A 72,089-nucleotide genomic window follows, 5' to 3' on the forward strand; every position below is an offset into this window, starting at 1 on the left:
CCAACACACTCCAAGATTTCGAAAGGACCAATATATCGCGGGTTTAACTTTCTGCGCTTTCCAAAACGAATCACACCTTTCCAAGGTGCAACATTCAACATTACACGGTCTCCCATGTTGAATTCAAAGTCTTTACGTTTGAGGTCTGCATAACTCTTTTGACGATCACGGGCCGTCTTAAGTCTCGCTTGAATCTGAGCAACCTTCTCCTTTGTTTCATGGACTACCTCGGGTCCAGTGATCTACTTTTCACCTACTTCGGCCTAAAAAATAGGAGATCGGCACCTGCGGCCATACAACGCTTCAAAAGGTGCAGCATTAATGCTCGAGTGATAACTGTTGTTGTAAGAGAATTCAGCTAGTGGCAAATGCCTTTCCCAGGCCTTTCCGAAATCAATGACACATGCCGCAACATGTATTCCAAAGTCTGGATCATTCGTTCGCTCTGACCGTCGGTCTGTGGATGATATGCAGTGCTCATGTCGAGACGGGTTCCCATAGCTTCTTGTAAAGAACGCCAAAATCTAGAAGCAAAACGGGGATCGCGATCTGAGATGATCGATAAAGGTACATCATGACGAGATACAACCTCTTTGATGTATAGTTGAGCGAGTCTCTCCATCGTATCCGTTTCTTTCATAGCTAGGAAGTGTGCAGATTTGGTAAGACGGTCAATGATAACCCAAATGGTATCGTATCCGCCTACCGTCTTTGGTAACTTCGTAATGAAATCCATTGTTATCCTTTCCCACTTCCATTGTGGGATTTCCGGTTGTTGGAGTAACCCAGAAGGTCTTTGATGTTCGGCCTTAACTTTCGAACAAGTCAAACACTTACCAACATAAGTTGCAACGTCCTTCTTAAGATTAGGCCACCAATACTGTTCTTTAAGATCGTGGTACATTTTGCCCGCTCCTGGATGAATCGAATATCTCAACTTGTGGGCTTCATCTAATATAAGGTTCCGTAGATCTCCATAATGGGGTACCCAAATCCTTTCGGCATAGCATCGGAGTCCAGTCTCCTTAACTTCGAATCATGAAACGAGAATGTTCAAGTATTCATGAGATATATTCTCCTCCTTGAGAGCCTCATCTTGGGCTGCTCGGATCTAGCTGTTGAGGTTCGAATGAATGGTGATGTTCAAAGCTCGGACACGAAGAGGTGCCATCCTCTCCTTTCAGCTCAAGGCATCGGCTACAACATTTGCCTTACCAGGATGATAACGAAGTTCACAATCATAGTCATTCAGCGTCTCAATCCATCGTCACTGTCTCATGTTTAGTTGCTTCTGATCGAAGATGTGTTGGAGGCTTTTGTGGTCGGTGAAGATAGTGCTCTTAGTTCCATAAAGATAGTGTCTCCACAATTTGAGCGCAAAGACAACGGCTCCAAGTTCGAGATCGTGAGTAGTGTAGTTCCGTTCGTGGATCTTCAGCTGACGAGAGGCATAAGCAATAACCTTTGTGCGTTGCATCAGTACACAACCAAAACCACTTTTCGAAGCATCGCAATAAATGATGAAATCGTCACTGCCTTCAGGAAGTGATAAGATAGGTGCGGTGGTTAACTTCTTTTTCAAGGTTTGAAATGCAGATTCCTGTTTGGTTTCCCAAACGAACTTCTTTCCTTTGTGAGTCAGTGCGGTTAATGGACGCGAAATCAGAGAGAAACCTTCAATAAATCTTCGATAGTAACCGGCGAGACCTAAAAATTGGCGAATATGCGTCGGAGTAGTGGGGGTTTCCCACTTGCTGATAGCTTCAATCTTTGCGGATTCAACCTTGATACCCTGGTCGCTCACAACATGACCCAGAAATTGAACTTCCTTCAACCAAAATTCACACTTGGAGAATTTCGCATAAAGTTGCTCTTGTCTCAAGAGTTCAAGCACTAATCGAAGATGTTGCTCATGCTCTTCTTCGCTCTTAGAGTAGATGAGGATATCATCTATGAAGACGATAACAAACTTATCCAGGTACAGCTTGAAGACACGATTCATGAGGTCCATGAACACGGCAGGTGCATTGGTTAGTCCGAATGGCATCACGAGGAACTCATAATGACCATAACGGGTTCGGAATGCAGTCTTCATCACATCACTTTCCTTCACCCTCAACTGGGGATAGCCGGATCGCAAATCGATCTTTGAGTAAACGCTCGATCCTTGTAGTTGATCAAAAAGATCGTCAATTCGGGGAAGAGGATACCGATTCTTGATCATCAATTTGTTGAGTTCACGGTAGTCGATACACATACGGAAGGATCCGTCCTTCTTCTTCACAAATAAAACAGGTGCGCCCCAAGGCGAGAAACTTGGTTGGATAAATCCACGGTCTAACAGTTCTTGTAGTTGGCTCTGCAGCTCTTGCATCTCGGAAGGTGCGAGTCGGTAAGGTGCGCGAGCTACAGGTGCAGCTCCTGGCACTAAATCGATCTGAAACTCTACTGCTCTCGGTGGTGGTAATCCAGGCAATTCCTCTGGAAAGACATCGAAAAATTCGTTCACAATTCGTACGTCATCCGCGCTCTTCTCTTCGGTTTCTAATGTTTTCACATGTGCCAAAACAGCAAGACGTCCTTTCTTCATGATATTTTGCGCCTTCATGCAACTAATGAGATTTAGTTTCGAGCTACATCTCTCTCCGTAAATAATCAGTGGCTCACCGTCTCCGTGTGGTATACGAAGAGCTTTATCTCCACAGATAATGTCAGCCCTTATCTTGGTCAACCAGTCCATACCGACAATAACATCAAAGCTTCCCAACTTAATGGGTATCAAGTCAATCTCGAAATCCACACCAGCTATATTGATAATAGCTCATCGGCTAATATGGTCAACTTTCTCAAGTTTTCCATTGGCTACCTCTACAAGCATACTCTCCTTTAAAGGAACTAACGACCAATTTATCTTATCGCAAAAGTGTCTACATACATAACTTCTATCGGCACCAGTATCAAATAGGACAGAAGCTAATAGATTGTTGATAGTGAATATACCTGTCACCAAGTCGGGGTTCTCAAGTGCATCCCTTGCATTAACATTGAAAGCTCATCCACGCGGTGGTCCGTCGTCCTTTCGCTTGTTGGGACACTCATTTTGAAGTGGCCCGTCTGTCCGCATTCATAACACTTTCTCGGTCCATTGGGGTTCGGCTTCCCAGTCATGGTGGTGATCTTGCATTCCCTGCAATATGCCCGGTCTTTTTGCATTTTTCACAAACAACGTTACAGTACCCGGTATGGTGCTTGTAGCACCTCTTGCACTGTGGTAGAGTACCCTTGTAGTTGGGGTTCGAGCCAGTGTTCGGGTTGGGGTTTCCACCATTATTGTTTCCCTTAAAACCCTCATGTCGCTTCGCTGGGTTTTGATCATAGACTCTACCCCGGTTGTTATCCCACTTTCACTTATCACTACTACCCGCTTCGGACTTAGCCTTTTTCGGTTCATCGATAATGATTTGGTTCATTAAAGTGTGCGCCATGCAAATTGCTTCCGGGACATTGGGTGGCTTAGACGAGGTGACATTTCCCTTAATGGACTTAGGAAGTCCCCACAAATATCTTTCTATACGTTTGAACTCCGGGGTAACCATGGTAGGACACATCAGGGCTAGTTCCAAATACCTACGATTGTAACCATCGAGATCGTTTCCCACAAACTTCAACTTCATAAACTCAATCTCCATTTTCTAGATCTCGGTCCTAGGGCAATACTCTTCAATCAGGGCCCCTTTGAATTCCTCCCATGGGGTAGCAAACGCCTCATCAATACCCTTTGCTTGTGCCAGTGTGTTCCATCAAGTTAGTGCACCGCCAGACAGTGTACATGAAGTAAACTTGGTTGTGTTCGCCTCTGACCAGTTACTAACTCAAAACACAGATTTTAATTTCTCAAACCACCTAGTGAGACCAACTGGCCCCTCCGTTCCACTAAAGTTGTGGGGCTTGCAGTTTTGAAACTCTTTGTATGTACACCCATTACGAATGGGCTGGATAACCGGTGGCGGTGGAGCTTGGGGGTTCATTTCTGCTAAAGTTGCGGCTACTCATTCATTGATCATTTCCTCGATTTGGGCTGTGGTCGGTGTTGATCTTTCATTGGCCATGATGTTCTAAACAAAAATTTTGACTCAAGTCAAAATCCAGTATTCAAATAGTAATAGTACAGTATATAATAACCATCATGGAGTCAACACAACACACGTTTATTAAGTAATGCAACTAGGTACAAATACCACAGAATCATCATACAGTAACGTAAATAGAACACTGTGCAAGAATTAAATAACGCAAAGTTCCATTCATTAATAATAAGTTGCATACATCTGCATAGGTTCGTACAATACATAAGTGAAACATAACACTACAAATGAGATTACATAATGAAATCTACTACAAATGTCCTATGGTGATGGTGGGTGTAGGATGTCCAATACGTGAGACATCTGGTCCTCGAGCTCAGTTACCCGAGCACGGAGGATCTCCACCTCCCTCATCAGTTCCTCGACAGAGGGAGAGGGTGGGGCCGTCGGTGCAGTCGGTACGGGTGGTGCTGGTGGAGCTGGTGGTGCAGACGGTCCGGCTCCATAAGTAGAGGCTGCGAAGCGGTAAGGCTTACGGATGAAGGGATCAGCAGGATACGGCACAAGCCGCTTTCAGGTGGTAACCCTACGACGCCGACCATATGCGTCAGTGAATGCTCGACCTCCGTTGATCCCTGGAATAATGGTGCCATCGAAACGGTACCGCTTCTTCGGCGGGGTGGAGGGTGGCTGTACAGGTGCATCATCAGGGTCCTCATCTGAATCCTCGTCACAAGAGTCGTCAGAGGATGAGCCATCGGATGAAGAATCAACGGATGATGGGTCGTCTGAATCATGTGGAGGTGGCTGCACGGGTGGCTGTACTGGCTCTCCTCGGGCAGCCATCATCTGTCGGTATCTGGCGGGTCCGATCGGCACGAGATGTCCATCAGGAGCGCGTCGGCACCAATGGTTATGCTTATTACGGACTGGACCTTCCCCAAGATCTGCGGGAATCACAGCACCACCGGGATGGTGCTGTGGCTCCGAGGGTCCGGGGGCAAGTGGAGCTGGAATCTCCTGGAGGTCCTCGGCTCCGTCAGAGGTAACCACTGGGGCAGGTGCATGACTGCTGGCACCAGAGGATGAAGCGCCAAGGTCACTGGTGGGTGTCGACGACGGCATCTGGGAATCGGCAACAACGGTCGGTGACGTGGCGGATAAGTCTGAGTCACTGTCCAAAATGATGACAGGTGGAATATCCGACATCTGAACAAGGAAAAATAACTTTTTCCACCTCAGTAAGTCATAAAGCAAGCACGTATTAGGCAAAGTAACTACGACAGTCTAAATCATGTATAGCAGTAAATAGCATGGCAATAATAACGAATCGTACAGAAGTAGCATGCAATCGAAAGCAAATAATGGCATGCAGTAGTGAAAACAAGTAGCATACGGCATATCGCAGTAAAATTAAGCAGCAGCATGCAGTAAGTTCAGCGGAAACAAGTAAACTAGCAAGTTGTAGATTAGTCCTATTAGTGAATTCTACTCGGGTCGGTCTTAGACTCACTAATGCAACCTAATTCCCTACAACCAATGCTCTGATACCAAATGTGATGCCCCGTACAAAACCATTGTGTACGAATCATCAATAACAGGATCATTACAAGGTCAAATACTATATGCGGTTTCAAAACAAGCTTGCATTCATGATAAAAGGTGACGTCATAACCAACGTCAAATGTTTTACATCCAAAAGTATGCTTCTATGAATAGAAGCAAGGATAATAGTACGTGACCCGTAGGTCGTTACAAATCATTGTTCAAAAGTAATAAAGTTTATGAATGCAAGATAACGTTTCATGCGGTGACAACTCTATCAAAGGCAGCGGAAGTCTACAAGGCATGACTAGTACAACAGTGGAAGCAAGCTGAAATGTCCCGTTCTTATTGATTAAAAAACGTTCCATATTAATTGATTTCGTTGCGAGGTTTTGACCTCTATATGAGACGTTTTTCAAAGACTGCATTCATTTTTAAAACAAACCATAACCTTTATTTCATAAATAAAGGTTTAAAAAGCTTTACGTAGATTATCAAATAATGATAATCTAAAATATCCTGTTTACACACGACCATTACATAATGGTTTACAATACAAATATGTTACATCGAAATCAGTTTCTTGAATGCAGTTTTTACACAATATCATACAAACATGGACTCCAAATCTTGTCCTTATTTTAGTATGCAACAGCGGAAGCTCTTAATATTCACCTGAGAATAAACATGCTTTAAACGTCAACAAAAATGTTGGTGAGTTATAGGTTTAACCTATATATATCAAATCGTAACAATAGACCACAAGATTTCATATTTCAATACACATCCCATACATAGAGATAAAAATCATTCATATGGTGAACACCTGGTAACCGACAATAACAAGATGCATATATAAGAATATCCCCATCATTCCGGGACACCCTTCGGATATGATATAAATTTCGAAGTACTAAAGCATCCGGTACTTTGGATGGGGTTTGTTAGGCCCAATAGATCTATCTTTAGGATTCGCGTCAATTAGGGTGTCTGTTCCCTAATTCTTAGATTACCAGACTTAATAAAAAGGGGCATATTCGATTTCGATAATTCAACCATAGAATGTAGTTTCACGTACTTGTGTCTATTTTGTAAATCATTTATAAAACCTGCATGTATTCTCATCCCAAAAATATTAGATTTTAAAAGTGGGACTATAACTCACTTTCACAGATTTTTACTTCGTCGGGAAGTAAGACTTGGCCACTGTTGATTCACGAACCTATAACAATATATACATATATATTAAAGTATGTTCAAAATATATTTACAACACTTTTAATATATTTTGATGTTTTAAGTTTATTAAGTCAGCTGTCCTCGTTAGTAACCTATAACTAGTTGTCCACAGTTAGATGTACAGAAATAAATCGATAAATATTATCTTGAATCAATCCACGACCCAGTGTATACGTATCTCAGTATTGATCACAACTCAAACTATATATATTTTGGAATCAATCTCAACCCTGTATAGCTAACTCCAACATTCACATATAGAGTGTCTATGGTTGTTCCGAAATATATATAGATGTGTCGACATGATAGGTCGAAACATTGTATACGTGTCTATGGTATCTCAAGATTACATAATATACAATACAAGTTGATTAAGTTATGGTTGGAATAGATTTGTTACCAATTTTCACGTAGCTAAAATGAGAAAAATTATCCAATCTTGTTTTACCCATAACTTCTTCATTTTAAATCCGTTTTGAGTGAATCAAATTGCTATGGTTTCATATTGAACTCTATTTTATGAATCTAAACAGAAAGAGTATAGGTTTATAGTCGGAAAAATAAGTTACAAGTCGTTTTTGTAAAGGTAGTCATTTCAGTCGAAAGAACGACGTCTAGATGACCATTTTAGAAAACATACTTCCACTTTGAGTTTAACCATAATTTTTGGATATAGTTTCATGTTCATAATAAAAATCATTTTCTCAGAATAACAACTTTTAAATCAAAGTTTATCATAGTTTTTAATTAACTAACCCAAAACAGCCCGCGGTGTTACTACGACGGCGTAAATCCGGTTTTACGGTGTTTTTCATGTTTCCAGGTTTTAAGTCATTAAGTTAGCATATCATATAGATATAGAACATGTGTTTAGTTGATTTTAAAAGTCAAGTTAGAAGGATTAACTTTTGTTTGCGAACAAGTTTAGAATTAACTAAACTATGTTCTAGTGATTACAAGTTTAAACCTTCGAATAAGATAGCTTTATATGTATGAATCGAATGATGTTATGAACATCATTACTACCTTAATTTCCTTGGATAAACCTACTGGAAAAGAGAAAAATGGATCTAGCTTCAATGGATCCTTAGATGGCTCGAAGTTCTTGAAGCAGAATCATGACACGAAAACAAGTTCAAGTAAGATCATCACTTGAAATAAGATTGTTATAGTTATAGAAATTGAACCAAAGTTTGAATATGATTATTACCTTGTATTAGAATGATAACCTACTGTAAGAAACAAAGATTTCTTGAGGTTGGATGATCACCTTACAAGATTGTAAGTGAGCTAGCAAACTTGAAAGTATTCTTGATTTTATGAAACTAGAACTTTTGGAATTTATGAAGAACACTTAGAACTTGAAGATAGAACTTGAGAGAGATCAATTAGATGAAGAAAATTGAAGAATGAAAGTGTTTGTAGGTGTTTTTGGTCTTTGGTGTATGGATTAGATATAAAGGATATGTAATTTTGTTTTCATGTAAATAAGTCATGAATGATTACTCATATTTTTGTAATTTTATGAGATATTTCATGCTAGTTGCCAAATGATGGTTCCCACATGTGTTAGGTGACTCACATGGGCTGCTAAGAGCTGATCATTGGAGTGTATATACCAATAGTACATACATCTAAAAGCTGTGTATTGTACGAGTACGAATACGGGTGCATACGAGTAGAATTGTTGATGAAACTGAACGAGGATGTAATTGTAAGCATTTTTGTTAAGTAGAAGTATTTTGATAAGTGTATTGAAGTCTTTCAAAAGTGTATAAATACATATTAAAACACTACATGTATATACATTTTAACTGAGTCGTTAAGTCATCGTTAGTCGTTACATGTAAGTGTTGTTTTGAAACCTTTAGGTTAACGATCTTGTTGAATGTTGTTAACCCATTGTTTATTATAACAAATGAGATGTTAAATTATTATATTATCATGATATTATGATATATAATATATCTTAGTATGATGTATATACAGTTAAATGTCGTTACAACGATAATCGTTACATATATGTCTCGTTTCGAAATCATTAAGTTAGTAGTCTTATTTTTACATATGTATTTCATTGTTAATACAATTAATAATATATTTACTTATCATTTAACATAATTAACCAAGTGTATCAATATCTTAATATGATTCATATGTACCTAGTAAGACGTTGTTATAACGATAATCGTTATATATATCGTTTTCGAGTTTCTTAAATTAATAGTCTCATTTTTATGTATATAACTCATTGTTAAAATACCTAATGAGATACATACTTATAATAAAAACATGTTAACTATATATATAACCATATATATGTCATTGTATAGTTTTTACAAGTTTTAACGTTCGTGAATCACCGATCAACTTGGGTGGTCAATTGTCTATATGAAACATATTTCAATTAATCAAGTCTTAACAAGTTTGATTGCTTAACATGTTGGAAACATTTAATCATGTAAATATCAATCTCAATTAATATATATAAACATGGAAAAGTTCGGGTCACTACACAAGCAACCTTAAGCACCTGAGAAAAACATGCTTAAAACGTCAACACAAAGGTTGGTGAGCTATAGTTTAAGTATAACAGTAATGTAAGGTAGGCCACGAGATTTCAGTGCTTCAACAGCGTTTCAAAACAGTATGAAAAGTATATGTTTAACCGTGGGCACTTGGTAACTAACTTAACGTTTATAACCCCCTGAAAGTATACTTGGCGAGTGCGTATGCTTACGAAGTATTAAACACCCGTTAAATGCTAGCGCTACTAGCCCGAGTGGGGATGTCAAACCCTATGGATCCATATCTAAGATTCGCGTTCACCGGTTCAAAAACCAATGACTAAACGTTACCGAGCTAAGGGGAAAGTTTATGCCGTTGTATAACCCACACATATATAAAGTTTAAGTACTCGTGCCTAGTATGTAAAACGTAATATGCGCATGTATTCTCAGTTCCCAAAATAGTTAAAGTAAAAAGGGATGCTATAACTCACAGTGATTAAGTAGTAGTAAAGTTGGTTCGGGAAAGTAAGCAAGTATGTAGGTCCGGAAAGTCCTCAACCTAAGTCAAAAGGTACTAAGTCAGTAATTCGTTCCCAAAGGTTTAAATGTATGTAAATTAGGCCTTAAAGGTCATCATCATTCATCATCAACAAAAGTATAAAGCATGTTTCATTCTAGAAAAGAGTTTAAAACAAAGGCTGACTTCGGTCAGTCGCCACGGCCTCTATACCTACTGAAATAGGGTGAGACCAGTGGCCATGGCTCCGTATATGAGTCCCTTAGTTGCTCAGAAGCAAACTCGTCTTTGTTTGACCGTGGCGACGGTTTAAGTGCGAGTAGGTCAGAATTTTCAGCACAACGTTAAAAGGACATGGTGACGTTCGGAGGGCCATAGATCCTAAACCGTAACTCGGATTAAGACGAGTCTTAAACGAAAAATTATATACTCGAACAGAGCTAACTGAAAATAAACTTTACAGTAGCCCAGGAGGTCGGGTCAGACCCAGAAAAAGTAGCTAAAAGTGTTCCGGTGGGTTCTTGGTGCTTGATGTTCATCACGGTTCTCATCCTTGATGCTTGTAGCTTCAAGTGTACAACTCGTTGATGGGTTTACATCATTTTTACCAAGTTTTGACCATCATAACACTAGTGCAAGTCTAAGATATGTAGCACAACTCACTTAAGAGTTGTATGTAGTTTGATGAACCAAAGTTGCATCAAAATCTTAGGTTTGTCACATACATGAATTATAAAAGTAATATTGAACTACAAACTTGAAAGTAAACTAACTAATCAAGATCTTAAGTTGTAGAACATAGTTCTTAGTTAGATCTTGAAGATCCTAGACCCAAAAGTCTAGATCTAAAGTTACTAAGTTAAATCCTAAGTTATAACACTTGAATCTTTACTTTCATGAAACCATAAGTTATGAAACTTAGATTTTCATCTTGTAAAGTGTATGTAAGCTTATGAGCTCTTGATTATGACAAAATTAGAAGACCATAAGCTATAGAAACTTTGATCTTTCATAAGTATATGAAGTTATAACTAGAAAGTTATACTTCCATGTTCTTGAACTTATAAAGTTAACTTTTGTTCAAGAAAAATGAGATCAAGATTAACTAGTAATACTTGACCACTCAAAACAATAATCACGAATTTAAAGTGCATAATATGAAGAAATAAACTAAATAAACAAGTAACAAGTTCATGGTTGTTCATACTTTTAAAGATTCAAGCCAAGACTTTGATCTTTAAGAAAGTAAACTTTAAGTTTACAACATGAACTTCAAGTATGATTTTACAACTCATGAACTTTCTTTTTAAAAACATTAAGTGTAGAACCATAACTAGAGAGCTTAGGTCCTTGTATGTTCTTGTATGAACAAGATAAAATGAAGAACAAACTAGCAAGTTTGGTTCTTAATAACTAGTAAAGAAACAACAACAAACCAAGTAAGTAAACAACAATCAAAGACAAGTAATTAAACAACAACAAGAAGCAAGTAAAAGAATGATGATGATGCTTATGTGCTACGGTTTCAAGGAAAGAAAGAAGAGAAGAAAAAGCTCAAGTTACTTACAAAGTAGAGAGCAGAATGAGAGAAAAAGGAGAAGTATGTTTGTGTGTGTGAAAAGTGAATGAAGTAGTGAATAAGTATTTTTTTTTTTTTTTTTAAAATGTGAGCTCCCTTTAGCCCACCTTGGCCGACGGTTTTACAAGGAGAAAGGGGAAGGGAAAAGTCCACTAGTTACACGCATGAATTGGTGAAGATGCCATCTAAAAATGGTAATAAAGCAAGCTTGCATGGGAACAAGGTGTAATTGATACAAGTAATTAGATTCCTTACAAGTTAATTAATCTAGTTCCATCTCAAAGTAATACTTGCATAATAAGATGGGCTAATTAGTCCATTAAGGATGTAGGGTAGGCTTCTTAGTCCATTAACATTAATAAAAGTCCAAGTTCAAGTAATTAACAAATAAATCCAACAAAGCCCAAGTAATTAACTAGTAACCTTAGTTAATTAAAAATGATTAATAAAACTTAATCATGAATGTAAATAATATCCGGAATATTATTCGTGAAAAGTTCGTGTGTCACCAAGACAATTCGGGGCATGTAAAGTCAAATACGGTAGCAAGTAAATGTATAAAAATACATTCATTAAACACAAGCATTAATAATAAATATTATTAATTAAACGTTGGAAAATCCAGGGTCGTTACATCAATGCTTTTCATTATGTGCAAAGGATACAATATATACAGAATAGAAACCGTGTGCTAGCTATCATCGACTGGCCTAGATACAAATAAGGAATGGATACATATTCCCATTTATACAAAGATCATCTTTAAGTTTACAATCTATTCCATATATAAAAATATATGCCAGCTGTGATTATAAGTTAACTATCGCTAATAGAAACTATAGATAGATTTATATTTTTAAATGAGTTGCAGAGGAAACGGGGTCTTGGAGAGAAGAGGGTGAGTACCTAATTGACGAGCTACGAAGAGGAGAGAAGCAAGGAAGAGACGATTGAACTTTTACAGGCCCATATAGCTTCAATAGAGCAAGAACAATCAAGAAGGGAGCGTGAGGTGGACATTTTAAGGCAGAGCCTTCGTATCATGAGCCACAAAAAGAAACAGAAGCAAATCTCCAAAGGGTTCAAAAGAGATTTGCATCAATAAAATAAAATCAAACTCATGGTTTGATACAATATGTGCTGCACGTACTTTATTTTAACAACAGAATTCTGAATTTTTTATGATTAAGATGTATACAACATGAGACCACGAAAAGACACGGCCTACAAACTACGGACGACTTGAGCACCAACACGAAACTAAAAGACAGAACACGAAATAAGCACCAAGGGGAGAAACCAATCGAAAAAATAACACACGACGGAAGCCTATCCCGAAAAAATTACATATGCTTCTTAGATGTCACTCGAGCTAACCAACCCCATCCAACTAAGTTTACATGTCCGAATCAAAGCATGAACAATAATCCTCATCGTCATCATCTTCATCCAAAGCCTTTATCAGATCAACTAGATAAGCTCTTTCGAACCATCTAACTTTATCTTGACGCCTTCTACGTTTCAAATGTTTTCTCTGCAGGACATAATTAGCATATGATATGATAACGCTTTAAATTAGTAGATTGCAAAATCTTGCAAAGTAATGCTGGTGTTTTAAATGTCAAATTTATATCGTATCTGTAACCATTGAGTAATATGACTCCATATGATGTGATTATTAATCAAGCACAATCAATAAGTCCAGCAGAGAAAGATAATTAAAATCTTACAAGTGCGGCACAAGAACAGTCCCATCTCTGATTGAACGGAAAATGATTATTTATGTGTTCAAGATTTTCTCAACGAGTTCCTTCTTGCCTTTCATCTGTTCAATTATCCACAAGAAATAGATATAGATTACATCAGATAAACAGATTGAATATAAAAGCAGACAATTTGTAGCAAGTAATGTATACTTTACAATCACTTTTCAATAAACGATCCGGAATATAGGACAATCAAGATGAATAACAAAAACAAAGGTTAACGGAGAGTAGCAGAGACTTACAAAAATTCATTGACATGAGCATCAGGGTGGACTCCTTATAACTATTACCATTACCAACCAGGGTCGTCTCATTAATTTACAAGTACCTATTCGAGAGCATACACATTAAACTTTTCAATACATAATAATAAAAAGATAATACTCCTAAAAGACAAAATTGCCCAAATCGTCCCCGTGTTTATGGTTTTTTGCCCAAATCGTCCTCGTGTTAACAAAACTGCATAAATCATCCTTAAATGTCAAATAACTTCCCAAATTAGTCCATGCCTTAACTTTTGTTAAACTCTCCGTTAGTCAAAAATATACTATTAGTCCCTGAAGTTTCATAAAAAATTGCAACAAAGATCCTCTTCATCATCTTCAAGATGAAGCTTCAATGTGGATCTAAGTAAATCAAGAATTATAATGATTATTTAACATAAATCAAGCCAAACGATTACTACTTTGGACCAAATCGCACAAAAAAGTAAAAAAAAAATAATAATAATCTAGATACGCGATATATAACATCAATCAATCGAAGAAATAAACAACTCGTAATCGAAATGAAGAAAACAGTAGTGAGCGGTCCTTATTTGCTAGAGTTTACGAGGCCTTGTCTAAATTTATCCACGCGGCTATATTTTTGTGCTACATAGAGGACCTACTTTGTTGAAGAATTATTTTCATCATGAGCTTATTGATAAGACCACTGATTTTACTATCATTGCCACTGCTTATAATCTTGTTCTACGGTTCAATTTAATTTGTTATGTGAAGCATTCCTTGTTCATTAGGATGTATAACATCAATTAATTGATTTTTTTAAACCTTCACTAAAGTTTCATCTTGAAGATTATGATGAAAATCTTTGTTGCAATCTTTTAAGAAACTTCAGGGACTCATCGTGTATTTTTGACTAACGGAGAGTTTAACAAAAGTTAAGACAAGGACTAATTTGGAACGTTATTTGACATGTAAGGATAGTTTATGCAGTTTTGTTAACACATTGACGATTTGGGCAAAAAACCATAAACACAAGGACGATTTGGGCAATTTTGTCCTCCTAAAAAGTTTTCATTATAAGTAACAAAACAAGTTATCATTGTTTTCGAGAACTTTCAATCAAAATGACTTTTAATATGTGTCGAAAGAAGGAAAAAAAAATTCATTTTCATTTGTTAGTTCTTTTTTACCTATTTGAATCGATAGCAAAACAAGTATATATAAAATAGTTTATTACGTAAATGTTTGGGTCTTTTCAAAATTTTGTGCCATGTTCGATAATATATCTTGCACACCATCTAAGACGCCCTTGACTATTACAAATTGACATCTGTTCTATAATGGGTCACAGGTTAGAGTCCAGTTTCTCTCTCTAAGCTTATATTCGATTGACAAATTTATGTGTTCTCCATGTTTTCACAAAGATCTACTTGGTTCGATGTATACTGTCTAATTGTCCATTGTCATGTAGTATGAGTTTGTATGGTTAATACAAATTCACGTGTATTCACAATCATGTTTCACAAGATCTACATGATTTGAAGTATATCGTCTATTTGTCATGTAGTATGAGCTTGATGGTTAGTTATTGGTATCGTAATGTACTGTGTTGGACTGTTGGGGATTATAAGGGAGCTGGCCTGCCTTGTATGGGGCAGTAGTGAAGCTCCAGTAGCTAAAAATCCAACACAGTATTGGTTTAATGAAGTTAATATCTGTTGTACAAAATTGCAATCTAAATATCTAAATATAATTTTGATAAGAAATGTAAAAAGACCCATGATTAGGTTTATTTATACCCAAATTGATTCTATGATTACTCATGAGCATCATCTTTTATTTATCAACAAATTTTAGATGATACAAATACTTAATATGCTTGGCTGCTTGCTTGCCATATAACAAACTCATTTTACACAGAGTATATATATCAGTATCAGTATAATAAACAAGAATATAATAAAAAGCCCACCGGTTATTACAGTTGAACCCTGCTAATCACAACTGCTCTACCACTATTACCCTACCTAAAATACCAGAGTATAGTGTAGAGACCAAATCTATATACTAATACTGTTTAATTTAATGCATAAGAGCAACAGCAGCTTCCTGCACCAACGGCTCCGTTACATGCACAAAATGTTCAGCCTCCCTTTCCACTTGCTCCCAACACTTGTCTACATCTTTCCCTTCCTTCATCTTCTTAACAAACGCCACAAACTTCCTCCAGTTATCAGCCTGAAACAACTCCGGGTTCATCCTCAGATACGTAAACGCACACATCTCATCGTTCTCACTTAACGAAGCTGCCTTCAAAATCTGCTCGTGCGCATAATCATCGTATCTTGGTAAAGCATTCTCTCCCGCAAGTGCCACCTGTGCTTCCTGTGTCGCTGATGTCACCTGCTGCACCAACTTTTCAGGTGCGCACTGAGCATCCTGAGGCTGCTCGTGATCACGCATTTCGATACACGTGAAGTTGAAAACCGCACCGTGACGACCCAGCATTCTGGCGATCGGAAGGTACCCGTCTCGGAAACGGGTGTTGTAATAGCCTGCGGTGAGCTCGGGGGCATGGGAGCGGGTCCCGTAATGCCAGTGGATACCTGCAACCTTAACTGAAATCTTGACACCTTGGTTTTCAAAAGTAGAGGTGGCGGATGAGAGTATCATTTCTCCGTGATCCAACAACATTTGCGAATACCAGGTCAGGAAGAAATCTCCATACTCGCTGTTCCAGCCACCGTTTTCTTTCTTGAAGAAACTGGTGTCTTCAGGCCAATTGTTGTACTCACCGGCATCAGTGGGGCCCGTGCTTCCCCATTCTGGTTTACCATAGTTCTCAGATGCAGCTTTCAAACTAGCAAGCATATACTGCAAATATGAACATTTATTTACCGTCTAAAAAGAATCATGAAGCTATACTTTATAACAAACCCAAAGTGATCTGACCTATACCTTGTCATAACATTGAAAAGCTCCAATCCCGGGAAATTTCCAGACTCCATCTTTCTCCGGGTAAGACGGGTAGCGTAGCTCTCCAGCGGGACCCATTCCAACTTGAATTTCCTACAAAAAAGTCAAGACATGCCAAAATTAACATAATAACCAAAACGACTGTAATAAAGCTTTCAAATTTGAGTACAACAACAACGTTACCCAATCCCGCGCTCACGGGGTAAGGGGAGGTAAACTGTAGACAATCTTTCGTCTACTCTAGAATAGAAGAGAAGTCGTTTCTTTACCCACATGTAGAGAAAGAATTCTCCACTCACAGGAAAAGAAAGTCATCCCTCTCTTTATTCCAGGATAGAGAGATTACTTCCATGGGGACCTCCGGCCAATAGTAAAAATTAAGAATTGATACGTACATGGGTGTGCTATACGGACCACAAGAAAAAAGCATGTGAGGCTACACTAAGTGAAACAATAAGCATATATAAAACTATATAAACATACACACAACACACACACACACATAATCCTACATACATACCTAAACACACATACATAGGCGAATACACAAAAACATAAGCATACATACACACACATACATAGGTGAATAGACAAAAACATAAGCATGCATACATACACACACACACATACATAAAAGTATATACATAGACAAACATACATACTTACATACGTAAGTACATACATACATACATACATACATACATACATACATACATACATACACACACACATAAACCTATATACATACCTACATACATTATAATTTGGATATGAAAATAAATTTGATCGCAGCACTCTCTTTCAAATATCAGTTTCAAGTTTGAACAATCAGAGCAATGAAGGTGATAGTTGGGCAGTTGATTGAATGGAAACACGTAGCATCTGTAATATGAAACGGAGAATAATAACGTACCACAATGGTATCACCAAGAAGATGACTAAATTTGTCTCTGAAGGAACGCATGTAATCAGAGTAGCACTGAATGGGAGTCCTGCCTTTGAGGCATGGAATTGTGTCACAACCAAGTGACAGATACTCATTATTCCTTCTTCCCCATTGATCAGTGTATGCAAGATCTGGGTTATTGTTAATCTCTTCCAACACCCACTTTGGCAGCGGTATCCTGTATTGCATCCATATCATATTATTAAAATCTATACCAAATATTAAATGGGGATATTAAGCATTGACATGTCATAATTTTAGAAAAGCCACATCATCACATGAGATGCCTTTCCAATTCAAATGCTCTGTTATTATAATTTATTCAATTCACTTAATTATGAGATTAACTAAAACTTAAGATTCTAATTTACTTCTTGTTGCATAACTGATAAAGGAGATAACTAAATAGTAGTACTAAACACACATACATAGGCGAATACACAAAAACATAAGCATACATACACACACATACATAGGTGAATAGACAAAAACATAAGCATGCATACATACACACACATACATAAAAGTATATACATAGACAAACATACATACTTACATACGTACTTACATACATACGTACATACATACATACACACATAAACCTACATACATACCTACATACATTATAATTTGGATATGAAAATAAATTTGATCGAAGCACTCTCTTTCAAATATCAGTTTCAAGTTTGAACAATCAGAGCAATGAAGGTGATAGTTGGGCAGTTGATTGAATGGAAACACGTAGCATCTGTAATATGAAACGGAGAATAATAACGTACCACAATGGTATCACCAAGAAGATGACTAAATTTGTCTCTGAAGGAACGCATGTAATCAGAGTAGCACTGAATGGGAGTCCTGCCTTTGAGGCATGGAATTGTGTCACAACCAAGTGACAGATACTCATTATTCCTTCTTCCCCATTGATCAGTGTATGCAAGATCTGGGTTATTGTTAATCTCTTCCAACACCCACTTTGGCAGCGGTATCCTGTATTGCATCCATATCATATTATTAAAATCTATACCAAATATTAAATGGGGATATTAAGCATTGACATGTCATAATTTTAGAAAAGCCACATCATCACATGAGATGCCTTTCCAATTCAAATGCTCTTGTTAGTAGGAAGGGAGGATCGTCTGGACGTTGGGGGATACAAATTTGAGAGGAAAACAACTCTATTACTCATAAGAATAGATTTACAGAGTATTACAAAACTCTTACAAAAAAAAAACTCTCAAACTCACACACTCTCTCAAGGAAGTGTTTTGTGATTACACTTCTCTGAGTGATTTGGGATGATTTACAACTGACGTTTGCACCTCTATTTATACTAAAACTTTGGTGGCGGTGGAATGGTGTGAACGAGGAAGGTGTCGTGTGAACGGAGATGGTGGGCGGCCGTCATCGTGTTCATCTTTGCATCTTCTACATGGTGTTCAAAGAAGGCTACTTTGAACATCTAGAAGGTGAGCTTCTAGATTGTAGGCTGGAAACTTTCAATTCTCCCCCTCCAGCCGAATCCACGAACATTCCAGTTATGTCTCTGCATAACTCCAACTTCTCTCGAGTCACCACCTTTGTTAACATATCCGCAGGATTCTCCTTTGTATGGATCTTCACTAGTCTCAACAGTTGTCGATCAATTACCTCGCGTATACAATGATAGCAAATATCAATATGTTTTGTACGGGAATGGTACATGGAGTTCTTGCTCAAATCTAGAGCACTCTGACTGTCACAATATACCTTGTACTCCTTTTGCTTGATTCCAAATTCTTGAAGATAACGCTTTAACCACAACATTTCTTTTCCAGCTTCTGCGGCAGCAATATACTCTGCTTCAGTTGTGGATAATGCAACACACTTTTGTAGTCTTGACTGCCATGAAACAGCTCCTCCTGCAAAAGTGTAAATGAATCCTGAAGTAGATTTCCTACTATCAGGATCTCCGGCCATATCCGCATCTGTATAGCCTTCCAAGATTGGATCAGCTCCCCCGTAACAAAGACATAGATTCTTTGTACCTTTAAGATATCTGAGAATCCATTTTACCACATTCCAATGCTCTTTCCCGGGGTTGGAGAGAAAACGACTCACGGGCCTTGTACACACCATCGCATACATCAAACTTCCAACTGCTGAAGAATATGGTACTGAAGACATCTCCCCGATCTCTTCCTTGGATGAGGGACAAGAACTCTTGCTTAACTTGAAATGGTTGGCTAATGGAATGCTAACAGGTTTGGCATTGTTCATATTGAAACGTGAAAGCACTCGTTCAATATACTTCTCCTGAGATAGCCATAACCTTTTATTCTTTCTGTCTCGAGTTATATGCATTCCCAAAATTTGTTGAGCTTGTCGTAAGTCTTTCATGTCAAAAGACTTCGAGAGTTCCTTCTTCAGATGGTTGATCTTCGTTGTGTCTTTTCCTACGATCAAAATATCGTCTACATATAGTAGAAGAGCAACGAAATCTCCTTCAGAAAACTTCTGAATGTAGACACACTCATCTGCTGCAGTTTTCTTGTACCCTTGACTCACCATGCACGAGTCAAACTTCTTGTACCACTGCCTAGGTGACTGCTTCAAACCATACAAACTTTTCTTCAGCTTGCATACGAGTTTATCTCCTGAAACCTCAAAACCTTCCGGCTGCTCCATGTAAATTTCTTCATGTAAATCTCCATGAAGAAAAGCTGTCTTTACATCCATCTGTTCAAGCTCCAAGTTCATACTTGCGACTAATCCAAGTATGACTCTAATTGAAGTCATCTTGACTACTGGTGAAAATATCTCGTCAAAACCAATCCCTTTATTCTGTTGGAATCCTTTGACTACAAGCCGTGCTTTGTATTTCACCACTTTTCCACTACCATCCTTTTTCAGCTTGAACACCCATTTGTTTTTCAGTGCCTCCTTCCCGCGTGGAAGTTCTACAATCTCATAAGTTTGATTTTTATGCAGAGAATCCATCTCATCCTGCATTGCGAGCAACCATTTTTCTTTATCCTTATGAGTTACTGCTTCATGAAAACTCTCTGGTTCTCAATCTTCAGTAAGTAGAAGGTACTCGGATTCCGAATATCTACTCGATGAAATCCGACCTCGTTCAGATCTACGAACTTCTGGAATATACTGAGGAGATCCACCATCATCTTCGCCTTGTGATGGTCCTGGAACGTCTGACAGATGGGGTTGTGGCTCCCCCTGCTCAGCACCGTCATTTTCCTCATTATCTTCTACTTCTGGCATTTCTTCCTGCACTGAAAATTCATTTCTCATGAATGATTCCGTTGTTGCCTCTGGCACCTGAGCAGCAACATTTGACTTCTGAGATATTGTGGGCTTTTCAATATCTTCTATTGTCTGGCTTTCATGGAACACCACGTCCCTACTTCTGATCACCTTTTTCTCCTTTGGATCCCATAATCTGTATCCAAATTCTTCATCTCCATAGCCTGTGAATATGCATGGAGTGGTCCTTGCATCTAGCTTCTGCCTGAGCTCCTTGAATATATGTGCGTACGCCAAACATCCAAATACTCTTAAGTGAGAGTATGATGGATCCTTTCCAGACCAAAGTTTCTCCGGAACTTCAAAATTCAGTGGTACTGATGGAGATCGGTTGATCAAGTAACATGCGGCTCTGACTGCTTCTCCCCAGAATGGCTTTGGCAGCTTAGCCATACTGAGCATGCTCCGAACACGTTCCATGATTGGTCGGTTCATTCTTTCTGTTATACCATTGTGTTGAGGGGTACGTGGAACTGTCTTCTCATGTCGGATGCCATATGATCTGCAATAGGCATCGAACTGCCTGGAAGAGTATTCACCGCCTTGTCGGATCGAAGACACTTTAACTTCTTTCCTGTCTTACGTTCTACCATGACATGGAACTGTTTGAAGTAATCGAACACCTGGTCCTTCGTCCGCAAGAAATATACCCACACCTTTCGAGAAGTATCATCGATAAACGTCAGAAAGTATCGATTGCCGCCAATTGATTCAACCTATAAGGGACCGCAAACATCAGAGTGTACCAGACTGAGTAACTCTGATTTTCTCGTTGAAGAGGAATTAAACGAGACTCTATGCTGCTTACCAAACAGACAATGATTGCAATGATCTAGTGCAGCGTCCTTGTCTACCTTGATAAGCTCCTTCATTATTAGAGTAGACAACCCTTTCTCACTCATGTGACCGAGTCTCCGGTGCCATAAATTTTGTGAAGCCTCCTTTTCTGCAACATTAATGCTGTCTGTGCAGATCTTCACATGAGTCTTGTACAGTGTGCCACAAATGTGTCCTCGAGCGACTATCATAGCGCCTCTTGACAACTTCCATGTGCCTCTACTGAAATGACTATCATAGCCCTGTTTATCGAGAGCTACTCCGGAGAGTAAATTCAGCCGAAGATCTGGCACATGGCGGACATCCTTCAAAGTGATTGTGCTCCCGGAACTTGTCTTTATCTTGACATCACCAATTCCGACAATCTTAGCGGAACTGGAATTTTCCATCTTCACAGCTCCAAAGTCTCCAGCTTTGTATGTTGTGAAGTATTCCTTGTATGGAGTCACGTGGTAGGAAGCTGCAGTATCTATCACCCATTCCGTATCTTCTCGTGAGACGTGAAGGCATGTCTCATCATGGGTTGAACAGTAAGCTACATCACCTGTGATAGCAACTAATGTTTCTCCACCCTTATTCTTCGGCTGTGAACTGCTTTGACCTTGTTCCTCTTTCAATCTATAGCAGTTTTTTTCATATGTCCCTCTAATCCACAATGATGGCATTTATATGTTGGTTTTCTGCCATCAGCTGACCTGCCCACCTGCCCCTGCTCTTACTTCTGCCTCTCCATTTAATTTTGCTACTCATTCGTTGTGTAAGACCCTATTTCTGTTTCTGACATTTTAGTTATTCGGGACGCCGTCCAGCAAAGAAGGACGGGACGCCGTCCAAGAATTGGGACGCCGTCCAAGAATTGGGACGCCGTCCCATGTGTATGTCGGGCCAGCTGTGGGATTTCAAGATTTTTAGAGGGGTATGTTGGTCTTTTCACATGGCGGCCGGTTTCAAGCCACAAATGGGCAAAGGTTGAGCTCATTCAACCCTATCTTCACCAACAAAACACTCTCAACCATTTTTCTAAAGTTGTTCATCTCGCTCCTAGCTACGTTGTGGTGGTATTGGTAAGCTCAAACTCCGAATTTCATTGTTTAGATGTGATATTCAATTTAGGGTTTTGAGCTAGTTTGTTGTAAAACCCTTTTAGATGATGAAATGGGTTTATAGTGACTTGTTATTCTTGTCACTTGGCGGGTTTTGGGTCGGTTGACGATTTGGCCTTGATTAGGCTTTGATTTGGAGTTTAATCACTTGGATTAGTGATTATGGAAGTGATGGAACCCTTTTTGGGTGAGTTTGGTTAACTAATTTTGAAATGGGTCAAAATTAGGGTTTTGGTGTCAAAATGGGTATGACACGTGTTTAACACTTGTGTTCGGGTTTAATTGGTGTGTTAGGACCATTTTCACTCGTGTTAGTGACTATTGGTTAGTTATGGCGCGGTTTGTGCTTGGAAGTGCATTTGGGTCGAATTGCACTAAGGGTAAATTGGGTTGGTTTGTAAGTCAACCATAATGGTGGTGTTGTATTTGTGATAATGGAATAGGTACTTTCCATTGGCGCGTGGCGGTTTATTTGGAAGCATTCATCAAGGCGACAAGGTGAGTGTTAATATCCTATGTGCCTATGTATGTGTAGGATGGGTGCGGGTCGGGTGAAGTGATTCTCGGCTATAGAGCTCACTTCACATATAGGTGGACTTGATGGGCTTTTGTATGAGTCCAATTGGCACGGTTGTGCGTTTTGGTTGATCACCTTTGGCGTGATGCACGTTTTGTGTGCACGTTATCACACGTGGTTGTGATTTGGATGTTATAACCCCAATGGCGAAGGGTTGATATTGTTGTGATGTGGATGACCCCGATATGGTGGATTTTATAATCCCGTGACCGTGGGTTTTGGTATTGAGAAGTGAATCTCGGGTAGTGCGGATTCATGATGACTCGAGTTGTGCGGTCATCATATTGATGAGGTAATGAATTTCGGGTTGTGCGAATTCATTAAGGCTCGGGTGGTACGGCCAACCTCGGTTGTTGAATTGGTGGAGTGAATTTCGAGTTCGTATGATTGAGGTTAAGGGGTTAACCTTGTAGTTTGGTTACCCATTTATGTACGCGTATTTACTTATATTGTTGTAACTAATCTTGCGGTTTGACTTGGTGGTACGTTAGGTATAACATTGCTTAGTTATGCTTGGATTACGGTATGTGACTCGTATTTGTGTGTTAGCGATGCGCATTTCATTTTATGCATATATATGTATGTAGTATATTCTCACTCACTAAGCGTTAGCTTACCCTCTCGTTGTTTACATTTTTTTATAGATTGAGTGGATGCGGTGGCTCGGGTAAGCACGGGGACTAGTGGACTTGCGTAGTTGCTTTAGAAGACTTGCTTTTGAATTTGATTAGGATTGGGTAGCGTGTCCCCAATCCCATGCTCGGTCTATGTTTTGTATAAACTAATGGGTCGAAATAGTCACTTGTGGTATTTTGGGTCGATGTGGGCCCGGTGTCGTAAAACTCGGTTTTTATTGTGAAAAACTCTTAGTTTAACTTATTGTAATATATTGTGAAAGTGTTTTCATTTAAAAGTGTCGGGAAGCGGGTTTTCGCCCGCGTGTGTTTGAAAAACTGATCAGAACGTTTTAGTACATTTGGACGCCGTCCCATATGGCTGGACGCCGTCCTGTCCTTTACAACTGGACGCCGTCCAGATTAACTGTTCCAGAATTTTTTTTTTTGTGGCACGTTTTCGGATGGTTAACGGGTTGGGTTGTTACAAGTGGTATCAGAGCATGGTCTAAGGGATTTAGGTAACTTGAGATAGGTGCCTAGACTTAGACTTTTGTGTGTGCTTAATTTGCTGCGGGACTTGTAGGATTACGGGTCGGAATGGGCTATAGTTAGTGCCTTGTTTGTAGGTGAACTAACGTTTATATTAGTAATGCGGACATTATTAATATGTTATTGTGTTGTGATAATAATTCTCGCGTGTGTTTATATCGCGTAGAATTTTTGTTGTGTTTGTTTATATCATCGAGCGAGGCGGTCGTTGTACTAACGAGTTGAGACGACGTGTGTGCGTAATAAGGACTTGCAAACCTTATTACGGGTGCAAATCGTGTCTAACAAGTGATGTACGACGAGTGTTGAGCAAGATGGGGCGGTGTTATGCGTGTTGTTTTATACGTTCGTGGACTAATCGTTTTGCATTCTTTAGAATGACGACGCGAAACGAGATCGAGACGAATGACGAGGAGTTTAACTCTAGAGTTGCGGCCGCCGTTGCGGAGCAAATGAGTGCGTTTCGAGAAGAAATGGATAGGAAGTATTTCGAATTTCGGGGTAGTAGTGAAATGGAGCGTTGTCTTAAGAACTTCATGAGGACTAAACCCCCCGATGTATGACAGGAAACCGGATCCTTTGGTAAGCACAACTTGGATTTCGGATGTCGAAGGGTGTTTTCGTACTATTGATTGCCCTCCCGAGAAAAAGACGAGACTCGCTACTAGTCTGTTGCGGGGCAGGGCAAGGGATTGGTTGGATGGTAAGATCGATCTTGTCGGTGGCGAAACGTTTATGGCCTTATCGTGGAACGAGTTTAAGGAGGAATTCTTCGAGGAGTTCCGGACTTCGGCCGATTTGTGGGAATTGCGTAATGAGTTGCGAAATTTGCGACAAGGATCTATGGATTTGAATACTCTCAAGACGACCTTTATGGCGAAGGCTCGTTTTTGCCCGGAGTATTTGGGGAATGATCGTTTGTTAATGGGGGATTTCTATCGGACCATGAATGATGACTTGAAAAGTAAAATTAGTCGAGGACAAGCGAAATCGTTTGCGGAATTATTCAACTTGGCTAGAGGTTTCGAGTCGTATACGCGATCAAAGATGTGTGAACCTTCAAGTAAGAGAAGGGTTGATTCGTACGGCGCCCCGGGTAAGAAAAATAAGGGTGCAAGTGCGAGTACGGGTAATGTGGGAAAAGGCACGGTGGATTCTCGTGCACCTAGATGTTTCAATTGTGGTATTAGGGGCCACAAGTTGTGGGAGTGCACAATGCCGAGAAGTGATGACGGGATGTGCTACTATTGTCATAAGGAGGGGCATCGCAAGCCGGATTGTCCCGAGTTGGCGGCGAATGCCGCAAGGAGACGTTGAGGTACGTTTCATTTTAATAAATATGTCATTTGAATATTTATTTATGTGGCGTTTAAGTTCGGTTTTGTTATTGCATTGTGTTGTGCACGTTATTGTTAAGGGTGACGTTCCTAATGGAAGTACCCTATGGTAATGATTGATTTTTGGACGAAGGGCGTAAGACTTGGTGTAACCAAGCATTCCTTAGTATTTGGGAAATGTTTCTACCAAACCATGGAAATGGGTTTTGGTGTTCGGTTGATAAGCGCGTGTACGCTTTTGTGTTGAGATTGGTGAACCGTGAGGTTCGTCGGGTGGTTGGAACCCTTGAGATCGAGTGTTTTGAATCTCGATGTATGTTGGTAAAGGAGTCTACGTGACGCGAAATTAGGTGCCTCTTTCATACCTACTAGCGTGGTGTTCGACTCCGATTGTGTTGTGGTTACATTGTACTTAGGGTACCGAGATGAAACCCTTAAGTACATGAGTGACTAGGTGAAGTTGACAAGCTATAGCAATCAGATGATTGCGAGAGTGTAGTGTAATTTGTGGTACACTTTTTGTTTGAAGTGTTTAAGGATAGGTTAAAATCCTTCGTATGCTCAAGGTTGGAGCAAGGAATGGTGATGGGTCGTGTGAACCCAATTGTTGGTAAAGTCTACCTTTGGTAGCATTGTACATTGGAACGTAGTTTCAAGTGGGGGAGTTGCACTTCCGCCCGAGGAAGTTTAGTGTGAGATTTCGGATGATGCTTTTGGTAGATCCGTAAATTTGGTCGGTTTGTGGTAGAGTACAATTTCGGATAAATTGTACTTATGGTTTGGATTTGAATTATCACCGAGGTGGTAATGTGGTAAATCTCGTTGAGAGATAATGGACGTGTTTGGTGAGCAAGGTGAAATCCTTCGGTTAAGGGAGGTGTGTCGGATTCTCTTCTAGAGAATTATTGTCTTGTGCCTATGTTTGATATAGGTGGTTCTTGCTCGAGTGTGTGAATGGTTAGTGGTATCCGTTAGGATTCACTATGGCGTAGCAGAGCGCGATGTTACGCTACTCGTCGTTCGAGGCCAAAAGGGCGTTGATTGATGAAGCATGACTTTCGGAGTCCGCTGACTTCATCATGGGAGAGTGCGATTGGTGAAGCATGACCTTCGGGGTCCACTGACTTCATCATGAGTGAGGTGTGATATCGGTGAAGCATGACCTTCGGGGTCCGCTGACTTCATCCGGTGTTGAGATTGGTGGAGCATGACCATCGGGGTCCGCTGACTTCATCAAGGGAGTAGTGTTATGTCGGTATGGTGTAACATTATCGGGAAATGCGAGTACCGGTGGAAAATGCGAGTACCATTCCTGAGTTGTGTTGTGGGACGTGAATATCGGGTTGTTCGTATTCACAATATTTCGGGTTGTACGATTGCCCCTGTTGGTTGGACTCATAGTTTGAGGTAGTGAATGTCGGGTAGTTCGGATTCACTAAGGCTCGGGTTGTACGGCCATCCTCGGTTATACTATGTGGCGGTGGTAGTGAATATCGGGTTGCGCGTATTCACGATGACTCGGGTTGTGCGGTCATTTCGTTGTGAGATGTATGGATTGGGTTGGTGAATTTCGGGTTGTGCAAATTCACTAAGGTTCGGGTTGTTTCGACCATCCTCCATTCCTCCATATGTGTTTAGGCTCGGGTTGTTTCGGCCATGTTGAGTTGTGATCTATCGGTTGTTTTATACACCGATGGTGGGGTCGTGAGGACCGTGTGGTTTGATCTATTGGTTGTTTTATGCACCAATGGTGGGGTCGTAAGGACCATGTTGTGTGAACTATCGGTTGATTTATACACCGATGGTGGGGTCGTGAGAACCATGTTGTAGGATTAGTGATGTGATAGCCGTGCTTCGCTCACATGTTGTTACAGGTGTGACGAATTGTCGATTTTGGTACACCTTTGGATTAGCATTGCCATAGTCGTTTTGGGCGCTATCGGTTTTAACCGTTTGTTATGATGTTACGGTAGTTGCGTATGGGTCGTATTGCGCACTACAAGGGATGTTTAGTGATTGGTGTTATCCGTAAGGATTCGTTTGGTTCGGTCTCCATCGTTTCGTGTTGTTGACCTTAGGTTGACTTGGTTACTTTTAGCATTGTACTCGGTAAGGATACGCTAGGGGATTGATATCTCGGTTCGAGATTTGGTTGAGTTTTCCCGATGTTAGGGAATGAGCATGGCTTTAGTGCTCGGATTAGTGAATTTGATAAATCGCGGGCGACGATTTAGTTGTTAAAGGCGATTCACTGGGAAGGATTGCTTAGGAAAGTCGGATTGGGGCTATGTTCGTGGACCGTTGAGTGAGGTCTGTTCGGTTACGTGTTGCAGATCACGAGGACGCGATCGTGTTTAAGTGGGGGAGAGTTGTAAGACCCTATTTCTGTTTCTGACATTTTAGTTATTCGGGACGCCGTCCAAACCTTCGGGACGCCGTCCAACAAAGAAGGACGGGACGCCGTCCAAGAATTGGGACGCCGTCCCATGTGTCTGTCGGGCCAGCTGTGGGATTTCAAGATTTTTAGAGGGGTATGTTGGTCTTTTCACATGGCGGCCGGTTTTAAGCCACAAATGGGCAAAGGTTGAGCTCATTCAACCCTATCTTCACCAACAAAACACTCTCAACCATTTTTAGTGAGAGAGCAAGGGTTTTAGAGAGAGAGAGGTTGATTTGGAGAAGAAGGAGTCGGATTCTCGCTGAAGCTCGGGTTCTAAAGTTGTTCATCTCGCTCCTAGCTACGTTGTGGTGGTATTGGTAAGCTCAAACTCCGAATTTCATTGTTTAGATGTGATATTCAATTTAGGGTTTTGAGCTAGTTTGTTGTAAAACCCTTTTAGATGATGAAATGGGTTTATAGTGACTTGTTATTCTTGTCACTTGGCGGGTTTTGGGTCGGTTGACGATTTGGCCTTGATTAGGCTTTGATTTGGAGTTTAATCACTTGGATTAGTGATTATGGAAGTGATGGAACCCTTTTTGGGTGAGTTTGGTTAACTAATTTTGAAATGGGTCAAAATTAGGGTTTTGGTGTCAAAATGGGTATGACACGTGTTTAACACTTGTGTTCGGGTTTAATTGGTGTGTTAGGACCATTTTCACTCGTGTTAGTGACTATTGGTTAGTTATGGCGCGGTTTGTGCTTGGAAGTGCATTTGGGTCGAAATTGCACTAAGGGTAAATTGGGTTGGTTTGTAAGTCAACCATAATGGTGGTGTTGTATTTGTGATAATGGAATAGGTACTTTCCATTGGCGCGTGGCGTTTTATTTGGAAGCATTCATCAAGGCGACAAGGTGAGTGTTAATATCCTATGTGCCTATGTATGTGTAGGATGGGTGCGGGTCGGGTGAAGTGATTCTCGGCTATAGAGCTCACTTCACATATAGGTGGACTTGATGGGCTTTTGTATGAGTCCAATTGGCACGGTTGTGCGTTTTGGTTGATCACCTTTGGCGTGATGCACGTTTTGTGTGCACGTTATCACACGTGGTTGTGATTTGGATGTTATAACCCCAATGGCGAAGGGTTGATATTGTTGTGATGTGGATGACCCCGATGTGGTGGATTTTATAATCCCGTGACCGTGGGTTTTGGTATTGAGAAGTGAATCTCGGGTAGTGCGGATTCATGATGACTCGAGTTGTGCGGTCATCTTATTGATGAGGTAATGAATTTCGGTTTGTGCGAATTCATTAAGGCTCGGGTGGTACGGCCAACCTCGGTTGTTGAATTGGTGGAGGAGTGAATTTCGGGTTGTGCGAATTCACTAAGGCTCGGGTTGTTCGGCCAATGTTCGTATGATTGAGGTTAAGGGGTTAACCTTGTAGTTTGGTTACCCATTTATGTACGCGTATTTACTTATATTGTTGTAACTAATCTTGCGGTTTGACTTGGTGGTACGTTAGGTATAACATTGCTTAGTTATGCTTGGATTACGGTATGTGACTCGTATTTGTGTGTTAGCGATGCGCATTTCATTTTATGCATATATATGTATGTAGTATATTCTCACTCACTAAGCGTTAGCTTACCCTCTCGTTGTTTACATTTTTTTATAGATTGAGTGGATGCGGTGGCTCGGGTAAGCGCGGGGACTAGTGGACTTGCGTAGTTGCTTTAGAAGACTTGCTTTTGGATTTGATTAGGATTGGGTAGCGTGTCCCCAATCCCATGCCCGGTCTATGTTTTGTATAAACTAATGGGTCGAAATAGTCACTTGTGGTATTTTGGGTCGATGTGGGCCCGGTGTCGTAAAACTCGGTTTTTATTGTGAAAAACTCTTAGTTTAACTTATTGTAATATATTGTGAAAGTGTTTTCATTTAAAAGCGTCGGGAAGCGGGTTTTCGCCCGCGTGTGTTTGAAAAACTGATCAGAACGTTTTAGTGCATTTGGACGCCGTCCCATATGGCTGGACGCCGTCCTGTCCTTTACAACTGGACGCCGTCCAGATCAACTGTTCCAGAATTTTTTTTTTTTTGGCACGTTTTCGGATGGTTAACGGGTTGGGTTGTTACACGTTGTCTCCCCCGATTCTCGGTGACAAAGACATGAGTCTGATCTGTGCCCATGTCCTTTCTCCTTGCCTCTTCACTGAATAGGGCATCTCTGACCATTGACATGGTAAGTTTGCCATTCGGGGCTGAGTTGCTGAGTGTTACTACCAGCGTTTCCCAACTATCGGGAAGGGAACTAAGTAACAGTAGCGCCTGAACTTCATCGACAAGAGGCATCTCTACAGACGATAACTGGTTGACCAAGCTCTGGAACTCACTGGTATGCTCGGCAACTGAAGTTCCACTTTTGAGCTTCATGTTGACTAAACGCCTCATCAGCAGGGCTTTATTCCGAGCAGTCTTGGCCTGGTACATGTCCTCCAACTTTTTCCAGAGGACATATGCGTCTGTCTCTTGTGCAACATGGTGGAAGACACTATGATCAATCCATTGACGGATCTGACCAATAGTTTTTCGGTTTGATTTCTTCCACTCTCTCTTTGGCAGAATCAGGGTTTATACCCTTCAATTCAATAGGATCGAACAAATCCTTACAGCTGAGGAGATCTTCCATCCGAGGTTTCCACAACGTGTAGTTTGTGGCTGTGAGCATAATCATAGCTCCGGAAGATGATGTTGACTCTTCTGTGGACATTATCACCTTACAAATAATTTTTCAACACAAACGGGGTTGAATTGTAGAAAACAGAGATCACCGTTACGTCCGGAACGGTTGAAAATGGTGGAATAGACACTTCGCGGCTTAAATTCCACCTACGGGGCAAAATTATAATTTTTATAAACTTAAGGGACTAAAAATGAAATTCTGAAAATTTCAGGGACCAAATTGTAAAATTTCAGAACTGCTACAGGAACTTGCTACAGTACTGCTACAGGAACTTGCTACAGTACTGCTACAGGAACGTGCTACAGTGCCGCCAGCTGCTACAGTGAATTGCTACATGACTGCTGCAGTGATCGCCTTCTCCGGCGAAAATTCCGGCACCAGTCGTCTTCTCCGGCGAGTTGACCAAACTTTGACCGCGTTTTCTGGGCTCGTTATAACTCCGTTTAAGTCGCCGTTTTTGCGTTGGACTCGGTTCGACGAGACGAATCCAATGGTACACTCAAAATTGAATTTTGAGAAAACTTCAGAAAACCCAAAACTCGACCAACGTCTCTAACCAAGCTCTGATACCACTTGTTAGGCAGAGAGGATCGTCTGGACGTTGGGAGATACAAATTTGAGAGGAAAACAACTCTATTACTCACAAGAATAGATTTACAGAGTATTACAAAACTCTTACAAAAAAAAACTCTCAAACTCACACACACTCTCAAGGTTGTGATTACACTTCTCTGAGTGATTTGGGATGATTTACAACTGAGGTTTGCACCTCTATTTATACTAAAACTTTGGTGGCGGTGGAATGGTGTGAACGAGGAAGGTGTCGTGTGAACGGAGATGGTGGGCGGCCGTCATCGTGTTCATCTTTGCATCTTCTACATGGTGTTCAAAGAAGGCTACTTTGAACATCTACGGTGAGCTTCTAGATTGTAGGCTGGAAACTTTCAATTACTGTTATTATAATTTATTCAATTCACTTAATTATGAGATTAACTAAAACTTAAGATTCTAATTTACTTGTTGTTGCATAACTGATAAAGGAGATAACTAAATAGTAGTACTAACATCATCAATTCAAAAGAACTCTTGAATATACAAGGAGTGCCATTAGAAATATTCCCTAGGTCCTTATTCATCTTGGTGTTGGATATAAATGAATCTTTACAATGAAAATGTACTTGGTTCAGAGATGCAATGCAATCGTTTGAAGAAAATCCATGTAGGAGATGATGCTTCTTCAATGGTGTAATCACTGATTTACCTTACAAACCTTTTCATTACTTCTATTATATCTTTTTTTTCTTTTTTTTTCCCCCTCCTGAAGTTGCAGTTACGAATAGGCGATTGAGATTGTTGTCGTCGTCTTTCAAATACTCCTAAGTGACCTGGTCTGGCTAAACAACTATTCATCTAAAGTACTTAGTTCTGAAAACCAATTGATTGTTTTGTGAATATATATTGCTTTTTTGCAATATTTTAAACCTAATGAAACACTATTCTGACGTTTGGTACAGCAGTTTAACTTTCTCTTTGCCAATTACTCTGAAAGACGTTAAACATAGTAATAATTTAGATTTCAAAGTGGTGACTGAATGCAGGTACCATTTTTATTAACTTATCTTTGTATTAATACTTTTAACGGCAACTATTTGAAATTCCATGATCATAGTATAGTAGCCATATGAAATATTAGGAAATGAGTGAAAATGGATGAAGGTAATAATATTTTAAATAATTAAAAAAATCAAAATTGCAAAATTTGAATATGGGTCACCCACTCACCCAGAAGTTAATGGCCTATGTTGCTTCAAGAATTCATCAATAGGAACATGAGAGAAGACGGAGTACTTTTCTAGCTTTAATTGGTTGGAGTATTTTACAGGTATATCTTGCATTAAACTATTGGATGTTAATAGCAGTAAAACAGATACATTAATCTCTGATAACAATATACATCTTGGGTTAATCTAGCAACACACTCAACCACTCATTTTCCTTATTGATACATACGTTTATACTTTTGGCAGTCTCTTACGATAAGACTGTGTTTAGTACTTAATTAGTAAGTAATGTTTTATTTATTCAACCTAAAAGGCTAAAATGGAAGTTAATTGAAATGAAATGAGCGGAAATGAACTTACGTGCAAGAATCGCCCACGTTTCCACCACATTGATGGAAAGACATGACTGCCTGAACCTTGAGCCCATGTTTCTTAGCCATTTCCAACAGCTCTGCATAACCACCCCAATTATACTCACCAGCTCTCTCTCTTTCAACTAATCCCCACCACACATCCATCATTATCCCTTCAACACCTGCACTCTTTAACGCCTGTAAACTCGCCTTCATTGCCTTCCGTCTATTCACTCCGTTACTCATCGTCACACTATCTAACGGCATCATCACATAAACCGGAACTCCCTTTTTATCAACACTTACGTCACCACCACCGCCCTTTCTATGCTCTCTCACCACCACCTCTTCTTCAGTCATTAAATCCTGACACGCAACCGACAGATCCACTCTCATTCCGCCTCTCACCGGACTCATCGGCGGAGACGGCGATAGCCTGTCCATATCCGTAGCCTGTTTCTGTACGGACACACGGATGTTCGCCGGCGGTGATCTCCACACGGCGGAAGCACTCACTGCGGCTGTTGTTGGCTCTTCTCCGGCTGTGTGACCGGAGTCCGATACAAGTGGAGTGCCGGATAAACCTCCGATTTGATTTAAACTCATCGCCATTTAATAACACAAATTTAACCTCGAATTGTAATAACAGATGCTTATAATTGAAGGAATAATAATTTATTATACTTTTAATTAAGAATTTATAATAGAGAGAATTTTATATGAGATTAGATGAAAATTTGGAGGGGAGGAAGTTGAATGTATATATAGATACAGATGGATATACAAAAGTAGGACTTGGAGATTCAAGTCATTCAACAAGGATAACGTGAAGATGCACAATTTGATTTTTTTTTTTAAGCTATAAAAAACAAAAAGAAAAAGAGAAAAGGGAAATAATCAAAAAGAAAATCTTTAATAAGCCGTTAAGTAAGTGACACGTGTAATGTCAAAACACGTGGGATAGTATGAGCCACGCCGGAGGCAACGGTTGTGATGGTGTTTGGAGTTATGTGCAATTGGACGGTGAGATAATGTTACGCGTGAAGTATCGAGGATGATGTACTTTATATCGATAACCTTGTGACCCACTTGATTGCTTAATGAGTGGTCACGAAATGTTGATTGTCTGGTTAAAAAAACAAATGACAATTAATTAGAATACGGAAGTGATATGTACACGATCTCAAATTTTTCATACACAACCAAATCAATTTTTTAGACCATTTTACTCTTTCTTACTTAAACTTACTCCATATCACACATTTTTAGGAAGGGTAAAATGGTCTAAAAAATTAATTTGGTTGTGTATGAAAAATTTGAGATTGTGTACATATCACTCCCCATTAGAATAAAGAGCAATTGATCGAAATGCCCAACATCTCAAATAAACTATAAGGGCTGAAAGTTGTGATGTGGTTCAGCGGTTGGTGGTCTGTGTGACGACCCGCTAAAATCGTAATTGACGGCGCCGTCAACTTAGGTCCCATTACGTGGTCATAGTCCCTAAATGAGACTCGTTTGACCAAAATTGTGTTGCATTCATTTGAAACGTGTAGGACTTGCAAAGTTTTAAGTTTACCAAACGGTTCGACAACAAGTTTAGGTTTACAAAAGTTATAAAGTATAATGAAATAATTTGCGACATAATATAAGTTGAAAATCACGAATGCTATCAATAGCGTATGCATGTATGCTTGACTCCAAGCAAGAAATCAAAGTGTGCGGAAGCATGTATCAAGTAGCCAATCAAGAACCTGAGGAACATATAGAAAACTGTCAACGAAAAACGTTGGTGAAATCATAGGTGTATTTGTAAACGTTGTTTTGAACCACAAGATTTAGTATTTCATAAAGTTGATTATCCAAATCGTTTGCATTCCAAAAGTTGTTGTTTGTATCACGAGCACCCAATTATCAAAACTTAACTGTATACGAACCCCGTTATCATAGTGTTAGAACCTACACTATACCCGAAAATATATTTCATTCGCTAACGGTAGCGAACCGTCCGAATGAGGGCTCGTCAAACCCGTATGGATCCACACAACATAAGTTCTCGCTTACACCCTGCAAGTGTAACTAATGATAATTAATTTGAGGCTTTTTGTTCTAACTCGCACGTTGAATGTTTGTTTTTGTACTTGTGTTCAAAGCATAAAAGTATAAAATGTATATGTTTCTCATCCCATAATTTAAAAGAGTAAAAGTTGTTGAAAAGGTGGGACTATGATCTCACCGTAGTTGCACGCCAAAGTACATCATTTTAAACGTTGTGCAATGAAAGTTGTTTAAACATGACCTAAACAAATAAGTTATATCAACACCGGGTAAAACAGAAGGTTGGTCGAAATGTGTTCAATTAGTCCTATGGCTCGTTACGACTCGATTATATAGCATGTGTGTCACGTTGTCAAGTTTCATGCAAGATATAAGTACAAGAGATAGGTTATAACGTTTAAATAAAGTATTGGTTAAGTTTGAATAAAAGTCAACTTTGGTCAAAGTCAAAGTCAACGAAAAAGTCAACAAGTTCGGGTCGGGTCTCGGACAATTTTTCCAAGTTTCATAATCATATATGAGCATGTTAGAACAAGTTTCATGTTAATCGGAGGTGCGTAGCATAGTTAGAATTAAATGAAAAACGACAATTTTGGACAGCCATATTTTCCAGGCTTGTGATGACCCGAAAATTTATGACCAAATTTAAACTTTATCTTTAAATGATTTAATGTTTCCGACACGATAAGCAAAGTCTATGAAGTTGAATCTCAAAATTTTAGAAATATTTCATGTATTAAATTACATTTGACTGCTCTCGACGATTCATGAACAATTATATGTATGTATATATATATATAAATATATATATATATATATATATATATATATATATATATATATATATATATATATATATATATATATATGTACAAGTAAAAAAACGACTTTCCTACCGTAAAACACTATTTGCTACAGTAAAATGACTTTGCTACAGTAAAACACTATTTGCTACAGTAAACACTATTTGCTACAGAGCTACAGTGTAAACGACTTTGCTACAGTAATTTGCTACATTAAACACTATTGCTACAGTAAAACACTATTTGATATCGACGAACTAACAAACAAAAACATGATAAGGCGGCCATGCGATCGCATGGCAAAAACACTGAAAACTCATGCGATCGCATGGAGTCAGATTTCAAGAAAAGTCTATAAATTGAATTCGATTTCTGTTCGTTTACACACACATATATCTCTCTATTATTTATATTTATATTATTATTATTATTATTATTATTATTATTATTATTATTATTATTATTAAGATTAATATTATATTATTATTATTAATCTTATTATTATTATTAGTAATATTATACATAAAATATTACGACGAGGTCATGAGCGTGTCACTTTTAAAATGGGTTTTCATACGGGATAAAGCTAAGAAAATTATGGGTTATTACTAAGGGAGGTTATGGGTATTATTCGAGGGTTATGCTCGTAAAGTCAAACCTAGTGTTTATCATCTCCGTACGTCTACGTACTTTTCTGAAATATTGAATCACAATATTGATACATTGAGATCTGCGATTATTTGATATTCCGGGTTTCGGTCACATTACGATGAACAACTTTATGTGCTGCTAAGGTGAGTTTCATATGATCCCTTTTACTCAATATATTTTTGGGCTGAGAATACATGCGACTGTTTTTAAATACTGAAAATACTAGATTTATATGTGTGAGTTTCGTTGCTCCCTTTTTAATTGCTTTTGCAATATATATTTTTGGGCTGAGAATACATGCAATTTATTTTAAACGCAATGGATACAAGTACATACTTAATTCTACACTGAGTTTAAACTGAAAATCCCTTAGCTTTGGTAACTAGTAACTGCCAGTACATAGGATGTGGACTGGTGGGCGCGAATAACAGTATATGGATCCATAGGGCTTGACATCCCCGTCCGAGCTAGAGCACTAGCCTTTTAACGGACGTGTGTTATTTGAGTTTAGGACACGTTGGTTTGCGTGTATTAAAACGAATGGGGTATTTATCATTATAACGTTAAAGTTTAGTTACCAGGGTGCTCTGTTATGTAGAATCTATTGATAAATATTTCTGGATGAAACAACTGAAATCTTGTGATCCATCTTTATATACAGATTATGCGAAACATACAAACTATGAACTCACCAACCTTTGTGTTGACACTTGTTAGCATGTTTATTCTCATGTTCCCTAGAAGTCTTCCGCTGTTTGCTATTATGATATACAAGCTATGTGCATGGAGTCTTACATGGCATATTTTTCAAGAAAACGTTGCATTCACCAATTCATCACCATGTACCTTATTTTGACTGCATTGTCAACGAAAGTACTATTGTAAACTATTATATACGGTGATTGTCTATATGTAGGAATCATCAGATGTCGAAAACCTTTGATTTAAATATACATTTATGGTGTGCCTTTTCAAAAGAATGCAATGTTTACAAAACGTATCATATAGAGGTCAAATACCTCGCAATGAAATCAATGAATGACGTGTTCGTCCATATGGATTTGGAGCGATCATCACAGTTGGTATCAGAGCGTTGGTCCTAGCGAACCAGGTCTTGCATGAGTGTGTCTAACTGATAATTGTTAGGATACATTAGTAAGTCTGGACTTCGACCGTGTCTGCATGTCAAAAGTTTTGCTTATCATTTTTGTCGTAAATTACCTGCTTATCATTGCTAGTCTAGACACGTTTTACTGCATTGATTGCATGAATAGTGTATAGACAAAATTCATATCTTAGCGTATCTGTTACTGTAAACTTTTCCTGACATCTTCCGAAAATTTCTCCGTGATTTATGGAATTTGGTATTATATATACATATGTAAATTATGTATTGAAGAATACCAAACTAAATTCTATAATCTAATTCATATAAAAAAAAATCATCTCCCTAATTATACAAGATGGATCCTGTATCTAGTTCAAATTCCTTAAACTCTGACAGCTATTCTGATATGGATATTCACCTGAATTCCGAAGACAGTGTAACCGGAATGGATCAACCAATTAGCCATCATCTATTCTGGATGAATTGGGGATGGGTTTGTAGCCTACTTAACTATTGGAGACAAGAAGAAGGCGATCCCTTCCATCCACCACATTGCCCTCTTGGCGAAGAACCTGAAACACTTACCGGCGAACCTGTTCGTAATACCATTTTCTCTCTCATTTCCAGAATATCTAGTCATGATTATATACTATCTCACATTCTAAATCTTATTCGTCCGCTCGTCCGAACCACCGATCATCCCGGTATAATAAAAGAAGTCAACGAGCTTCGCGCTCGGGTAGTGGCTTTGGAGAATATGGTGCGAAGGTTACAAACACCAGCAGCAGCACCAGCAGCATAACCAGTACCACCATCATCAACAACAACAGTACCATTACCACCACCAACAACCACATCCGCATCCCACACCTCAATATCACATCTAAAAACTGTACTTCGGATATCAACATCATACGCACCGTAGATACCAAGGAGTGCCAACAACAATAAATGATGAAGTACTGATTCATAACTTCATCGAAGAAATATTCTACGGTGATTATGTAATCTCTAAAATCTTAGAGATTATTTATCCCAGTTCTAACCGAAAATCAGATAAATAGAAGGAAGAATAGAAACCCTGACAAGAATGATACGTAAGGTACAAGCTAGACTTGTTTTACCAACAGCATCAATAGTACCCTTAGCCTCACCAACACAGTTAGTGCTGTCAACATCATTAGAATCATCAGCACCTCTAACATCACAAGCTCCGCCAGTTCAAGAAAGCACCGTGGATATTATTACAAGTCAACAACGCGTATATATGTATCAACGAGTTATGAAATATTAACTCATTCCCTCTGAAGAATTTATATGTATATCTTATATATATTTTAAAACCATCATAAATCTTTTCTTACTAAGCTATTAAGTATGAATTGAAAAAAGGGTAAATACTACTCGGTTAAATTCATATTACTAATATGCTATGATGTACATCCTTCGTTAACAACTTAACCTTCATTAACTACAATCTCTGTTTCAATCCAAAGAATTCCATTTCATAATAAACCAAGTGTATTAATCAATTACATAATTGATTTTACATTTTCAATTTCAATATACTCGAAACTTTTCGGAAAACATCATCTGTGCCTTGTAAGCTTCACAAAAATTCCACGAGCACCAACATCCTTCACCGAAGAATATCAATAAGAATAAATAATGAAGTATCGATTTCATTAGCGAAATACTCCGCAAAGATTATGTAATCTTTACTGTTTTAGAGATTAATTATTTCTAAGTCAAGCCGAAAATTAAACGAGCTTAATATGATATTAACTCATTAAATCTGTGTTATATCTGAAGAAAATATACATACATATATTTTTATAAAGACGGTAATAAAAATTCTTTTGTACAAAGTATTAATTGTGAAATCTTTAACGGGTAGGTAATACCCGGGAAATATATAAGTTCGCAATTAATATGTTACATTGTACATTCTTCAACTTTGATTCAAAAATTATTAACAATGCTCACAATGATATACAATAGTTTTAATACAAATTCGATTACATATTGACGGATCAGAATCCAAGTCATAACTCTGAACCGGTGACATCATTCTTAGATCTCGACATCTTTCAAAGCTATATTTTGACTTCATAACTGTGCAAGATCCTTTAGCGTTGTTTTTACCGAAAATAATCTTGCAATCCTTTTCAAATTATCCAGTTTTATCACACTTCCAACCAACTTCGACTTTTCATATTAGCCTTATTGTGACTTTGATATATACGTTCTTGTTACTGGGAAACATTTCATGTTCCACCACATTAGCAGTAAATTTACCAACAAGACCTTCCGAAAAATCATAATATTCATTGAAACCCTATCATGTACTCATCCACATCTTGTAACAATAATTGTCATATCAACTACCGGGAATTAGCAATCAGTATTTCGAATATCGCAGCAATTCTACGTCAAGAGTTATATATATACATATAATGTCTATCTTCTAGACTTACATACTTCGAATGTGAAGTTTCTGAAAAACACCTTAAACTACGAACTAGTTCTCGAAATCTTGAAAAATGCTGATGAAGCAGCAAAAACTGTAAATGACCTTAACAGTAAAAAGTTTGATGATAAAGGATAGTGTGCTGGCAAAGCTCAGAAAAAGAGAAAGTTTGGAACTGGAAAACGGATTGAGCAAAGTATGAAAGAGGCTGTAGATAAATCACAAGGACGAAATCTGCCTTCAAAGAATCTAAATAATTCAGTATCTGCTGAAGTCATTAGTGAATACCTTGCTCCTTACTCTAAAACCTTTGCGGACAATATTCTTCATCATCATCTTATCTTAAATATTCTAAGATATCATCGTATCTCCCATTATAAATATCCTCCAAATTTCTGAAGATATTTTTCGAAACCATTCTTATCTGAAATCATTACCTCTTCGCGCTATCTGTGTTACATCATAAAAGAAACTATTTTAGTTTCTAAAATCTGAAAAATTCGAAAAAATGGATGTTTTGAAGTAATGTTGGGAACTGAAGCATGAGTTAGTATAATATAATGACACTTGATCAACGTGATTATATTACAGTAAGTCATGTTGAGTTTCTAATGGAACGTGACAAAAGTTCACAGATCATACCCTCATCATGAACCATGTTACATAACTCTTTCATTCTATTTAACCTCTAAACATATCAAGAAAATATTTTTCTTGATGATTCGGTTTTTTTCGAGGTATTCTGGTAATTTGACAAGTCAGATTGTGCCATTACCGTTTCTTTCTTAGAATATTAATTATGTTCATTTCAAAATCCATACCTACGAATTTTGGACCATTATTCGCTTGACTTAAAGTCGGGAAGAGAAAACGAAAGCATGAAGCTCCGAAATATAAAGGAGAATATAAGCCCGATAACAACCCCGAAATTTACAAACCGTGTATATAAATGCGTATAGCAATATAAAGACACGGGAGAATGAAAAACACTATAACCCCAAGGTAATGGTAGAAGAAAATAACTTCCTCCGGTGGTAGATGAAAAAGAAGAATGACAGATATGAAAGTTAAGAGTATATCAAGAATCAGAACTGGATGAAGCATTTTCACAATCTTTTGAAAGTATGAATTAAGGAAGAAGATGTAGGAGTGATGAAAATAATGAAACGGAAGTGGTTAATTTATAGCAAAATATCAGACATAGCAATCGAGGCAGATTACGCATTTAATCAAAGGAAATCTTAATTTCCTTAAAATTCGAAGAATCAAATCTTATTTAGATTATGAAGATTTTCTATTCCTTAAATTCCGGAAATCAGTCGTTACTACGTCAAGAGATAAGACGCATCTCTATTCTCCATTTCACTCGATTACGATAACTTCTCTCATACGCTTCGAAAAATCGGATTGTTTTATCCATATAATTCAACGGTGATAAAATTCTATTTATCAACTCATATTCGTCATGAAAACATTTCTTTTGTTAGTCATGACGACCTCACTTAAATTTCGGGACGAAATTTCTTTAACAGGTAGGTACTGTGATAACCCGGAAATTTATGACCAAATTTAAACTTTATCTTTAAATGATTTAATGTTTCCGACACGATAAGCAAAGTCTATGAAGTTGAATATTAAAATTTTAGAAATATTTCATGTATTAAATTACATTTGACTGCTCTCGACGATTCATGAACAATTATATGTATGTATATATATATATATATATATATATATATGTACAAGTAAAAAAACGACTTTCCTACTGTAAAATACTATTTGCTACAGTAAAATGACTTTGCTACAGTAAAACACTATTTGCTACAGTAAACACTATTTGCTACAGTGAAACCGTATTTTGCTACAGTACTACAGTGTAAACGACTTTGCTACAGTGATTTGCTACAGTAACACTATTTGCTACAGTAAATACTATTTGATGTCCACGAACTAGCAAACAAAAACAGGATAAGGCTGCCATGCGATCGCATGGCAAAAACCCTGAAAACTCATGCGATCGCATGGAGTCAGATTTCAGGAAAAGTCTATAAATTGAATTCGATTTCTGTTCGTTTACACACACATATATCTCTCTATTATTTATATTTATATTATTATTTATATTAATATTATTATTAATATTATTATTATTATTATTATTATTATTATTATTATTATTATTATTAAGATTAATATTATATTATTATTATTAATCTTATTATTATTATTATTAGTAATATTATACATAAAATATTACGACGAGGTCATGAGTGTGTCACTTTTAAAATGGGTTTTCATACGGGATAAAGTTAAGAAAATTATGGGTTATTACTAAGGGAGGTTATGGGTATTATTCGAGGGTTATGCTCGTAAAGTCAAACCTAGTGTTTATCATCTCCGTACGTCTACGTACTTTTCTGAAATATTGAATCACAATATTGATACATTGAGATCTACGATTATTTGATATTCCGGGTTTCGGTCACATTACGATGAACAACTTTATGTGCTGCTAAGGTGAGTTTCATATGATCCCTTTTACTCAATATATTTTTGGGCTGAGAATACATGCGACTGTTTTTAAATACTGAAAATACTAGATTTATATGCGTGAGTTTCATTGCTCCCTTTTTAATTGCTTTTGCAATATATATTTTTGGGCTGAGAATACATGCAATTTATTTTAAACGCAATGGATACAAGTACATACTTAATTCTACACTGAGTTTAAACCGAAAATCCCTTAGCTTTGGTAACTAGTAACAGCCAGTACATAGGATGTGGACTGGTGGGCGCGAATAACAGTATATGGATCCATAGGGCTTGACATCCCCGTCCGAGCTAGAGCACTAGCCTTTTAACGGACGTGTGTTATTTGAGTTTAGGACACGTTGGTTTGCGTGTATTAAAACGAATGGGGTATTTATCATTATAACGTTAAAGTTTAGTTACCAGGGTGCTCTGTTATGTAGAATCTATTGATAAACATTTCTGGATGAAACAACTGAAATCTTGTGATCCATCTTTATATACAGATTATGCGAAACATACAAACTATGAACTCACCAACCTTTGTGTTGACACTTGTTAGCATGTTTATTCTCAGGTTCCCTAGAAGTCTTCCGCTGTTTGCTATTATGATATACAAGCTATGTGCACAGAGTCTTACATGGCATATTTTTCAAGAAAACGATTGATGTTATGCGAGGTGTATATAAAATAGTTTATATTTTACTAGGAAAAACTATTAAATACGATACAATTTTACACAAGATATTTATTTATTTATAGAATGGATATACTTAAACCTTGCTACAACACTTATAGGCAGTGTACCTAATCGTAAAGTAGTGTAGTTTTTAGTAAGTCCGGTTCGTTCCACAGGGAAATCTTTAAACAAAGCTTAACGCTATATTAGTTTACTTTTATAAAAATACAAACATATATATAAGTAATATTATTATTATAAAGGGGGGTTTTTACCGTTTAATGACCGGTTTGTCGATTTTAAGACTTTAGTCGCAGTTAAAACCTAATGTAAAATATAAAATAAATACAAGACTTAAATTAAAGCGTAAAGTAAATAACGATAATGAAATTGCGAATAATAAAAGTGCGATAAAATAAACTTGCGATAATTAAAAAGTACGATAATTAAAAGTGCGATTAAATAACAATAAATAAAAGTGCGATAATTAGAAGTGCAATTAAATATAAAATAAAGGAAATTAAATATGAAATAAAAGAATTATGCTTATTTAAACTTCCGTAATCATGATGTTTGACGTGTTGATTTTAGTTTTATGCCCATGGGTTAATTGTCCTTTGTCCTGGATTATTTAATATGTCCGTCTGGTTTTTGTCCATAACAGTCCATCAGTCATAAATATAAAGTGCGAGTGCCCTCGTCAAATTATTCTTATACCCGAAGTTAAATATTCCAACTAATTGGGGATTCGAATTGTAACAAGGTTTTAATACTTTGTTTAATGAATACACCAGGTTATCGACTGCGTGTAAACCAAGGTTTTACTACTTTGTTAACAATTACACCAATTACCCTTGAATGTAATTTCACCCCTGTTTTAATTATTCTAGTGGCTATTAATCCATTCCCGTGTCCGGTTAAATGAACGATTATTCGTACATATAAATACCCCGCCCATCGTGTCCGATCGAGTGTATATGGTAATTTATAGGGACGCCCAATTGTAAATCTTTATATTAACATTAACAAACTTTCATTTAGTTAAACAAATATAAAGCCCATTAATAGCCCATAGTCTAATTTCCACAAGTGTCGTTCTTTTGTCCAAACCTCAATTATGGTACAAAGCCCAATTACCCAATTTTAGTAATTAGCCCAACATCATGATTACTTCGTTTTAAATAAGCATAATAATAACTTAGCTACGAGACATTAATGTAAAAAGGTTGAACATAACTTACAATGATTAAAAATAGCGTAGCGTTACACGGACAGAATTTCGACTTACACCCTTACAACATTCGCTAACATACCCTTATTATTAGAATTAAAATTAAAATTAAAATATAAATTATATATATATTTTACGTATATATGAGAGAAGAGAGAAAAAGATTATTAATTGTGATCAGAATTCGGTTGGCTTTATAGGGATTTTCGATTTTTGGGGCTCCGCGACTCGCGGTGAAATCCTCTTCAAACTCCGCGAGTCGCGGAGAATGAATTTACAGCTCACACCCTTGGAGTCTTTCTCTGCCGACGGTTTTTATTTATAAATATAATATATATATAATTAATATAATTAATTATATATTATATTATATTTATATGCATAGTTAACTTGTAATTTTTAGTCCGTTGCGTCGAGCGTTAAGAGTTGACTCTGGTCCCGGTTCCGGATTTTCGAACGTCCTTGCGTACAATTTAATATCTTGTACTTTGCGTTTTGAATCTTGTACTCTTGTAATTTCGAGACGTTTCTTATCAATAATTGGAACCTTTTTGATTGTCTTTTGTACTTTTGAGCTTTTTGGTCGTTTGCGTCTTCAATTCGTCGAATCTGTCTTTTGTCTTCACCTTTTATTATTTAAACGAATATCACTTGTAAATAGAACAATTGCAACTAAAAGCTTGTCTTTCTTGAGGAATAATGCTATGAAATATATGTTCGTTTTTAGCATTATCAAATATTCCCACACTTGAGCGTTGCTTGTCCTCAAGCAATATCGTCTTGAAATACAAGAATCACTTCTTTATTCTTCACACTTTGTACATCAGTGATTTCTATACGGTGATATAAACAATGGTAGTAACGATATGGTTTACAGTCCCACATGACTATAAAAATTTAGATCCATTAAGGAAATTGGATCTTTATGAAAACATTTGATCTTTTGAAATCTAGTTTTTACCCTAGATAAGTTTTCCGGAATAACCCTTTACCGGTGTTTGCAAAATATTTTTGTGGATTTGGTGGGTTTCAGATTTGAAAATTTTAGCTCAAAACTTGCGGTTTTGTGTCACCCACTTGCTAACCTTGTATTTGGAAAGCAACACGTCCAGTTTACTTGTCCCGTATATTACCTTTCGATAAACTACCGTCCGGTTGTAAAGGAAAGCGTTGAACAAGCAACTGTTAAGGCAATGTCCCCTGACATGCTTTTAATTATGGTCTATAACGTGTCGGACGCAATTACTATCCTTGGTAGGAGCAATAGTAAAGCTCACCCTTATAATTTTTCGGTATGGCACAAGGTCCTGTCTTTGACCATGCTATGCAACCACCGTTCTTACGGTTGACACCCGATTTGGTTCAGGTGACCTAATGAATTCCAGGTGAATTCCTAGGATTTTACGTTCAATGGTAATGAACGCATTGAAAATAGGGTTTTCAGAAAACAAATCGGTTTGTAATTTTGATCAAAATATTTTCTCGTTCAAGCTCGAGTTTAGATATCATTGAATTCCATGAGTTTGTAATTCTCAATCTTTAAGGTCAATCTCTAGGATTGAGTAATATCAGTCTTAAAAGCTGATTTTTTAATCTTTAAGGAGATTATCCTTTCTGGGGATCTGATTCATTAGTCTTATCCAGCTAATTTGCATGGTGCCCCCCCATTGTACAAGATAAATCCTTCTCATGGTTAGGATAAATCTGACCACATGGCGACCCTGTTTTATGCTGAGGTCCGTGGATTTCCAACCGATTTTAGTGATGACTTTTCTAGATTTTTCGTCAACCTACAGCTGGTCTGGACGACAACTTCATGACCTAAATCAAGAAGCGCGTGTCTTTTTCGGAAGACTTTACTTCCTTTTAATGATGGAATTGATTCATCGTGTAGATCCATCTCTTCTTTTCTTTCATCGGGTAAAACAGTTTAGTTTAGTCCAAAGCAAAAGTATTTTCAGTTATTTGTTACAGATATATGTGACATATGTTTAAGATAACTTGGTAAATTTTCCCACATTTGGCTTTTATTTTCCTTTTTATCGTCCTCTATTCCATTTTAAATGAATTTTAACATTTTGGTTTGTTTCTCAATTTATGTCCTTTCCGAGGTAACAATAATTTCGGTGTTAAAACCTAGTTTTATCGTTCATAAATATATATAAACATGAATTTGAGTTCATTTAATTGAATTTTTTTTTTTTTTTTTTTTTTTTTAAATTTTACTAGAATTGGGTAGTTAGTATATAAGACTAGGACTGTTCTTTTTTATCAGAGAGCACTAGATTCTAATACAACTACTGCTTTACTAGTATTTTTAATGGTAACCAAGTGTTTAAGATAAAAATTTTAAAATCCGAAAGAATTTAACCCCTTCCCACACTTAAGATCTTGCAATGCCCTCATTTGCAAGAAATCAGTAACAATTTAAATTATTGAGGGTGATTTGTGTGAAAATGATTAAATTTTTACCAAAGTTTCCAAATATATTGGCGTTTGTTTGCTGAATGATAAATGGTGCACATCATTTGTTCATTCCGTCTTGTTGTTATTTCACATATATTTTGCATCTTGTCGTCAAAATTAGTTGCTTTTGCTGAACTTAATGCCAGTCTTTGAAAATGCGTTGTTTTACCCTGTTGTGTACATAAGATAAACTGCAAACATATATACATATTTTCGAAGTTTGGTATATTACCCCACATTCAAAAATTATTAAAATCTAAGAATAAAAGTTAGATAATTATAAAAATGATTACAATATTAACAAAAGTATTAAACGTATCAATAATTACAAATTACAAAATAAAAATAAAAAAAAAATAATAATAAGTAAACTAAGGATGATATTGGTACCAATAGGGGTTCCAGGCATAACCATAGGTGCTATAGAATGCTTCGGCAGGGTCATACGTAGGATATGGTGGCTGCATCTCTATAGACCAAGGAGGGAAGATGGGTTTCGGTGTAGGAATATAGTTTCTACCTATATGTTGGCAATGAGCTATGATCTGGTTCTGATGAACTTGCCAATCTTCAAATGCTCTCTGTCTAGCATTTTCATATTCCTGAGAAGCTATAAACCTATGCATTTCTTGCATCTCATTCCCCCCTCCTACATTACCTTGCTGCTGGTTTCTCTCCACCTGTGGATGTCTACCATGGTATCGTACTGCGGCGTTATTTTGCCTCTTCAAAACTTTCGCACCATGGTATACATTTAAACCTATAGTATCGCGGGGTTCCGGCTCTTCTAGTAATAATTCCCCCCGACTTATATCCACACCGAGATATTCACCAATCAAAGTAATAAAAATACCACCTCCTATTATGCTATGTGGTCGCATCCCCCGAACCATAGCTGATAAATAATAACCCACACAATATGGTATACTTACAGCGCTTTGTGGGTCTCGAATACACATATGGTAAAACAAATCCTGTTCATTTACCTTTTCCTTGTTTTTACCCCTTTGTGTAATCGAATTAGCTAAAAACCTATGTATCACTCTTAATTCGGCTCTATCTATATCCAAATAAGAGTAATTTCCCCCTTTGAAATGGTGATGGCTTGTCATTTAACTCCACACACCGTGTGTATCAAAATTCTCATCTATCTTTCTACCGTTTAGTATCAATCCTCTACAATCGGCAGACGCTAACTCCTCAGGCGTATATATACGTAAAGCCTGAGCCATGTCCAGTAAAGACATGTGGTGCATCGAACCACCTAACAAAAATCTAATAAAAGAACGATCGGTTAAACTAGCTACCCGATCATTCAACTCTATACTACATAACAATTCTTCACACCATACTTTATATACAGGTCTACGTATGGTGAATAAACATACCCAGTCATTAAAAGAAGAATTACCATACCTCTGTACAAGTAATTCCCTAATTGGTCCGGCCAATTCTACAGCTTCTAAGGGTCCCCATTCTATGACCCTCGGTACCTCAACAACCTTTGAATGAAGAGTATGCAAACCCCTTTGATATTTTGGATAATCTATCCAAAGTCTGTCAAATCTCAGGTTCGGGTGCAATTCTTCCAAGTGCATATCGGAAAAGGTCATGACTGGATGAGGTATATCCTGCTTGTAGTAGTTATCTACCTCCTGTTGTTCCAAATTCTCAGCAGGAGCATTGCGGGCTTGGGATGAAGATTCACCCCTTTCATTCGGCAAAACACATCAAACACAATTTTTGTGCATCCAAATATGCATTAGTGTCAGCAAAATCATCAATCAAAATAATTACAATGACATTATCAATTTATATCAAACTTAAGCTCATTTTCACATTTTTATCAAATCTACACTTTTTCAAATAAGCATATACGAAAATGTTCGCCAAGTTCATAAGCATTCAACTCAAATAACATGTCAAAATAATCATTACTAGCAATTAAACAAGTCTCAAATGGCATTATCTTTCAAAAATCAAGTTCATGAATTTTAGACTTGAAAAAGTCCACTTTAATTCTCAAAATCATGTTTAGGCTCAAAGTTTGGATCATTCAACTACCTAGACATGTTACACTACTTATTTTAGCAACAATTCATGATAAAAATCGGCCATAACCTGTTTATATCAAAAAGCCCCAAATTTGCTCAAGAACACAAACCCTAGATTACTCAAAATTTGAAGTTTAAGGCTTCTAATCATGTTAAACAGCATCAATCTAGGTTATACAAGCATAATACATAAACAATTTAAGCATAATTACACTAAAAAGCATCAAAATCAAATTGGGAAAAAAATGACTCAAGAACACCAAATTTCGGATTAAATGGTGTTTAGGTGTAGAAATTTACCGTTTTTCTTGAGTAATTCTTAGATAGCATCCTTCTCAACATGATTTTAGCAAAAAATTTGGTGATTAACGGTTAAAAATTGGGATTTTTGGGGGTGTTTTTCGGGTTTTTCGCAGCTATTTTCGCAGTGTTTTTTTGTTTTGGGTTGGGGACTGATCTGTTCTGCGGGTATATTTTTTTTCTGTAAATTGGTCCCTCCGCGAGTCGCGGCGAAATGCACTTCAAACTCCGCGACTCGCGGAGTTTTTTTTTTTTTGTTTTTTTTTGTTTTTTTATAATCATTAACTTTTGAAACAATTAAGTACTTAATTTTAAAATTTTGTTTCCCTTGTTATTTAGGACGAGGTCGTTTCGGATCGATGTCCTAGTCCGTCCTTCGACAAAATTTTAAAATTTGTCTTTTTGTAGCGATTGTTTTAAAAGCTAAGATTTTTGGATTTTTTCAATGTTTTTGGCATACTTTAATTCAATAAGATTAAAAATAATGATATTAAAAGTTCTCGTCCCTCCCTCGGGTAAAGCAATTTCGGTTCAAAGACCTAGTCTTCAACTTACGATGAATTTGAAAAATCATATTCTTAACTTAATGAGATAAAGTAAATTTTTGTTTTTAAATTCACACAACTTAAATATAAAATTCAAAATTAATATTAAAAATTCACACCAAACTTAAAATTTGAAATGCATAAAATTAAAAATTCATATTTTTAAAAAATTAAAAATTCACACCAATCTTAATTTAAAAATTCATATTATAAATTCATACCAAACTTATATTAATTTTTCAAATATTTACAATTTTAAATATATTGTTTTTACAAAGTTTACAATATTAATTTAAGATTTATATTAATATTAAAAACATGGTAAAAATAAAATTAAAAATCTTTTTGTCTTTTTATCCCACTTTAATCAATCAAATATTATCAAAAATATGCGCCCCTCTTTTCGGTAAAGTAATTTCGGTTCCAAGACCTAATTTAACTCATGACGAATTTTTGAAATATTTTGGGTTGATTGATTAAAGATATTTATACCTTAAGAATAAACGTTAAATTTCGCAGTGATGTAATAAATTTTTGAATGATATCAATAATTTCGGTCGCCAAACCTAATTTTATTCAATACCAATTTAATACTTTTTAGCGAACAAATTAGCGTTTATTATCAAAAGGTTAAAAATAAAAATAAAAATAAAAACTGTACAGACATACCTGTGAAATAGATTTCTTAGTTATATGATCTATCCTATTCATAAGATAGTCGGTTTAATTGGTTTTCCATGGCTACATAGGCGTAACCTCGAGCATTCAGTGTCTTTTCTTCTAAACATATGAACGGTCCGTCTCTGCATAAAGTAACAAATTCGGTATTTGAATAGGTTTGATTATTGGAACATTTACCTCCATGTGACCATTTTACGCATTTGTGACATCGTTCTAGGTGTCGTGCTCTTCTTTTCGCTGCGGATTTTGATTTTCCTTTACCAAATTGTAACTTATTATCTTCGCATCTGGATTCTTTTCTAACTCCGTCCATTCTTTCTCTGATTACTGATACTATTTCACTCGGTAGTATGTCATTATTACGTTTAGTGATCAAAGCGTATAGCATTAGACCATGGTTTAGTTCACAAGCAGTCTTCATTTCGTAAAAACCTAAAAAAAATAAAAATTCAGAATGGGGGGAGAAGACTAGTTCTTTAGGGTCTGCTAGGGAAAGACCATTCGGGTTCCATTTTCGAGAACTACACGAAAACAGACAATCTAACTCTAACAGAAATACATATTATCCTTTAAAGACTTGATTCTCCCCACACTTAGTTAGCTGTGGTGTCGAAATTGTGATTAACTTCATTGTCGACTTCCATCGGACCATGTATGTAATGTTTAACTCTGTGACCATTAACTTTAAATTCAATCCCATTTGAATTTATTAATTCTATCGTTCCGTATGGGAAAACTCTTTTGACTATGAATGGTCCAGACCATCTTGATTTCAATTTTCCAGGAAATAGCTTGAATCGTGAATTGAAAAGAAGAACTCTGTCTCCTTCTTTAAATTCTTTTGAACTTCTGATTCTTTTATCATGCCATTTCTTCGTTCTTTCTTTATAGATTAACGAATTTTCGTATGCTTCATGTCTTAATTCTTCTAATTCGTTTAGTTGACTTAATCGTAGACGTCCGGCTTCATGTAAATCAAGATTACATGTTTTCAAAGCCCAAAATGCTTTGTGTTCAATTTCTACTGGAAGATGACATACTTTTCCATAAACAAGTCTAAAAGGTGTGGTTCCAATTGGAGTTTTGTAGGCTGTTCTAAAAGCCCAGAGTGCATCCTCCAATTTAATGGACCATTCCTTCGGATTTGATCCTACGGTTTTCTCTAGAATACGTTTTAAAGCTCGGTTGGTATTTTCAACTTGTCCACTTGTTTGTGGATGATATGCGGTGGAGATTTTATGAGTTACTCCATATCTTTTAAGAACTTTCTCAAGTTGATTATTACAGAAATGAGTACCCCGATCACTTATTAAAGCTTTCGGTGTTCCAAACCTTGCAAAAAGTCGTTTTAAAAAGTTGACTACGACTCGTGCATCGTTAGTTGGGAGAGCTTGTGCTTCCGCCCATTTAGATACATAATCAATGGCTACGAGTATATATAGATTATTATGAGATTTTGGAAATGGACCCATAAAGTCAATACCCCAAATGTCAAATACTTCACATACTTGGATGACATTTTGTGGCATTTCATCACGTTGACTTATTTTTCCGGCTCTTTGACAAGCATCACAGGATTTGCAAAGAAGGTGTGCGTCTTTGTAAATTGTAGGCCAATAGAATCCAGCTTCATAAACTTTTATTGCTGTTAGTTGAGGCCCATAATGCCCTCCTGTTGGTCCTGTGTGACAATGGTTTAATATTTTACTAGCTTCATCTCCAAATACACATCGGCGTATTATTCCATCGGGACAACTTTTAAACAGATGTGGATCTTCCCAAAAATAGTGTTTTATATCACTGAAGAATTTCTTTCGTCTTTGGTACGATAATCCTTTTTCAAGGAATCCACAAACTAAGTAGTTTGCATAGTCTGCAAACCATGAGATTTCATTATAATCTATCTTCAATAGATATTCATCAGGAAAGTTGTCTTGTATGGCCGATTCATTTAGAACTTCTAACTCAGGATTTTCAAGACGAGAAAGATGATCAGCGGCGAGATTTTCTGCTCCCTTTTTGTCTCGGATTTCAATATCAAACTCTTGTAAGAGTAAGATCCAACGAATTAATCGTGGTTTGGCATCTTGTTTCGAAAATAGGTATCTAAGAGCAGAATGGTCGGTATAGACCACCGTTTTTGCTAGAACGAGATATGATCGAAATTTGTCAAAAGCAAAGACCATAGCAAGGAGTTCTTTTTCAGTAGTTGTATAGTTCGTTTGTGCTCCTTGTAACGTCTTACTAGCATAATATATAGGTTGAAATCGTTTTTCAATCCTTTGTCCTAAAACGGCTCCCATTGCAAAATCACTTGCATCGCACATTAGTTCAAATGGTAGATTCCAATTTGGTGTTATCATGATCGGCGCATTAGTAAGTTTTTCTTTAAGAATATTAAAAGATTTGATACACTCATCTGAAAAGATGAATGGCGCATCCTTTTCTAGGAGTTTATTCATAGGAGTGGCAATTTTAGAAAAATCTTTTATGAAACGTCGGTAAAAACCGGCATGCCCTAGAAAACTCCTAACTCCTCTAACATTGGTGGGATGTGGAAGTTTAGCAATTACATCTACTTTAGCTCTATAAACTTCAATTCCTTCTTTTGAAATTTTATGTCCAAGAACGATGCCTTCTTTAACCATGAAATGGCATTTCTCCCAATTAAGTACTAGATTTGATTTTTCGCATCTAATTAGCATTCGTTCCAGATTAACTAGACATGATTTAAATGTATCACCGAAGACTGAAAAGTCATCCATGAATACTTCCATGCATTCTTCTATCATGTCGTGAAAAATCGCCATCATACACCTTTGAAAGGTTGCAGGGGCGTTGCAAAGTCCAAATGGCATGCGTTTGTAAGCAAAAGTACCATAAGGGCACGTGAATGTGGTTTTCTCTTGATCCTCGGGTGCTATTGGAATTTGAAAATATCCGGAAAATCCATCTAGAAAACAATAGTAACTATTTCCGGCTAATCTTTCCAACATTTGATCTATGAAAGGTAAGGGAAAGTGATCTTTTCTGGTGGCGTCATTTAATTTTCTATAATCAATACACACACGCCATCCTGTTACAGTCCTAGTAGGAATAAGCTCATTTTTCTCATTTGTAATGACAGTCATGCCACCCTTCTTAGGCACGCATTGAACTGGGCTTACCCATGGACTATCAGAGATTGGATAAATTAAACCTGCATCTAGCAGTTTAATAATCTCTTTCTTAACTACATCTTGCATATTAGGATTTAGTCTTCGTTGGCGTTGCACATACATTTTATGACCTTCTTCCATAAGGATTTTATGTGTGCAATACGAAGGACTTATTCCTTTAATATCATGAATCTTCCATGCAATGGCTGGTTTATGAGCTTTCAACACAGAAATGAGTTGTGATTTCTCATTTTCAGTAAGAGAAGACGATATTATTACAGGTAATTCAGATTCACCATGTAAATAAGCGTATTCCAAATGGTTTGGAAATGGCTTTAACTCTAATTTCGGAGGTTCTTCTATCGATGATTTATATCGATATCTGTCTTCTTCTTTTAGCATTTGAATTTCTTCTGTTGTTGGTTCATATCCATTAGCTATAAGTGTAGCTAACATTTCAGCTTCATCAATTGGTTCATTACCTTCTCCTAAAGAACATTCTCCTGTTCCTTGTAATTCTGGAAATTCTTCTAATAATTCTGCATGTGCATCTATAGTTTGAATATAATAACATGTATCATCTGCAGATTGTGGTTGTTGCATTGCTCTATCAACTGAAAAGGTAACACTCTCATCCTCTATACTTAGGGTCAGTTTCTTACCGAACACGTCTATCATTGCTTTAGCCGTGTTTAAGAATGGTCTTCCTAATATGAGAGGAACTTGAGAATCTTCTTCCATGTCCAGAACAACAAAATCTACTGGAAATTAGCATGTTCTCCATTATCCCTCTAGGATATTTTATTGATCTATCGGCTAGTTGTATGCTTATTCTGGTTGGTTTCAATTCTCCAAGGTCTAGTTTAGCGTATAGTGAATACGGCATTAGATTTATACTAGCACCTAAGTCTGCCAATGCTTCTATTGAACTAAGACTACCCAGAAAACATGGAATTGTGAAACTTCCTGGATCAGATAGTTTTTCTGGTATCTTATTCAACAGCACTGCTGAACAATTAGCATTCATAGTAACAGCCGAGAGTTCTTCCATTTTCTTTCTATTTGAGATTAGATCTTTCAAGAATTTAGCATATCTTGGCATTCCTGAAATCACATCAATGAAAGGAAGATTTACATTTATCTGTTTAAACATATCCAAGAATTTGGATTGCTCGGCTTCAAGTTTCTCTTTCTTCATTTTACTCGGGTAAGGAAGTGGTGGTTGGTATGGTTTAACATAAGGTTTATCCTTAACTTTGTTATCTTCATTAACCTTCTCAACTACCGGTTCTTTTTCCTTATCTTGATCAGGTTGTGGTTCTTGTGGAATAGGAATGGCTTCATCAGAAGTTACAGGTATTTCAGGTGGTTTAAGTGTTGTACCACTTCTTGTGGTAATGGCTTTAGCTGTTTCATTCCGGGAGTTAGCATTTGTATCGCTTGGTAAACTTCCCGGTTTTCTTTCACCTATTAATCTTGCTAGGTTACTTACTTCTTGTTCCAGATTTTGAATAGAAGCTTGTTGATTTCTAAATGCTTGAGCATTTTGTTCATTGGTTTGTTTTTGAGATGTGAAAAACTGCGTTTGAGTTTCAACTAGCTTCGTCATCATATCTTCTAAATTCGGCTTTTTATCATCGGTTTGTTGTGGTGGTTTGTTTTGAAAATTTGGTCTTTGCTGATTGTAAGTATTATTGGATACTTGTTGATTGCTAGGACCTTGTTGGTTGTTGTATGGAATATTTCGGTTATAATTCTGGTTTTGATTGTAAATCGGTCTTGGCGGTTGATAATTATTCTGATAATTATTTCCAGGCCTTTGGTTTATGTATGAAATATTCTCTCTTTGTTCCATTGTTAATTCAATACTGAGACAATCTTTTGTCAAATGTGGTCCTCCACACTGCTCACAACTAATTCGTATTGAGTGAATATCTTTAGTCATCTTTTCCATTCGTCTCTCCACAGAATCTATCTTTGCGGAAATGGAATCTAAGTCATGGCTAGAATCGGCTCTAGCTGCTTTAGATGATCTAACGATATCTTTTTCTTGGTGCCACTCATGTGAGTGGGAAGCAGTGTTATCAATAATTTTGTAAGCATCATTTTCGGTTTTCTTCATGATAGAACCACCAGCTGCTATATCTGTCTTTTCTTGTAGTGATGTCGCATCCTTGGTAGAATATTTGTACTATTTGACAGGTGTCTAAACCATGTTGCGGACATCCTCTTAACAACTTTCCATATCTTGTCCACGCCTCATATAGAGTTTCATTTGGTTTCTGTGTGAACGTAACAATTTCTGCTTGAAGTCTTACGGCTTTAGATGCAGGAAAGAATTGTTTAAGAAATTTGTCAACTAAAACGTCCCATGTATCGATCGCCCCTTCAGGTAACGATTTCAACCAATCTTTGGCTTCTCCCTTTAAAGTCCAGGGAAATAACATGAGATATATCTGTTCATCCTCCACTTCTCGGATTTTAAATAGTGTGCAGATCCTATTAAAGGTACGTAGATGTTCATTTGGATCTTCCTTCGGCGCACCACTAAATTGGCATTGATTAGTCACCATGTGTAGAATTTGTCCTTTGATTTCATAATCTGGCGCATTAATGTCTGGATGAGTAATTGCGTGACCTTGGCCAGTGCGTTTAGCTCTCATTCGGTCTTCCATACTTAAAGGTTCCAGATTCTCCATAATTGAATTTGTTGAATCGGTATCACTAGATGATTCTGATTTAATGGTTCGTTCCTCAACAATCTCTGTTTGAATGATTGGTGGCTCCGGAGGAAAGTTTAATGGTTCAGGATCTATGAACCGTTCCTGAATATTCTCCGGATTCTCAATTGTGAGGTCGGGTTCAAAAAATGGATTATCGGAAATTTGAACTGAAGTACTTGGTCGACTGGATGACGATTCTAAAGAAAAATCAACGGCGGTTATATTTGATAAATGTCTTGATCTAGTTACAGGTGGTGAACGTACAAAAGGTGATGAACGTCTTGCTCGGTGCATTCACTGAATATCCTATTAGTTTTTAAAAGGAAAGAAAAATTATAATAAGTTATCCAATTAATAGACTTTTCTGATTTTGCCCACGTTTCGAATAGCCAAAAGATGCAGCAGAGGGGCAGGATTCGTTTGGTCTCAATATAATTGAGGACTGTTTGGCTCCAATAACCCGGTCCACGTACAAATCCAACTATTACTACGAACCAGAAAATTTTGATGTCTATTAATTTAACCACTTAAAATAAATTTTCGTAATTTTAAGAAATTTAGATAAGAAGTAGAATAAAAATCTATGTCCTAAAAACTAGAATAGCGAGAAATAAGAGAGAAAAAGAGTTCGTCGAAAAAGGTCGAAAAAGAAAAATGGTTGAAAAATAAAAGGTGACGGAAAAATAAAAGAAACTTATAAAAACTTAAAAATACTTGACTAACCTAACCTTATTACTACAACTAACTTAAAATTATAATCGCAAATTGATATTACTAATTGGAATGATAATTGATACATAGTAAAAGGTCGTCTAAAAATATTAAAGCTTACAGGAAAAACTAAATCCCAAATGGAAATAACTTAAAAAGAAACTAAAACTTAAAAAGGCGTCGCAAAATTCTAAAGCACCTAAATCTTAGTCTAAAGAAAAAGCACTTAAGGAATTCTACGGCAAAAACTAAAAATCTAGGAGTAAAAATGACTATAGCAAAAACTAAGTTTAAAATTAAATATGAGCTAAAAATACAAAAGTTATGCTACAACGATTAAAAAGGAACAAAATATAAAAATATACAAAAAGTTGTAAAAAGTACAATTTTTATAAAAATATTATTTTTATATTATTTATTTAATAAAACTACTAATTTTACAATTTAATAAAACTAATTAATACTAAATAAAACAAATTAAATAAAAAGTAAATCTTAAAATAAAACTAATAATAATAATAATAATAATTAGGGTTAAATAATAATAATAATTAATTAATACCCGTAATTAATGCTGGTTTAGGGTTTTTTGTCGCCTGTCAGAAAGTCTCCGCGAGTCGCGGCAATTAAAGCATCAAACCCCGCGAGTCGCGGGGTTCCAGAATTCAGCTGACAGGTTTAAATATTCGACGCGTTTTTTCTTTATTTATTTTTTTTTTATTTTCTGTTTTCTGTTTTTTCTATAAATAAAAGATATTTAATAAAACTTATATTTTTATAAATTAAAATAAAAATAAAGAAACTTATAAAACTTAAATATTTAACAAAATCTTAAAAAATACTTATATTTTTGTTTTTCTTTTTATATTTTTGAATAATTAAAACGTATTTTTACAAAAACGAATTTTTAATAGAAGTAAGCTAAAAATCTTTTTTTTTTTTTTTTATTAGCGTTGCGCTTCCGGCGTTTAGAAAGATCCCCGGCAGCGGCGCCAAAAATACTTGATGTTATGCGAGGTGTATATAAAATAGTTTATATTTTACTAGGAAAAACTATTAAATACGATACAATTTTACACAAGATATTTATTTATTTATAGAATGGATATACTTAAACCTTGCTACAACACTTATAGGCAGTGTACCTAATCGTAAAGTAGTGTAGTTTTTAGTAAGTCCGGTTCGTTCCACAGGGAAATCTTTAAACAAAGCTTAACGCTATATTAGTTTACTTTTATAAAAATACAAACATATATATAAGTAATATTATTATTATAAAGGGGGGTTTTTACCGTTTAATGACCGGTTTGTCGATTTTAAGACTTTAGTCGCAGTTAAAACCTAATGTAAAATATAAAATAAATACAAGACTTAAATTAAAGCGTAAAGTAAATAACGATAATGAAATTGCGAATAATAAAAGTGCGATAAAATAAACTTGCGATAATTAAAAAGTACGATAATTAAAAGTGCGATTAAATAACAATAAATAAAAGTGCGATAATTAGAAGTGCAATTAAATATAAAATAAAGGAAATTAAATATGAAATAAAAGAATTATGCTTATTTAAACTTCCGTAATCATGATGTTTGACGTGTTGATTTTAGTTTTATGCCCATGGGTTAATTGTCCTTTGTCCTGGATTATTTAATATGTCCGTCTGGTTTTTGTCCATAACAGTCCATCAGTCATAAATATAAAGTGCGAGTGCCCTCGTCAAATTATTCTTATACCCTAAGTTAAATATTCCAACTAATTGGGGATTCGAATTGTAACAAGGTTTTAATACTTTGTTTAATGAATACACCAGGTTATCGACTGCGTGTAAACCAAGGTTTTACTACTTTGTTAACAATTACACCGATTACCCTTGAATGTAATTTCACCCCTGTTTTAATTATTCTAGTGGCTATTAATCCATTCCCGTGTCCGGTTAAATGAACGATTATTCGTACATATAAATACCCCGCCCATCGTGTCCGATCGAGTGTATATGGTAATTTATAGGGACGCCCAATTGTAAATCTTTATATTAACATTAACAAACTTTCATTTAGTTAAACAAATATAAAGCCCATTAATAGCCCATAGTCTAATTTCCACAAGTGTCGTTCTTTTGTCCAAACCTCAATTATGGTACAAAGCCCAATTACCCAATTTTAGTAATTAGCCCAACATCATGATTACTTCGTTTTAAATAAGCATAATAATAACTTAGCTACGAGACATTAATGTAAAAAGGTTGAACATAACTTACAATGATTAAAAATAGCGTAGCGTTACACGGACAGAATTTCGACTTACACCCTTACAACATTCGCTAACATACCCTTATTATTAGAATTAAAATTAAAATTAAAATTAAAATATAAATTATATATATATATTTTACGTATATATGAGAGAAGAGAGAAAAAGATTATTAATTGTGATCAGAATTCGGTTGGCTTTATAGGGATTTTCGATTTTTGGGGCTCCGCGACTCGCGGTGAAATCCTCTTCAAACTCCGCGAGTCGCGGAGAATGAATTTACAGCTCACACCCTTGGAGTCTTTCTCTGCCGACGGTTTTTATTTATAAATATAATATATATATAATTAATATAATTAATTATATATTATATTATATTTATATGCATAGTTAACTTGTAATTTTTAGTCCGTTGCGTCGAGCGTTAAGAGTTGACTCTGGTCCCGGTTCCGGATTTTCGAACGTCCTCGCGTACAATTTAATATCTTGTACTTTGAGTTTTGAATCTTGTACTCTTGTAATTTCGAGACGTTTCTTATCAATAATTGGAACCTTTTTGATTGTCTTTTGTACTTTTGAGCTTTTTGGTCGTTTGCGTCTTCAATTCGTCGAATCTGTCTTTTGTCTTCACCTTTTATTATTTAAACGAATATCACTTGTAAATAGAACAATTGCAACTAAAAGCTTGTCTTTCTTGAGGAATAATGCTATGAAATATATGTTCGTTTTTAGCATTATCAACGATGCATTCACCAATTCATCACCATGTACCTTATTTTGACTGCATTGTCAACGAAAGTACTATTGTAAACTATTATATACGGTGATTGTCTATATGTAGAAATCATCAGATGTCGAAAACCTTTGATTTAAATATACATTTATGGTGTGCCTTTTCAAAAGAATGCAATGTTTACAAAACGTATCATATAGAGGTCAAATACCTCGCAATGAAATCAATGAATGACGTGTTCGTCCATATGGATTTGGAGCGATCGTCACAAGGCTTAAGCCACGCCGCGGCCTTAGGGGGTACGCCGCGCCTGGGTCTGGTTCAGCACTTCTCTTGTTTGTTAATGTCTAGCTCGAATCCAATTTTACCACAATACAAAATATGACCCGAGAACACTTAAAACACATATCATACATCGTTGGAAAGCTACTTTAATGATGGATACAACTAAGAACATATAATCAACCAAAACTAGCATTTACAATAATTAAATCCACATCGAAAGGTCATTGAATGTTTATTATCAAATGTTCAAAGTTCATAATTTGCATCTAACAATTCGGACGTTAAACGTACACATATAGTATGCCGTTTTGAAGGTAATCATACATACAATACAACTAAACATTTACCAACAATGCTCATTATCATTTAAGACCTCAAATGTTCATATCAAAACCTATCAAACCCTAATCAAAAATCACAAAATCAATAATCATGTTAATGTAAGATTTTCATGTCATCCAACATACCAAATCGAAGCATATGAAATAACTAACTCTTTGAACACACAAACATTAACATCTAAACACATTTCATCATCCAAAATCAAAGATTTGACAAACCCATTTCAAGTGTTCATGCTAGTCATTCAAAAGAAACAAATCGAGCAAACCATTTACATACACAATAACCTAGTGAGCCGTAGACACTAACTAACACCATTTCAATTCCATAAATTAAAATTAGGGAAATCTAGAGTTTTTAGAAACCTTACCCCAAGTAGTTAAATTAGTATCAAAACGTAGAGGATGAAGGGAGGATTCCAAATATGTCGTCGGATTTGTTGTGAGCTCCTTAGATCCGAAGTAGATGATGAATTTGTGTAAATGAAGAAAATGGTATAAGAATGGAAGAAAGAAATTAGAGAAAAGGGAAAAGAAAAAGAAATGAAGATGGGAGGGAAAAGGTGAAAGTAAGTGGGTGGGGATTTGACCAAGTCTTTGACCTAATGACTTCTTTGGCCATATGTCAAGTTTAGCCCCTCAAGTTTAAAAGCGGGTGCGTGAATTAACCGATTGAATTATTTTAAATCCGCTAGAGTAATGAGAGATGTTATAATTAAATAACGGGAATATTAAAAATGCTAATTAACGGAAGATACGAATCTAGATAACGAAAGATATTATAAAAAAAGACGATCGTTAAAATAAATTAACGGAAAAAGGAGGGTTATTACAGCCTGGCTCTTTTAGTGGAGGTCAGGAGTTCGACTCCCATTGGCTACATATTAAAAACACAATTTCATCTCTGCCATGAAGTATCCACCCATGACACTTTTTCCATATCGTTTGGGGGTAAAGGGGAGGGGGTTTTACTTGGCCGTGCCCTTGGATCGGTTTCAAGGTTTCCTCCCGGGCAGCGATGGGGACGGGGTTATTATCGCTGCATAGGCATAGTCGAAATGGGAGATGATCGCAATGGGTGGTTTAGTCCCCCTCGGGTGATCCTAATCGCCGTTAAAAAAAAACTATAAGGGTTGGTTAAAATCAAAAAACCCTAGATCTTGAAAACCTTCAGCCGCCGTCACTCTCCTTGTCCGGCAACATACTCACTCTAATCAGTTTCTTACCTCGTTGGTTTGTAGTCGTTTGGTTTTCAGGCCGTCTCTGGCCACCGGCATATCGCCGGTGGTCCGGCTTTACTGTTTTATGTGCTAATAAGGATCATGCTGAAATGTCCCGTTCTTATTGATTAAAAACGTTCCATATTAATTGATTTCGTTGCGAGGTTTTGACCTCTATATGAGACGTTTTTCAAAGACTGCATTCATTTTAAAACAAACCATAACCTTTATTTCATCCATAAAGGTTTAAAAAGTTTTACGTAGATTATCAAATAATGATAATCTAAAATATCCTGTTTACACACGACCATTACATAATGGTTTACAATACAAATATGTTACAACAAAATAAGTTTCTTGAATGCAGTTTTTACACAATATCATACAAGCATGGACTCCAAATCTCGTCCTTATTTAAGTATGCGACAGCGGAAGCTCTTAATAATCACCTGAGAATAAACATGCTTAAAACGTCAACAAAAATGTTGGTGAGTTATAGGTTTAACCTATATATATCAAATCATAATAATAGACCACAAGATTTCATATTTCAATACACATCCCATACATAGAGATAAAAATCATTCATATGGTGAACACCTGGTAACCGACATTAACAAGATGCATATATAAGAATATCCCCATCATTCCGGGACACCCTTCGGATATGATATAAATTTCGAAGTACTAAAGCATCCGGTACTTTGGATGGGGCTTGTTGGGCCCGATAGATCTATCTTTAGGATTCGCGTCAATTAGGGTGTCTGTTCCCTAATTCTTAGATTACCAGACTTAATAAAAAGGGGCATATTCGATTTCGATAATTCAACCATAGAATGTAGTTTCACGTACTTGTGTCTATTTTGTAAATCATTTATAAAACCTGCATGTATTCTCATCCCAAAAATATTAGATTTTAAAAGTGGGACTATAACTCACTTTCACAGATTTTTACTTCGTCGGGAAGTAAGACTTGGCCACTGGTTGATTCACGAACCTATAATAATATATACATGTATATCAAAGTATGTTCAAAATATATTTACAACACTTTTAATATATTTTGATGTTTTAAGTTTATTAAGTCAGCTGCCCTCGTTAGTAACCTACAACTAGTTGTCCACAGTTAGATGTACAAAAATAAATTGATAAATATTATCTTGAATCAATCCACGACCCAGTGTATACGTATCTCAGTATTGATCACAACTCAAACTATATATATTTTGGAATCAACTTCAACCCTGTATAGCTAACTCCAACATTCACATATAGAGTGTCTATGGTTGTTCCGAAATATATATAGATGTGTCGACATGATAGGTCGAAACATTGTATACGTGTCTATGGTATCTCAAGATTACATAATATACAATACAAGTTGATTAAGTTATGGTTGGAATAGATTTGTTACCAATTTTCACGTAGCTAAAATGAGAAAAATTATCCAATCTTGTTTTACCCATAACTTCTTCATTTTAAATCCGTTTTGAGTTAATCAAATTGCTATTGTTTCATATTGAACTCTATTTTATGAATCTAAACAGAAAAAGTATAGGTTTATAGTCGGAAAAATAAGTTACAAGTCGTTTTTGTAAAGGTAGTCATTTCAGTCGAAAGAACGACGTCTAGATGACCATTTTAGAAAACATACTTCCACTTTGAGTTTAACCATAATTTTTGGATATAGTTTCATGTTCATAATAAAAATCATTTTCTCAGAATAACAACTTTTAAATCAAAGTTTATCATAGGTTTTAATTAACTAACCCAAAACAGCCCGCGGTGTTACTACGACGGCGTAAATCCGATTTTACGGTGTTTTTCGTGTTTCCAGGTTTTAAATCATTAAGTTAGCATATCATATAGATATAGAACATGTGTTTAGTTGATTTTAAAAGTCAAGTTAGAAGGATTAACTTTTGTTTGCGAACAAGTTTAGAATTAACTAAACTATGTTCTAGTGATTACAAGTTTAAACCTTCGAATAAGATAGCTTTATATGTATGAATCAAATGATGTTATGAACATCATTACTACCTTAATTTCCTTGGATAAACCTACTGGAAAAGAGAAAAATGGATCTAGCTTCAATGGATCCTTGGATGGCTCGAAGTTCTTGAAGTAGAATCATGACACGAAAATAAGTTCAAGTAAGATCATCACTTGAAATAAGATTGTTATAGTTATAGAAATTGAACCAAAGTTTGAATATGATTATTACCTTGTATTAGAATGATAACCTACTGTAAGAAACAAAGATTTCTTGAGGTTGGATGATCACCTTACAAGATTGGAAGTGAGCTAGCAAACTTGAAAGTATTCTTTATTTTATGAAACTAGAACTTTTGGAATTTATGAAGAACACTTAGAACTTGAAGATAGAACTTGAGAGAGATCAATTAGATGAAGAAAATTGAAGAATGAAAGTGTTTATAGGTGTTTTTGGTTGTTGGTGTATGGATTAGATATAAAGGATATGTAATTTTGTTTTCATGTAAATAAGTCATGAATGATTACTCATATTTTTGTAATTTTATGAGATATTTCATGCTAGTTGCCAAATGATGGTTCCCACATTTGTTAGGTGACTCACATGGGCTGCTAAGAGCTGATCATTGGAGTGTATATACCAATAGTACATACATCTAAAAGCTGTGTATTGTACGAGTACGAATACGGGTGCATACGAGTAGAATTGTTGATGAAACTGAATGAGGATGTAATTGTAAGCATTTTTGTTAAGTAGAAGTATTTTTATAAGTGTATTGAAGTCTTTCAAAAGTGTATAAATACATATTAAAACACTACATGTATATACATTTTAACTGAGTCGTTAAGTCATCGTTAGTCGTTACATGTAAGTGTTGTTTTGAAACCTTTAGGTTAACGATCTTGTTAAATGTTGTTAACCCAATGTTTATAATATCAAATGAGATTTTAAATTATTATATTATCATGATATTATCATGTATGAATATCTCTTAATATGATATATATACATTAAATGTCTTTACAACGATAATCGTTACATATATGTCTCGTTTAAAAACTCATTAAGTTAGTAGTCTTGTTTTTACATATGTAGTTCATTGTTAATATACTTAATGATATGTTTACTTATCATAGTATCATGTTAACTATATATATATCCATATATATGTCATCATATAGTTTTTACAAGTTTTAACGTTCGTGAATCACCGGTCAACTTGGGTGGTCAATTGTCTATATGAAACATATTTCAATTAATCAAGTCTTAACAAGTTTGATTGCTTAACATGTTGGAAACATTTAATCATGTAAATATCAATCTTAATTAATATATATAAACATGGAAAAGTTCGGGTCACTACAGTACCTACCCGTTAAATAAATTTCGTCCCGAAATTTTAAGCTGTTGAAGGTGTTGACGAATCTTCTGGAAATAGATGCGGGTATTTCTTCTTCATCTAATCTTCACGCTCCCAGGTGAACTCGGGTCCTCTACGAGCATTCCATCGAACCTTAACAATTGGTATCTTGTTTTGCTTAAGTCTTTTAACCTCACGATCCATTATTTCGACGGGTTCTTCGATGAATTGAAGTTTTTCGTTGATTTGGATTTCATCTAACGGAATAGTGAGATCTTCTTTAGCAAAACATTTCTTCAAATTCGAGACATGGAAAGTGTTATGTACAGCCGCGAGTTGTTGAGGTAACTCTAGTCGGTAAGCTACTGGTCCGACACGATCAATAATCTTGAATGGTCCAATATACCTTGGATTTAATTTCCCTCGTTTACCAAATCGAACAACGCCTTTCCAAGGTGCAACTTTAAGCATGACCATCTCTCTAATTTCAAATTCTATATCTTTTCTTTTAATGTCAGCGTAGCTCTTTTGTCGACTTTGGGCGGTTTTCAACCGTTGTTGAATTTGGATGATCTTCTCGGTAGTTTCTTGTATAATCTCCGGACCCGTAATCTGTCTATCCCCCACTTCACTCCAACAAATCGGAGACCTGCACTTTCTACCATAAAGTGCTTCAAACGGCGCCATCTCAATGCTTGAATGGTAGCTGTTGTTGTAGGAAAATTCTGCTAACGGTAGATGTCGATCCCAACTGTTTCCGAAATCAATAACACATGCTCGTAGCATGTCTTCAAGCGTTTGTATCGTCCTTTCGCTCTGCCCATCAGTTTGTGGATGATAGGCAGTACTCATGTCTAGACGAGTTCCTAATGCTTGCTGTAATGTCTGCCAGAATCTTGAAATAAATCTGCCATCCCTATCAGAGATAATAGAGATTGGTATTCCATGTCTGGAGACGACTTCCTTCAAATACAGTCGTGCTAACTTCTCCATCTTGTCATCTTCTCTTATTGGCAGGAAGTGTGCTGATTTGGTGAGACGATCAACTATTACCCAAATAGTATCAAAACCACTTGCAGTCCTTGGCAATTTAGTGATGAAATCCATGGTAATGTTTTCCCATTTCCATTCCGGGATTTCGGGTTGTTGAAGTAGACCTGATGGTTTCTGATGCTCAGCTTTGACCTTAGAACACATCAAACATTCTCCTACGTATTTAGCAACATCGGCTTTCATACCCGGCCACCAAAAATATTTCTTGAGATCCTTGTACATCTTCCCCGTTCCAGGATGTATTGAGTATCTGGTTTTATGAGCTTCTCTAAGTACCATTTCTCTCATATCTCCAAATTTTGGTACCCAAATCCTTTCAGCCCTATACCGGGTTCCGTCTTCCCGAATATTAAGATGCTTCTCCGATCCTTTGAGTATTTCATCCTTTAAATTTCCCTCTTTTAAAACTCCTTGTTGCGCCTCCTTTATTTGAGTAGTAAGGTTATTATGAATCATTATATTCATAGATTTTACTCGAATGGGTTCTCTGTCCTTCCTGCTCAAGGCATCGGCTACCACATTTGCCTTCCCCGGGTGGTAACGAATCTCAAAGTCGTAATCATTCAACAATTCAATCCACCTACGCTGCCTCATATTCAGTTGTTTCTGATTAAATATGTGTTGAAGACTTTTGTGGTCGGTATATATAATACTTTTGACCCCATATAAGTAGTGCCTCCAAGTCTTTAATGCAAAAACAACCGCGCCTAATTCCAAATCATGCGTCGTATAATTTTGTTCGTGAATTTTCAATTGTCTAGACGCATAAGCAATCACCTTCGTTCGTTGCATTAATACACAACCGAGACCTTGCTTTGATGCGTCACAATAAATCACAAAATCATCATTCCCTTCAGGCAATGACAATATAGGTGCCGTAGTTAGCTTTTTCTTCAATAACTGAAACGCTTTCTCTTGTTCATCATTCCATTCAAATTTCTTCCCTTTATGCGTTAATGCAGTCAAGGGTTTTGCTATTCTGGAAAAGTCTTGGATGAACCTTCTGTAGTAACCAGCTAGTCCTAAAAACTGGCGTATGTGTTTCGGAGTTTTCGGGGTTTCCCACTTTTCAACAGTTTCTATCTTTGCCGGATCCACCTTAATACCTTCTTTGTTCACTATGTGACCGAGGAATTGAACTTCTTCCAACCAAAATGCACACTTTGAAAACTTAGCGTACAATTCTTCCTTCCTCAATACTTCTAACACCTTTCTCAAATGTTCACCGTGTTCTTGGTCATGCTTTGAGTAAATAAGTATGTCATCAATGAAAACAATGACAAACTTGTCAAGGTATGGTCCACACACTCGGTTCATAAGGTCCATGAACACAGCTGGTGCATTAGTTAAACCAAAAGGCATGACCATAAACTCGTAATGACCGTAACGTGTTCTGAAAGCAGTCTTTGGAATATCATCTTCTTTCACCCGCATTTGATGATACCCGGAACGTAAGTCAATCTTTGAATAAACATACGAGCCTTGTAGTTGATCAAATAAGTCATCGATTCTCGGTAGTGGGTAGCGGTTCTTGATGGTAAGTTTGTTCAACTCTCGGTAGTCGATACACAACCTGAATGTACCATCTTTCTTCTTGACAAACAAAACAGGAGCTCCCCACGGTGATGCGCTTGGTCGAATGAAACCACGCTTTAAAAGTTCTTGTAATTGGCTTTGCAGTTCTTTCATCTCACTGGGTGTGAGTCTGTAAGGAGCACAAGCTATTGGTGCAGCTCCTGGTACAAGATCTATTTGAAATTCAACGGATCGATGTGGGGGTAATCCCGGTAATTCTTTCGGAAATACATCGGGAAATTCTTTTGCGACGGGAACATCATTGATGCTCTTTTCTTCAGTTTGTACTTTCTCGACGTGTGCTAGAACAGCATAGCAACCTTTTCTTATTAGTTTTTGTGCCTTCAAATTACTAATAAGATGTAGCTTCGTGTTGCCCTTTTCTCCCTACACCATTAAGGGTTTTCCTTTTTCTCGTATAATGCGAATTGCATTTTTGTAACAAACGATCTCCGCTTTCACTTCTTTCAACCAGTCCATACCGATTATCACATCAAAACTCCCTAACTCTACTGGTATCAAATCAATCTTAAATGTTTCGCTAACCAGTTTAATTTCTCGATTCCGACATATATTATCTGCTGAAATTAATTTACCATTTGCTAATTCGAGTAAAAATTTACTATCCAAAGGCGTCAATGGACAACTTAATTTAGCACAAAAATCTCTACTCATATAGCTTCTATCCGCACCCGAATCAAATAAAACGTAAGCAGATTTATTGTCAATAAGAAACGTACCCGTAACAAGCTCCGGGTATTCCTGTGCCTCTGCCGCATTAATATTGAAAACTCTTCCACGGCCTTGTCCATTCGTGTTCTCCTGGTTCGGGCAATTTCTAATAATGTGGCCCGGTTTTCCACATTTATAACAAACTACATTGGCATAACTTGCTCCGACACTACTTGCTCCGCCATTACTCGTTCCGACACCATTTGTTCCTTTCGTTCTATTAACCCCTGGTCCGTAGACCTCACACTTCGCCGCGCTATGACCATTTCTTTTACACTTGTTGCAAAATTTGGTGCAGAACCCAGAGTGATTCTTTTCACACCTTTGGTATAGCTGCTTCTGATTGTTGTTGTTGTTGCGGTTATTATTGTTGTTGGGATGATTGTTGTAGTTGCTGTTGTTGTTGTTGTTGTTGTTGTTGTTGTTGGGCCGTTTGTTGTAGTTGTGATTGATGTTGCGATTGTTGGGATAATTGTTGCGATTATTGTTGTAATTGCTGTTGTTGTTGTATTGGTGATTCTTATCACCGTTTTCCTCCCACTTTCTTTTGACTTGCTTCACATTGGCCTCTTCAGCAGTCTGTTCTTTAATTCTTTCTTCAATCTGGTTCACGAGTTTGTGAGCCATTCTACATGCCTGTTGTATGGAGGCGGGCTCGTGTGAACTTATATCTTCTTGGATTCTTTCCGGTAATCCTTTCACAAACGCGTCGATCTTCTCTTCCTCATCTTCGAATGCTCCCGAACACAATAGGCACAATTCTGTGAATCGTCTTTCGTACGTGGTAATATCAAATCCTTGGGTTCGTAACCCTCTAAGTTCTGTCTTGAGCTTATTGACCTCGGTTCTGGGACGGTACTTCTCGTTCATCAAGTGCTTGAATGCTGACCACGGTAGTGCGTACGCATCGTCTTGTCCCACTTGCTCTAGATAGGTATTCCACCATGTTAACGCAGAACCTGTGAAGGTATGCGTAGCGTACTTTACTTTGTCCTCTTCAGTACACTTACTTATGGCAAACACCGATTCGACCTTCTCGGTCCACCGTTTCAATCCGATCGGTCCTTCGGTTCCATCAAATTCCAAAGGTTTGCAGGCAGTGAATTCTTTGTAGGTGCATCCTACACGATTTCCTTTACTGCTAGATCCAAGGTTATTGTTGGTATGTAGCGCAGCCTGTACTGCGGCTATGTTTGAAGCTAGAAAAGTACGGAATTCCTCTTCATTCATATTCACGGTGTGTCGAGTAGTCGGTGCCATTTCCTTCAAAATAGTTAAATGGAACAAGTTAATCATACAGAATATTAAGAGTAGTTAATAGTATTTCGTAGCATAATATGAACTCATTTATAAAAGCTTTTTCTTCATATTAGCGTTTTATAAGTTTAAATTCGGGTAGTACCTACCCGTTAAGTTCATACTTAGTAGCTAATATACAATTCAACTACTACAATTCTATATGAAAAACTGATTATAATAATATTTCGCGTTCAAACTTTTACACAATATTTTACAAACTTACAATACCGCTTATTTTACATATAGCATGAAATATAGCACACAATAAATTTGATACAAGATGGTTGTGAAGATAATTCTAGCTAGTACACAAGTCGTTCAGCAAAGGCAATAAAGACACGTAATTCATACGTCTAGAAACAAGTCATACATTCTGGTTTTACTAGGATTACTTCCCATCCTTGGTCTTGTGGAACATAACCGTTATGGCCGTTGATAAGACAGCGTGTTGTAACGTCGTCAAAGGGACGAGGGTTACGTAATGTCCAACAGTCCCGTAACAATCTAAAAACCTCATTTCTTACCCCAATTACCGACTCCGTCACTTGTGGGAACGTTTTGTTTAATAGTTGTAGCCCGATGTTCTTGTTCTAACTTTGGTGAGAAGCGAACATTACTAATCCGTAAGCATAACATGCTTCTTTATGTTGCATGTTAGCCGCTTTTTCTAAATCACGAAGTCCAATATTCGGATATATTGAGTCAAAATAATTTCATAACCCATTGCGTAAAATAGCATTTGGGTTCCCTACAATATATGCGTCAAAGTAAACATATCGTAACTTATGGATTTCCTAATGTGATATCCCCCATCTTTCGAACGAAAGCCTTTTATAAACCAAGGCATTCTTGGAACGTTCTTCGAATGTCTTACAAACTGATCTCGCCTTAAGTAGTTGTGCCGAAGAATTCTGACCGACTCTAGACAAGATTTCATCAATCATGTCTCCGGGTAGGTCTCTTAAAATATTGGGTTGTCTATCCATTTTGTGTTTTTATACTGTAAAATAGACAAGAGTTAGATTCATAAAAAAAATACTTATTAATACAAGCAATTTTTACATATATCATAAAGCATAAGCACACTATATTACATATATTACACCACACGAATACAACTATCTTATTCCGACTCGCATGTTTCTTCTTCTTCGGTTTTGGTTCGTTTTGCTAAGTTTCTAGGAATATATGATGTTCCCCTAATACGAGCCGTCGTGATCCACATTGGTTTAGAAAAACCTGGTGGTTTAGAGGTTCCCGGGTCATTGTTACAACTTAAGGACTTCGGGGGTTGACGATACATATAAAGTTCATCGGGGTTGGAATTAGATTTCTCTATTTTTATGCCCTTTCCCTTATTATTTTCTTTTGCCTTTTTAAATTCAGTTGGGGTAATTTCTATAACGTCATCGGAATTCTCGTCGGAATCCGATTCATCGGAGAATTGGTAATTCTCCCAATATTTTGCTTCCTTGGCGGAAACACCATTGACCATAATTAACCTTGGTCGGTTGGTTGAGGATTTTCTTTTACTTAACCGTTTTATTATTTCCCCCACCGGTTCTATTTCTTCATCCGGTTCCAATTCTTCTTCCGGTTCCGATTCTTCTTCTGGTTCCGACTCTTCTTCCGGTTCCTCTTCGGGAACTTGTGAATCAGTCCACGAATCATTCCAATTTACATTTGACTCTTCATTATTATTAGGTGAGTCAATGGGACTTGTTCTAGAGGTAGACATCTATCACATAATATCAAACGCGTTAAGAGATTAATATATCACATAATATTCACATGTTAAAAATATATAGTTTCCAACAAAATTTGTTAAGCAATCATTTTTCAAGTAAATACGGTCGAAGTCCAGACTCACTAATGCATCCTAACAAACTCGATAAGACACACTAATGCAAAATTCTGGTTCTCTAAGACCAACGCTCGGATACCAACTGAAATGTCCCGTTCTTATTGATTAAAAACGTTCCATATTAATTGATTTCGTTGCGAGGTTTTGACCTCTATATGAGACGTTTTTCAAAGACTGCATTCATTTTAAAACAAACCATAACCTTTATTTCATCCATAAAGGTTTAAAAAGTTTTACGTAGATT

At 36.8% G+C, this 72,089-nt stretch overlaps 1 protein-coding gene across 1 annotated transcript; it reads right to left on the reverse strand.

Moving 5' to 3' along the window:
- Positions 1 to 15,335: 15,335 nt before the first annotated feature.
- LOC139851618 (beta-amylase 1, chloroplastic-like) lies at positions 15,336 to 33,617 on the reverse strand. Its single transcript, XM_071840713.1, has 4 exons — positions 32,980 to 33,617; positions 18,170 to 18,380; positions 16,427 to 16,537; positions 15,336 to 16,342 (listed from the first exon to the last, which is right to left on the reverse strand). Exons 1-4 carry the CDS (start codon positions 33,582 to 33,584, stop codon positions 15,551 to 15,553), a joined length of 1,719 nt encoding a protein of 572 aa, XP_071696814.1. The 5' UTR covers positions 33,585 to 33,617; the 3' UTR covers positions 15,336 to 15,550.
- Between the last annotated feature and the right edge of the window lie 38,472 nt (positions 33,618 to 72,089).

Source organism: Rutidosis leptorrhynchoides, chromosome 6 (assembly GCF_046630445.1).
Source record: "Rutidosis leptorrhynchoides isolate AG116_Rl617_1_P2 chromosome 6, CSIRO_AGI_Rlap_v1, whole genome shotgun sequence".
Taxonomy (NCBI): domain Eukaryota; kingdom Viridiplantae; phylum Streptophyta; class Magnoliopsida; order Asterales; family Asteraceae; genus Rutidosis; species Rutidosis leptorrhynchoides.

What these genes read in the sequence shown, in the direction of transcription:
- LOC139851618 (XM_071840713.1), bottom strand. Translation starts at nt 33,584, where the DNA reads ATGGCGATGAGTTTAAATCAAATCGGAGGTTTATCCGGCACTCCACTT. An exon ending in AACGTGGGCGATTCTTGCAC is followed by an intron (nt 18,381 to 32,979) that starts GTAAGTTCATTT and finishes GATGCAATACAG; the next exon opens with GATACCGCTGCCAAAGTGGG. An exon ending in TTCTTGGTGATACCATTGTG is followed by an intron (nt 16,538 to 18,169) that starts GTACGTTATTAT and finishes ACTTTTTTGTAG; the next exon opens with GAAATTCAAGTTGGAATGGG.